Source organism: Cervus elaphus, chromosome 2 (genome assembly GCF_910594005.1).
Source record: "Cervus elaphus chromosome 2, mCerEla1.1, whole genome shotgun sequence".
NCBI classification, from domain to species: domain Eukaryota; kingdom Metazoa; phylum Chordata; class Mammalia; order Artiodactyla; family Cervidae; genus Cervus; species Cervus elaphus.
This window is the reverse complement of record NC_057816.1, coordinates 22,711,624-22,783,712: the sequence shown is the minus strand read 5'-3', so window position 1 is coordinate 22,783,712 and position 72,089 is coordinate 22,711,624. Positions and strand designations below refer to the sequence as shown.

At 37.6% G+C, this 72,089-nt stretch overlaps 2 protein-coding genes, 1 non-coding gene and 1 pseudogene across 3 annotated transcripts; all 4 read right to left on the bottom strand.

Annotated features, from left to right (window-relative positions):
- Positions 1 to 31,737: 31,737 nt before the first annotated feature.
- Positions 31,738 to 32,672, bottom strand: LOC122705006 (annotated as a pseudogene).
- A 5,813-nt stretch (positions 32,673 to 38,485) lies between these two features.
- Positions 38,486 to 39,430, bottom strand: LOC122705000 (olfactory receptor 8B3-like). The gene has a single exon (XM_043920174.1). It carries the CDS (start codon positions 39,416 to 39,418, stop codon positions 38,486 to 38,488), a length of 933 nt encoding a protein of 310 aa, XP_043776109.1. The 5' UTR covers positions 39,419 to 39,430.
- A 6,160-nt stretch (positions 39,431 to 45,590) lies between these two features.
- On the bottom strand, positions 45,591 to 46,523 carry LOC122704990 (olfactory receptor 8B3-like). The gene has a single exon (XM_043920164.1). The coding sequence runs from the start codon at positions 46,521 to 46,523 to the stop codon at positions 45,591 to 45,593; it is 933 nt and encodes a 310-aa protein (XP_043776099.1).
- A 20,889-nt stretch (positions 46,524 to 67,412) lies between these two features.
- LOC122677684 lies at positions 67,413 to 67,518 on the bottom strand. Its single transcript, XR_006335889.1, has one exon. It is a non-coding gene; the product is annotated as a U6 spliceosomal RNA (small nuclear RNA).
- Between the last annotated feature and the right edge of the window lie 4,571 nt (positions 67,519 to 72,089).

The window sequence follows — 72,089 nt, the reverse complement described above, 5'->3', positions numbered from 1 at the left end:
TACTGAACTGAAATTTATCCTGCAAATAAATATCTCATAATTTTCTTATCTTTAAATACATAGAGTGAAATTGAATATTTAGGAAGGAAAGAAAATTCAGTACAGTGGAATATTTGCCACAGCAGGGTAAGCATATACCTGAAGGTCATCTACCCATCTTTCTGTCCAGGAAAGACCTCCTGGAGTTCTGGATAACCTAATACCTGAAGGATAGACAGGCTGCATAAGACAAAGGACTCTTTCTTTGTACATGAAGGTGTTCCAGGCTAAGAGAAGAGCTTGTAGAAACATATCCAAAGGAACAAGGGTTTATTTAATTTGGGAAAGTTCAGTATAACTTTAGCAGAGTACTGGGAAGAAGCAGGGAGGAAGGAGTTGTAGTGACAGTAGATCAGACTGGAGAGGTGAACAGGGTTCAGACCAAAAGATCCCTTTTTGTTCTACTATGGAAATTTGGTTTTACCTTGAAAGAAATTCCAGTGAACAGAGTAAACCAAGGTAAATGTGATATTATTGGAAGCAAGGAAGGAGCATTTCAGTTGCAGTGTGGAGAATGGATTTTAAGGGGAAAGACCAGAAAGGGAGAAGCCAATTGGAAGGATGGTGTCTGGATAGAAATGAGAAATGTTTATGAGAAGAACAAGATTTATTAGCACTTGATAAGTTAGGTGTGGAGGACAAGTAAAGAGAGGGGGATCAAGGAAGATACCAATTTGGGATTTGAGCAATTAAGTAGATGGTGCCATTCACAAGGACAGAGACCAAAAGAAGAGAAGAGAGCTTGGTAGGCTTGGTGATGTTTCTGTGACTAAGTTGATTCTTACAAATTAAGTTCAGATGCCCATTGAGCATTCTAACAGAGATATGAGGCAGTTAAACAGGTTTGAAGTTCAAATGTGAGTTTAATCTGTGTTTTCTGTGTAGAAATTTTCCATAATCAGAACATTTTTATCTGCTATGAACTAGTCAGCTTACATTCAAAAGGTGTGAATATTCTTTCTGATTTTTAAGAGGAAGACACTGGTAGAGAAGATAGAGATATAGGAAGAAGAGAAAGGAGGAAGGAATACATTTCACAACTATGAGACCCCCTATTCTTTGCTACAAATATTAAGTTGCATCAATTTCTTCCCAATAATCCTATAAAGTAATAGGATGCCCGTATTTTGCAGTGTTCAGCTCAAACCTTCTACTTCAAAGTCTATTATACCTCTTTCTGTTAAACCTCACTTCTTCCTGTGTGAAAGAACTCTATACAGAAACAAAAATAATTTTGAAAGAAAGATGTATTGTATTATAATAATTAATACTGCTCCAGCTCAGAAAGACATTTTTCTACTCAAGAAATCTCCTTGTATCTGAAGCTGTAGATAGAGGATTAAGCATGGATACCACAATGGTATAGAATATGGTGGACACTTCCTTCTGGTTCATGGACAAAACAGAAGAAGAATGAAGATACGTGAATGCCCCTGATCCAAAGAAAACAGGAATATGTGAGCTACAAGTACTGAAGGCTTTGGACCTTCCTTCCGTGGAACTGATGCAGAGGATACTGGAAATGATAAAAGCATATGAGACAATGACAGTGAGACCAGGCACAGCAACACCAAAGCTGAAATGATGAGAACCACCAGTTCATTGATGTGAGTGCTGGTGCAGGAGAGCTCCAGGAGGGGGAGGATGTCACACATGCGGTGGTTGATGGTGTTGGCATCTCAGAAGGTCAACCTCAACATGCATCCTGTGTGGGTCCAGGCAGCAATAAAGGCCCCCAAGTATAAAATCACAGCCAGCAGAGATCAGACCTGAGTGGACATGGTGACCTTGTTCAGCAGGGACTTGCAGATGGCCACATAGAAATCCTAGACCATCACTGTCAGTACATAGCACTCTGGTTTGACAATGAAGCAGTAGAAAAACAGCTGAGTCATGCATTCTGCATAGGAGATGATGTTCCTCTTCAACACAAAGTTTACCAACAGTTTGGGGGTGATGACAGAAGAGTAACAGAGATCAATATAGGATAAATTAAAGAATTGATGCTTTTGAACTGTGGTGTTGGAGAAGACTCTTGAGAGTCCCTTGGACTACAAGGAGATCCAACCAGTCCATGCTAAAGGAGACCAGTCCTGGGTATTCATTGGAAGGACTGATGCTGAAGCTGAAACTCCAATACTTTGGCCACCTCATGCAAAGAGTCGACTCATTGGAAAAGACTCTGATGCTGGGAGGGATTGAGGGCGGGAGGAGAAGGGGACGGCAGAGGATGAGATGGCTGGATGGCATCACCGACTCGATGGACATGAGTTTGAGTAGGCTCCAGGAATTGGTGATGGACAGGGAGGCCTGGTGTGCTGCGATTCATGGGGTCGCAAAGAGTCGGACCCGACTGAGCGACTGAACTGAACTGAACTGAAAGAGGAAGAAGTACATAGGAGTGTGGAGGTGAGAAGTCAGTCTAATTAGAGTGACCAAGCCCAGGTTTCCTGCAATGGTGATGATGTAAATTCCCAAGAAGGGGAAGAACAGGGGCACCTGGATCTCCAGATGTTTAATTAAACCCACAAGGATAAACTCAGTGACTAATGAGCCATTTCCAATATCCATTCTCTTCCAGTGGGATCTGAAAGATAGGTGAATAGAGTCATATTTGAGACAGAACCCAGATTTTCCATGCAATCCCATGCCCATTCTGGAGCCAAGAAACCCAGAGACTGCTGAGGCTTAACTATTTTACAGAAATAAATAATAAATGGATCTGTCTCTGCTCATATGGAGAAAGATAAGTGCATGGGAGTCATCAGCATAGTAATACTGGGAGAATGTAAGAGTTCAAGAGAATGTAAGAAAAACAATCATTTCTTACCTTTTCTCCCCTCAATTTGTCACTAACAGTTTTTATTCCTTCACCTGCTAAAGTTTGTATTTGTTAATATTTACTCACCACACTTCATCTACCCTGTGATAGCTAACAATCCAGACTGGACACTATGTAGGGGCTGATCATAATCACTTGTCCACAGCAGAGTTGTGGAAACAGAGATTCAGAGAGAACCTTTGGCTTCTCAAGCATACACAACAAGGAAGTCATTAAGTCAGGCCTAGAACCTGGGTCTCCTGCATAAGAAATTCCCTAAAGGGCACAAAGCTTAGAAACACTGCAAACCCACTGATCTCAGCACTACCTTTAATTTCTAATTTCCTCCCCCACAGACCCGTTAGTCATCTCTATACAGGGCCAGAACCACGGAAAGCAGAAAAATCTATTACTTTCCAATGGCTATGGATTGTGAAAGAAGTTAAAACAAAAAGGATTCAGTGCTCACTATTCTTTGCCTACAGGCACCGGAACTGTCTTTGTGGTTTCCCCTCCACCATAGCTCTCCAAAGAGGAAGAGCTCTTCTGCTACAGGAGGCAGCAGAACTGAACTCACCCCATCTCCTCCATCCCTGTGGAGGGGCTCAGAGCATTTATAAATCTCAGCATTTCTTTTGCTCTGAGAGTCAGTCAGATGAAGATCATGATTTTTACTTAAGGTTTTGACCAGAGGTGATCATTAAACCACAAAAAGGAATCCAAACAGCATTCTTTGTTTTCAACATAATAATACATATTTTATTCCGAGTTGCAAGGTCTCAGGGATTTGATAAAGAGATTTTCTTAGGAGCCTCTGCATAGTGCAAATCCTTGAGGAAATACAGATTTATGAAACTGTTTACACAGCATGAAGATAATTCAACCCTGGTGTCTTTGGAAGCTCAATATTTTACTCAAAATTTCACATTAGGGATTGTACATTCTCCCAGGTAAAAATATTTTCTCCTCCCTTATCTTTCTTCTAATGTTTCTTTGACTTTTAGGTACAATTGCTAACACATAGCTAATGATATTTTAAAACCTATAAAAATATGACATGCACAATGCACATCTTCCCACACATACATGTTTTTAGCATTATAGCATAAATGACCATATAATGCATATTTTATATTTTTAAAGCATATCATTTCCTTTTCCTTGGCACTCTCCTTCCTATATGATCTCCTGTCCATCAATCACCCTCAATTATCCATGTTTATTTATAACCAAGAACACCTTTCTATATCTTCCTACTCACTGATATAAAAAATAATTACAACTATAAAGACTTTACAAATGATTACAAACTTCATATTTTTTTTTAAACTTCATATTTTTGACCCTTTGCTTTTTTCATCTAACAGAACTTTACAAAAATGTCTCCAAAAGTTTATGTTGTGAACATATTGTAATACATCAAACCACTCCCCATTGATAGACATCTATAATTTCTATCCAACAGCAATGCTAAAATATTCAACATTGTACATACACTTGATATTCCAGTACTTTTATTTTAAGAGGATAAATTCCAGAATGTCTCCCATGGGATCCCTTCTCAAGTTCAATTCATCAGCTAGAGTGGCTCACAGAACACAGGAAAAGTTTACTTATAGTTACCAGCTTATTATAAAATTATCTGATATCGGATACAGATGAGCATCTGGATAGAAGAGATGAATAGGGCAAGGTCTGCAGAAAGAGTGTGGAGCTTCCATGCCCTTCTCAGGTACACAGCTCTCCCAGCATCTCCACACTTTCACCAACCCAGAAGCTCTTGGAATCCCATCATTCTGAGGTTTTACGGTGGCTTCATTGCACAGGCATGATTGATTAAATCACTGGCCATTAGTGATTGAACCCAATCTTCAGCCCCTCTCCTCTTCATGGAATTCCAGAAGTTCTAAGAAGAGAGTGGAAGCTCCAACTGCCTAGTAATAAGGTTGGTTCTTCTGGCAACCAATCAGCATCCTTAGATGCGGTCCCAAAGTCACCTCATTAACATTACAAAGTACACCTTTATCTTTGTCATCCCTTGAATTCCAAAGTCTTTAGGAGCTCTGTGCCACAAATGGGGTGGAAGATTGAATGTATTCAATACATTTTATATTATAAATCTGATAATAATAGATACTAGTCTAATGTTTGTCACCATCATTAAACTATACATTTTTCTGATCTATTATTAGCCCCCTGGTTTGCTTAAGGTATCTCTTCCCAAACAAAAGTTTTTAAATATCATGCAAAATAAAATATGACTACTTTTATATCCATAATGCATGCATAATTATACTATATATCCCAACTCTGATACAACCACCTAAATTTGAGAAAATGTTATTTCTTACTTTCATTACTACAACGTAAGTCCTCCTGACTAAATCCTTTACTCATCCATTGCCTCATACAGTCTATTCCCAACACAGCAACCAAGACCATCTTTTTAAAGCATGTCACTGTGTTAAATTCCTGTATTCCATTTCACTCAAAGTCCCAAGCTTTACAATGGCCTACAGGGACCAACACACTACATCTCTGTCCTTACCATCATCTCTTTCCCTCACTCCTGTCAATACATAACACCGCTATGTTTTTCTCAAGCATGCCAAAAGTATCACCTTAGATCCAGCAACCCTATTCCTAGGCATATATCCAGTCAAAACTGCAAGTCAAAGAGATACATGTACTCCTATATTCATAGCAGCAATATTCACAATAGCCATGATATGGAAACAATCTAAATGTTTACTGACAGATGATTGGATAAAGACGTGGTGCGTATATAAACAGAATTCTGTGCTGTGTGCTTAGTTGCTCAGTTGTGTCCAACTCTTTGCAGCCCCTTGGACTGCAGCCCACCAGGCTCCTCTATCCATCGGGATTCTCCAGACAAGAATACTGGAGTGGACTGCCATGCCCTCCTCCAGGGGATCTCCCCAATCCAGAAATCTAAATCAGGTCTCCTACATTGCAGCTGAATACTTTACTGTCTGAGCAACCAGGGAAGCCCATGAATTATTGGAGTGGGTAACCGATCCCTTTTCTAGGGGATCTTGCTGGCCCAGAAATCAAACCAGGGTCTTCTGCATTGCTGGTGGATTCTTTACCAGTTGAGCTACCAGGGAAGTCCACAATAGAATACTACTCAGCCACAAAAAAGAATGAAATAATGCCATTTCCAGCAACAAGGATGGAATTCAGTGATCATACTAAGTGAAGTCAGACAGAGTGATATGATACCACATGGTATCACTTATATTAGAATCTAAAATACAATACAAATGAACTTATCCACATAACAGAAACAGACATAAAGAACAGGCTTGTGTTTGGAAAGGGGGAGGACTGGTAGGGTAGGAGTGGGAATTGGAGTTAGCAGGTGCAAAGGTTTATATATAAATGGATAAACAGTAAAGTCCTACTATATGACATAGGTGACTATATTCACTATCCTGTGATAAACTATAATGGAAAATAATATTTTTAAAAATGTGTGTGTGTATATAACTGAATCACTTTCCTGTACAGTAGAAATTAACACAGCACTGTAAATCAACTATGTATGTGTATGTGATAGTGGCTCAGTCATGTCCAACTCTTTGCAACCCCATGTACTATAGCCCTCCAGGCTCCTCTCTCCATGGAATTCTCCAGGCAAGAATACTGAAAAGAGCTGCCATTCCCATCTCCAGGGGATCCACCTGACCAGGGATTGAACTCCGGTCTCCCACATTGCAGGCAGATTCTTTACTGTCCAAGCCACCAGCGAAGCCTATACCTCAATAAAAAATAAATTATTCCATTTGAAGAGTTTGTTAAGAGCTGCTAGTCAAATAACATATTTCTATTTTAAATGAAACAAAATCTATGGTAATAAATGTGGTTGGATTTATAGATGAACACAACATATCTGCTGCATGATTCACCTCTAAAGGAAACTGGCACTCTGATATTTCTTATGTGAAACTCTACTGCATAAGGAAGGGAAATATAGAAGACAAGTATGGTTGATTTTCATTCCCTGTTTAATTTCCCCTTCATTTTGATTATGTCAAATGTAACCTTGTATATCTCAGGAAGTTAATCTTTTAAAGAGAGATTGTATTATGACTACAGATCTGTCCTTAAAGATGTCAATCAAGATATTACCAATAGTTCTAAATCAAAATGAGTGATGGAAAATAGGTGAAATTAAGTAATGTTTTAGAAATAGAAGTTATGATTATTGATTAAAAGCAGCCATAAGTGTGCTTAATGGTGCTTAAATAAAACCCTAACTTTGAAAGTCATGTTTTTTTCTTTGCATTGCATAGATTTTAAGGATTTTACCAATGCTTACATGTTTGAATAAAATAACATATACTGATCCTAAGAGGAGAATTCCTGATTTAATTCTGATGAAACTCAGTACTTACTTAAAACTCCCAAAGAATTCTAATCTGCCAAGAAAGACAACCCAACAGGAATCAATCACTAAGCCACTGTATTAAACTTCCAGTAAGCATATATCACACTTGGCAGCAACATACTTGTAGCTCAGCCACTAATTATTCAAATATTATTCAAATAATACTAGTTGAGCAGACATGATATACTAGAAACTAAGGATATACCAGTTAACAAAGTAATGGTATACCCCTAAAGATCTTACGTTTTGGTAAGGAATGAAGGTACATGCTGGGCAGAGAAGCCCCAAACAATCTTCAGTTGGGAACTGGTGCTCTTCACTCAAATATCCATTTATTTGAGTTCATTTCACTTAAATATATAACTGACTAATACACTCAGATTGTGATACAGTAGTATGCATTTAGACACCAATTCTATGTTTGAAATGTAAACTTGTCAATGAGATAGATAGATTGATAGCCTGTATTTAGTAGTTAATTAATCAGTTCAGCTACCAAATGGTTGGCAACAGTCCACAGGAGTCAGGACTATATCCAGTGGCCCCATAAGAATAAAAGTAGACATCCCTTTAGGGAAACTAAGGTGACAAGACTTGTATTTGCTGAGACTTGAACATAGTAGTGGTTTTGCTGCCTGTCCAGACAATAGAGGACCAGCTTGGTGGAAACCTCAGCATGTTCCATCCACCATGCCCACCACCTCAGCATGTTCCATCCCACCTATTTACTGGTGGGAATTTGTAAAGCCTTACTTCATTCAATTTTCCTCTCCACTGCCTTGAAGAGAGGAGATGGCATTGAACCATATGTGTGTATGTTTTTTTGTGCATACATTTGGTAAAAACCCATCCACTTGTTTTGAAGAAAAAATATCTGCTTCTAGTGGTATTATATTCAGATGGACAAACACCTGTAAAAAGATAATTACAGTACAACGTGATACATGCTACAGTAGAAGAAAATACCAATGGGATGTAAAACAGTCTCATAAAATCAGATTCTGCTTTCTTCGGGACCAGTAAGTAATAGAATAGGAAAAAGAAGGAGATAATGAGTCCAAGCAGAGTAAGAAGTAGAGATGAAAGGTTATAGTTGTACCAACAGCAAAATAAGTGTTCTCAGGTGTGATGGATGACATTTCACTCTGCACTGTACGCAGATACTTTTCTGGCACATGCTGAAGCTCTATAATGAGCTCCAATTCCAAAGGAAGATTGCATTAAACAGGAAATATCATGTCACTGTTGCTAATTTCCATAAATTAGCTTTCCATAGAAAATAATGAGGGGTTTAGAATGGGAGGGAAAATCAAAAGCTCTCCACCCCATTTTAACTTATACGAAGAGTACATCATATGAAATGTTGGGCTGGATGAAGCACAAGCTGGAATCAAGATTGCCAGGAGAAATATCAATAACTTCAGATAAGCAGATGACACCAACTCATGGCAGAAAGTGACGAGGGACTAAAGAGCCTTTAGATGAAAGTGAAAGAAGGAAGAGAGTGAAAAAGCTTGCTTAAAAATCAACATTCAAAAAAGGAAGATCATGGAACCTAGCCCCATCATTTCATGGCAAATAGATGGGGAAACAATGGAAACAGTGATAGACTTTATTTTCTTGGGCTCCAAAATGACTGCAGATGGTGACTGAAATGAAAAGATGCTTTGATGATTAAAAGATGATTTAATGATGAAAATAAGAGATGCTTGCTCCTTGGAAGAAAACCTGTGACAAACTTAGATAGCATATTAAAAAGCAGAGACATTACTTTGCCAACAAAGGTCTGTCTAGTCAAAGCTACGGTTTTTCTACTAGTCTTGTATGGATATCAGAGTTGGACTATAAAGAAAGCTGAGTGCCAAAAAATTAATGTTTTTGAACTGTGGTGTTGGAGAAGACTCTTGAGAGTCCCCTGGACTGCAAGGAGATCCAACCAGTCAATCCTAAAGGAAATCAATCCTGAATATTCATTGGAAGGACTGATGTTGAAGCTGAAGAGTCAATACTTTGGCCACCTAATGCAAAGAATTGACTCATTAGAGAAGACCCTGATGCTGGGAAAGATTGAAGGCAGGAGAAGGGGATGACAGGATGAGATGTTTGGATGGTATCACTGACTCAATGGATAAGAGTTTGAGCAAGCTTCAGGAGATGGTGAAGGACAGAGAGGCTGGTATGCTGCAGTCCATGGAGTCACAAAGAGTCCTCTAATTAAAAATAATAGAAAATTATATAATATGGAAAGAGAAGTAAACCCTCTTTACTCTGAACTTAAGCACAATGATATATAACATACTTAAAGTCCAGGCAATAGGATTGTGCACTAACTTTTCTCTCTCCACAGACAGGTGGAAATTCTTAATTGTATTGGGAAAAAGGAGACTCTCTTCCCTGGACTGGTCTGGGTAACTTTATATGTGTTCACCTTCCTCTTCTGGTTTTTTCTATGTGGCACATTCTGTACGAAGATTGTTTCACATACTTGGGCCTTTCTTCTCAGTCTTTATCTGTGGATTAAGTTAATGTCCAAGAGAGCCCTAATCAATGTTTTGTAACCTTAATTTATCATAAAATTTAACATAAATGCATAAATAAAGGGATATAAAGTATATAATTCACATATCTTAATACAATGAACAGTATGTAGCCAACATGCAGATCTATAAAAAGACTACTGCCAGTCGCCCAGAGACGCCTGCGGGTTCTGTTCTTCCATTCTCCATCTGGTCTCTACTGCAATCTTTTTCTGGCTTTGTTTATACCTTCCTCATCTACATAGGGCCTCACTGTCATCTGCATCAAAGCCTACAGAAAGGCAAAGAAAATCCAGAAAGGGCACACCTTGACCCTAGAATGGTGCTGACTACTTAGAGAGCACAGACAAGTGCCATATCTCACTGCGAGAGAGACAGAGAAATGTATATTCTGGGAGAAGAGGTGAACAGCTATCAGTTTTGGCCACACTGGGCTAATTATATCAGTGCCTAATGAATCTCACTGGTTTGAAGGTTAAATAAAATGTTGAAAGTAAGAATTTAGTGCTGAGCTGAACCTGGGGAAACACTTATATCAATATTGAATACTATAGGCTACCTTTATGTGTTTCCATTTATTGCAAAGGCCTGTATCAAATGAAGAGATGCTCACACATTCTAAATTGTGCAATAAAGATGTTAAATATGAAATATAAAAAAGAGTTTCTGGATATTTTTCTTATTTGAGTATGTTGCCCTAATTTGTGCTCAGAGGCATTTTTATTCAATAAACTTGCTGTTCGTGTTTGCTGATTTTTTTAAGTATAGTAAATATTGTACAATAATTTTAAAACAACCATGAGAGGTTTAGAATCAAAACACCCAAGACCTGGTTACAGCTGTACCACTTATTAACTGTGATTTGGAACAAGCCATGAACATCTCTGAGAATTAGTTTCATAATCTAGGAGATGGACGTTTTCCAGTCCTATGGCCACTGCTGACTTTTTCAAATTTGCTAACAGACTGAGTGCAGCACTTTCACAGCATCATATTTTAGGACTCAATATAGCTCAATTGGAATTTCATCATCTCCACTAGCTTTGTTTGCAGTGATGCTTCCTAAGGCCCACTTGACTTTTCATTCCTGTATGTCTGGTTCTAAGTAAGTGATCATACCACTATGGTTATCTGAGTCATGAAGAACTTTTGTACAGTTCTTCTGTGTATTCTTGCCACCTCTACTTAATATCTTTTGCTTCTGTTAGGTCCATAAGATTTCTGTCCTTTATTGTGCCCATCTTTCCATGACATATTCACTTGGCATCTCTAATTTTCTTAAAGAGATCTCCAGTCTTTCTCATCCTATTGTTTTCCTCTAGTTCTTTGCATTGATCACTGAGGAAGCCTTTCATATCTCTCCTTGCTATTCTTTGGAACTCTGCATTCAATGGGTGTTTCTTTCCTTTTCTCCTTTGCCTTTTGCTTCTTTTATTTTCTCAGCTGTTTGTAAGGCCTCCTCAGACAACCATTTTGCCTTTTTTCATTTCTTTTTCTTGGAGATGGTCTTGATCACTGCCTCCTGTACAATGTCATGAGCCTCCATCCATAGTTCTTCAGGCACTCTATCAGATCTAATCCCTTGAATCTATACTTCCACAGTATAATCATAAGGGATTTGACTTAGGTCATACCTGGATGGTCTAGGGGTTTTCCCTCCTTTCTTCAAGTTTGAATTTGGCAATAAGCAGTTCATGATCTGAGCCGCAGTCAGTTCCCGGTCTTGTTTTTGCTGAGTGTGTAGTTTCTCCATGTTTGGCAGCACAGGACATAATCATTCTGCTTTTGGTATTGACCATCTGGTGATGTCCATGTGTAGAGTCTTCTCTTGTGTTGTTGGAAGAGGGTGTTTGCTATGACCAGTGCATTCTCTTGGCAAAACTCTGTTAGCCTTTGCCCTGCTTCATTATGTACTCTAAGGCCAAATTTGCCTGTTACTCCGGGTATTTCTTGACTTCCTACTTTTGCATCCCAGTCCTCTATAGGAAAATGACATCATTTTGGGGTGTTACTTCTAGAAGTAATGTAGGTCTTCACTGAACCGTTCCTTCAGCTTGTTCAGCATTAATGATTGGGGCATAAACTTGGATTACTGTGATATTGAATGATTTGCCTTGAAAATGAAGAAAAATCATTCTGTCATTTTTGAGATTACATCCAAACACTGCATTTTGGACTCTTTTGTTGACTATGAGGGCTACTTCATTTTTTCTAAGGGATTCTTGCCCACAGTAGTAGATACAATGATCATCTGAGTTAAATTCACCCATTCCAGTCCATTTTAGTTCACTGATTCCTAAAATGTCAATATTCACTCTTGCCATCTCTTGTTTGATCACTTTCAATTTACCTTGATTCACAGACCTAACATTCCAGGTTCCTATCCAATATTGTTCTTTACAGCATTCGACTTTACTTCAATCACCAGTCACATCCAAAACTGGGTGTTATTTTTGCTTTGGCTCCATCTCTTCATTCTTTCTGGAGTTATTTCTCTACTGTTCTCCAGTACCATATTGGGCACCTACCAACCTGAGAAGATCATCTTTCAGTGTTCTATCCTTTTGACTTTTCATACTGCTCATGGGGTTCTCAAGTCAAGAATACTGAATCCCAAAGAAAGGCAATGCCAAAGAATGTTCAAACTACCACACAACTGCACACATCTCACATGCCAGCAAAGTAATGCTCAAAATTCTCCAAGCCAAGCTTCAACGGTACATGAGCCACGAAATTCCAGATGTCCAAGCTGGGTTTAGAAAAGGCAGAGGAACCAGATGTCAACTTGCCAACATAGATTGGATCATCAAAACAGCAAGAGAGTTCCAGAAAAACATCCACTTCTGCTTTATTGACTATGCCAAAGCCTTTGACTGTGTGGATCACAACAAACTGTGGAATATTCTTCAAGAGATGGGAATACCAGACCACCTTACCTGCCTCCTGAGAAATCTGTATGCAAGTCAAGAAGCAACAGAACTGTATGTGGCACAACAGACTGGTTCCAAATCAGGAAAGGAGTATGTCAAGGGTGTATATTGTCAATTTGCTTTTTTAACTAGCAAACAGAGTACATCATGAAAAATGGCGGGCTGGGTGAAGCAAAAACTGGAATCAAGATTCCAAAGAGAAATATCAATAACCTCAGATATGCAGATGACACCATCCTTATGGCAGAAAGTGAAGAGGATCTAAACAGCCTCTTGATGAAAGTGAAAGAGGAGAGTGAAATGACTGGCTTAAAACTCAACACTCAGAAAATTAAGATCCTTGCATCCAGTCCCATGACTTCATGCCAAATAGATGGGGAAACAATGGAAACAGTGACAGACTTTAAGTTTTGGGGCTCCAAAATCTGCTGTTTGTGACTGCAGCCATGAAATTAGAAGATGCTTGCTCCTTGGAAGAAAAGCTATGACAGCAAAGAAAACCTAGACAGCATACTAAAAAGCAGAGACATTACTTTACCTACAAAGGTCCGTCTAGTCAAAGCTATGATTTTTCTGATAGTCATGTTTGGATGTGAGAGTTGGACTATAAAGAAAGCTGAGCAGTGAAGAATTGATGCTTTTGTACTGTGATGTTGGAGAAGATTCTTGAGAGTCTTTTGGACTGCAAGGAGATCCAACCAGTCCATCCTAAAGAAAATTGGTCCTGAATATTCATTGGAAGGACTGATGCTGAAGCTGAAACTCCAAGACTGTGGCCACCTGATGCGAAGAATTGACTCATTGGAAATAACCCTGATGCTAGGAAAGATTGAAGACTGAGGAGAAGAGTACAAGAGAGGATGAGATGGTTGGATAGCACCACCAACTCCAAGAACGTGAGTTTGAGTAAGCTTTGGGAATTTGTGATGGACAGAAAAGCTTGGCATGCTGCAGTCTATGTGATCACAAAGTTTCAGACACAACTGAGCAACTGAACTGAACTGAGAAGATGGAAGCCAAGTTCCCCTTTGCTATTTACCTCAAAGTTCTCCCAGGAGTTGCACATATACTGACAGAGGTAATAGTAAAGAGAAAACTACAACACTAGTTCTAAGAGCAATGGTAACACCCTATTCATTCTCTTTATTATTATTAGAAGTGGATTAATTCAGCTTGATGTCAGAGACTTTAAATATCCAAGGTGACTCCATCTTCCTACCACTCACTGAGGGACCTGGAAATTCCACCCTCAGAATGTAAAACTTCCCCACCCAGAGAGGAATTCTAAGATACAAAGGTATATATTTTGTACAGCAAAGCCTTGCCTATAAACCACCTACTTCATCTGATGTTAAAATGAATATACAATTAAATGTCATAAAGATGGAGAAAACACCAAGTGTGCCAGACTAAGGGAAAAATGGCATGTCTGTCTTCAACATGGGCATTTGCTGGCATAATCACTTTTTGGGAATAATTGTAACCATGTAAGATCTATTTTTGGATCTACCCACAAGTAGGATGTAAGTCTGCTGTTTAGTCACTACGCTGTGAACAACACTTTTGGGGCCGCATTGACTGTAGTCACCGGCTTCCTCTGTCTATGGGATTTCCAAAGCAAGAATACTGGGGCACTTTGCCAAAGTCTACAATATTGCAAATGAAAATTTAAATGTATACCTGTCTCTTACATTTCTTCATTTGTGTGTGCTAGACTCTTCACAGTTACAAAATGTGTGTGGTGTTTTATTCTGTTTTTCTCTTACATAAACAATGCATAGTTGAAGCAATAATTATTATTTTTTCCTGAAATCAGCAAGCATTTCTAGTTCAACCCTTGTTCTTAGGAGGTTAAACCAGGTACCACATACCTGGAAGTGCTTGCAAAGATGGCAAGTGCGTTGCATGCCCTCCAGTAGGTTTTAGGCAATGATTTCACAAAACACAAGATTTGAAGGCAATCTGTGTATGTCTGTCTCTGTGTGTGCTTGTTTGTAAGGAGGTTGTGTAAAAGAGTGGAGGATGCAATGAATACAATTAGTAAATATTCTTTCTGCTTTCTATAATTGCCTAGAGAGTCTATGCTTTCACACTGAATTGGGTGGAAAAAAGAAGTGTTAGTGACTCAGTCATTCCGACTCTATGACCTGATGGATAAGCCTGCCAGGCTTATCTATCCATGGAATTCTCCAGACAAGATTATTGGAATGGGTTGCATTTCCTTCTCCAAGGAATCTTCCCAATCCAAGGATCAAACTCATTATAATCTGAGCCACCAGAGAAGCTCTCCTATTACACAGACACAGGAGAAACTCGGCTTGCCTGTTTAACTCTCAGCTGTACAATTTCAATAGAATTATATTTTCTCTCATAATTTCTTTAGTGCATAACACAAAAAAGCAAACACTATAAAGGACAGCTCTGTGTTATACATGTAAACACTCTACCTTGATTCCCCCCTTTTTTTAGTGAGGTCCAAATAGACCCTTGGTGGCTCAGATGGTAAAGAATCTGCCTGCAATGCAGGAGATGTAGGTTCAATCCTTGGATCGGGAAGATCTCTGGAGGAGGGCATGGTAACCCACTCCAGTATTCTTGCCTGGAGAATCCCATGGACAGCAAAGAGTAGGACATGACTAAGTGACTAACACAAAGAAACACACAGTGCTTGAGTTGATAATTAAAGTGAGAACTAGGTTATTTCTTCTAAAACTTTGCTAAACACAATGTCTACAATGGTATGCCAATTTTAAAATTACTTTTTCCTTAAATAATCTGAAAGAATGAAATCTAATTTTAAAGAAAGCTTATTGTTTCTAAAAATGAAATGTTTGGTTTTTATTTTGAGGCTTCTCAAATGAAAGATTTTTGACCAATTTTTAACACAATTTTGTCACCTCAAATAGTGATAAAATATATAATGGAATAGATGGGCCTCTGCAATGCCTACAAATGTTCTCAAACTGTGTAATTATTATTTGCTTGTTTTGATATACTTTAGAGGCAGAAACACACTAAGATTAGTGGACTTAAAATCAGAAAGCTAGATTTGGTCTAGACTTTTTCATTAAAAAAATATGTAACTGCAAATAAGGCAATAACTACATTAAACTTTATTCTCCCAAACAAGCAATAAATATATATTCACAATCCATTATGTACAGGACTGGGTGTGCAAAAGTAAGAAAACCCTTAGCCAAATGAAGCATAATATGAAGTGTTTACAGATGCAAAATGGGATATACTAAACAGTCACTATAGAACCTTCCATCTCAGGCATTAAAGGAGAAATAAATATTCTTTCTCAGTGAAGGCTAGAGAGACAAGAAAATCAAACATTGTCTGATTCATGTTTCCCATGGCAACAGGCAGATAAGACATCTTTAATGATATTGTGTCAGTCTAATGTTCCCTGATTTCATCATCCATAGAACAGTCTTCTATTTCCAGAGAGAAAAACATTCAAAATAATAATGAAAAAAACCCAGAGATAGTACTTTTCTTCTTACTAGTATTAGTAAGTGGGAAAAGAGGAAAGGAAATTGTGCAAACAGTGAGGAAAGAGAGAAGACCTACTCTATAAAAACTGACAATAAATTAAGAGAAGATTCAAATTTTCTTCAACATGGTGAGAAAGAAAAAAAAGAACATTGTCAATAAAATTATTCTAAACACAGAAAATTCCTGCCCTGTGTAGTTCTGAGACTCAAGTGAAGCTTGTGGGAAAATCTCTTCAGGGGATTGGTCAGAGAATATTCAGAGTCATTCAGGGGTTCAAAGAGTATATCAATCAGGAAGTCTCCTCTAAGTAGGTGGAACTCTGTCTTCTACCTTTGTAGCTTTTACTCTCTAACAGGGGAAAGTAAAGCTCCCACAAGCTTCACTTGAGTCTCAGAACTTCACTATGGGAAAGAATGAACATATTTAGGTCCCTGGATTTTCGTCTCCAAACAAGGATTATATGTTGTAAATTGAATTCAGAAACTTACCCTCCTTAGTTCAGAAAACCTCAGGGCTGGTTCTCTTATCAGTGGTCTCTACCCAGTTGATACTGGAAATGCATTTTCAGATTCTTGAGGCTTAATTCCTTTGATTCTAAGGGAGACAACCTAACTTAAATCAGCATATTCCTTGGAAATTTTTCTTAACTAATATAATATCTGATAATTATTTTCAGTGCCTTCGAGCAGCAGAGAAAACTAAGCCTTTTTATTATTACACTTGCTACCTGATTAGACACAGAAGATTTAATGTGCATGTAATGATGTGATGCATTTGGTTAAAAATAGGCTAGAAGCTTGTTCAATCTTTTCCCCAGGGTATAGATTATATGTATAAATGGGAATAAGGCAATTATATATCTTGGATCATGACCTGTCTTTTGTTTCTTGGGGGATCACTGTTTTACTCCTTTTCATTTTAGGTATTATACATCCCTCAGTATAAATCTGAAGTAAATTCTCATCTCCTCATTACTTTCACCTCAAAGGAAAAAATACTTAATTATTTCATTCCCTTTTTATTCCCAGTTCCCCAATGTACATATTCTCTGTAAGGCTCCTATTTCCGGGTTACCTTATTTCTTTATTGAAATTTTTCAAGTGTTGCAGTAACTCATTTCAATTCTTCTTTCTCTAGAATATCTGTGAAATAATTTGCAATGTTGTATACTCCTTCTATGGGGCTTCCCCAGTAGCTCAGTGGTAAAGAATCTGCCTGCCAATGCAAGAGACACAGGTTTGATCCCTGGGTCAGGAAGATCTCCTGGAGAAGGAAATGGCAACCTCTTCCAGTAGTCTTACCTGGAAATCCCATGGACAGAGGAGCCTGGTGGTTTATAGTCCATGGTGTTACAAAGAGTTGGACATGATTTAGCAACTCAACAATATATTCCTTCTATAGTTTATACTTTTAAAAAAATTTACTTGAAATTTCTACCTGATTCTCCCGCTGGGGCATATTCTGTAACATTTCAGTAAATGAGATTATCAATTTCTTCTCATCACAGAAAAGAATAGGAGCTATGGAGTTAGAAAGAGTGTTGTTAATCTTGAATTCCTACTTACAAACTATAATTCTTTGGGCAGGTGACTTCTCTTTCTGCTCCATCCTGTAAAATAGGGGTGGTAGAGACAGCTTCCGTTTCATTGGACCACTGTGCTGATTTAATGGAAAAAGCCTAAGTGAGCTGGTTAAGAAAGTACCTGGAATATGGTAAATAGTCAATAAATGTCAGCTGTCATTATCCATGCATATAAATTCCACTAGGTCTTCCACCATAACACTCAACAGAACTTTTTGCCACTTGAATACCTGTGTTCCTCTAGAAACTGTAAATTATATAAAGAAAAACATTTCTTTTATTTTGTTTACTATATGGTTCCCAAATCTAAGACAATGCAGAGTACATAGAAGAAACTCAATAAATATTTCTGAAAATCATGTTATTTTTCTCTAAGATCCATCAGAAAATATTCAACATTTCTCTTACACCAAATCACAGCATCTTACAACCTCAACGGCCTCCACCCACGTCCTTTAGCCACCACACAACTTCTGGCTTTTGATGTTTAAACTGAACTACTGTAAGACTGAACTTCAATGGCTTCTAATGATTATTTTAGCATTTTCCAACATACTCACTCTTATTTAGCCATAAACATTGTCATGAAGCTCACTCTTATTTAGCTATATACACCGAAATCAGAAATCATTACTCTCTCTCTAGTTCAGGTACATTCAATGATTCTCCATTACCCACTTGAAAATTCAAGCAGTGTAATAAGAATATACTTCTCAAAATTATGATTAAATATTGGTTAAAACTAAATAAGAAATTGAATCAGAGTTATCTTTGATGAGAAGCCATGAAAAGACCAATTTGATTTATGAAGTCTTTTACACAAATTAACTATTGTACAAAATTTAACCTTCTCAAAACCGTAAAAAAGAAAAGTAAAGAATGTTTACTTTTCTGAGACAATGCAGTTGCTTTGGGAAATTTGATCTATTTTAGAAATATATATGTGTGTTTGTATGTGAAAAATAAACATTTATCAGTTCAGTTCAGTCGCTCAGTCCTGTCCGACTCTTTGCGACCCCATGAACCTCTCAGCGTGCCAGGCCTCCCTGTCCATCACCAACTCCCGGAGTCCAGTCAAACCCATGTCCATTGAGTCAGTGATGCCATCCAACCATCTCATCCTCTGTAGTGCCCTTCTCCTCCTGCTCTCAATCTTTCCCAGTATCAGGGTCTATTTGAATGAGTCAGCTCTTTGCATCAGGTGGCCAAAGTATTGGAGTTTCAGCTTCAACATCAGTCCTTCCAATGAACACCCAGGACTGGTCTCCTTTAGGATGGACTCTTTGGATCTCTTTGCAGTCCAAGGGACTCTCAAGAGTCTTATCCAACACCACCGTTCATTTCCTTTTTTTTTTTTTTTTCATTTATTTTTATTAGCTGGAGGCTACACCACAGTTCAAAAGCATCAATTCTTTGGCGCTCAGCTTTCTTTATAGCCCAACTCTCACATCCATACATGACCACTGGAAAAACCATAGCCTTGACATAAGTCTATATTTATACACACATTGCTTACATTTAGTGGAAGGAAGGGAAAGATTATCATTTAACAATATAAGAGGTCTCTCTTATTAGTAGGAAAGCATCAAACTCTCAAAAAAGTAATTCCCCACACACAAAAGAGCCACTTGTGCTACCAAAATTAAGTGATTTTTTTTTTCATAACAACTCCAAAGAGAGAAATGGAAAAGACCAGTAGGAACTGAAATTCCAATGAATAAAAATTAAGAGTATGGCATCTAAAATTTTGGAGTTTTTTGAAATTTTTTCATAGCTCCCTTCTTGTTTAGAATCTTTCTAATATATTGTATAATATTTAAATCAACTAGTCAACTAAATTAGGTAAGAGAAGGTATGATACATGACATAGCATTTTGAAAAAGAGTCCAATGTAAAGAAAAAAGAACTAATTATGTGAACACAGGTTAGAAATACCCCCAAGAAACTTTACAAATGCTTATGATATTAATATTAAATAAGAGAGACTAGACTCTCTTCAGGGAGATCCTTGTACCAGTCCTGGCTCTCCATCTCAAAGAAAGTCTGATTATACACAATAACGATTCCAGTGGAAGTTATGATGTATTAAGAGCTGACTAAGCAGACTGTGCTTCTGAGACACTAAGTAAAGATAATGAAGCAGAAAGAAGACCTGTCAATCCATGTGATCAGTGGTCAGTTTTCATGTCTTCTTCAGAACCAAGTGTCCATAGTTGAGTGCCCTTTCATTTCCTCAAAAAATTCCATAGCCAGAAATTTCTGAACAAATAAAAGAATGAAAAATGCATGCAGAAATGTGTCATAACAAATCCCACAGTGTAACAGTACATGCGTTATTTGAAAAGACGTGTGGTAATCTGGGGTTCACTCTATTTAGGGTGTAAACTATCCTATCAATGAACCACTTACAGGAAAGATATCTTGCCTCTGAGATTCATTAGATCATAAATTCTCCAAACAGTCTACACATAATAGATGACAGATGAGGAAAAAGAACATTGGGTCTAAAGACCTTCTTTTCCTAAAAGGGAAAAGAAAACTTTCTTACAAATATCATCTGTCCTAAAAGTAACAATATTCTTCTGAATCAAAACTACCAGAGAGTGAAAAATCAAACTCTGATAACTCTCCCTGTGAATTCAGAAAGAATGTTATTTGTCTCTGAGTAGGTCCTTGTCAGAGAACGTGGATTTTATCATTTGGAAATGTTTTGGAAATATTTTAAAATGTTTTCAAGATAATCTAAGTAGCCAGCTCCCATTGGTGGGAAATTTCGACTTGGATAAGACTTGAATTCATTTTAAAAATTGCTTTAGCAAATTTCCCAAGTGAGGCCTCTTAAGAAAAATTTTAAAAATCAGATTAAGATCCTTGAAATATATGGCTAACGTTTTTAATTGCAGAAATATTTATAATATTATGGGAGAACAAATTGGCAATTATTTTGCAAGCTACTTTCACATCTTATCTTACTCTAGGAAGACTTTGAGTTCTTCAGAGGAATGTTAATAGGTCCTCTGGAAAGCAGTTCTTTCTCTAATTTAAACTTTTTATTTTCTATTGGAGTATAGCTCATTCATAATATTGTGATAGTTTCAGTTGACAGTGAAAAGACTTAACCATATACATTCATTTTTCCCTTCTCCCCCAAACTCCTCTCCCATCCAAGCTGTCATATAACATTAAGTAGAGTTCCCTGTGGTATACCAGAGGTTATGCATTTTAAAATATAGCAGTGTGTACATATCCATTCCAAACTCCCTATCTCTTCCTCCCTTCCTTTCCCCCAACAACCATTAGTTCATTCTCTAACTCAATGAGTCTCTTTCTGTTCTGTAAGTTCATTTGCATTATTTCTTGTTAAATCCTGAATATAAGGGATTTCATATGATATTTCCCCTTCTCTGTCTGACATACTTTGCTCAGTATGACAACCTCTAGGTCCATCCATGTTGCTGCAAATGGCATTATTTCATTCTTTTTTAATGGCTGAGTAATATTCCAATGTGCATTTGCACCACGACTTCTTTATCCATTCCTGTACTAATGGATATTCAGATTGCTTGCATGTTTTGGCTGTTGTACATAGCGATGCAATGAACTTTGGGGTGCATGTTTATCTGTTCAGATCATGTTTTTCTCTAATATATGCCCAAGGGTGGGATTGCAGGGTCATATGGTAGATCTATTTTGTTTTCTAAGGAACTGCCACACTGTTCTTCATAATGGCTATACAAATTTACATTCCCACCAGCAGTGTAAAAAGGTTCCCTTCTCTCCACACTTTCTTCAGCATTTATTCTTTATGGATTTTTTTGATGATAGCCATTCTGGCAAGTGTGAGGTAATACTCAACTTAAAGTTAGTAGAAGTAAAGAAATCCTAAAGATAAGAACAGAAATAAATGCAGTAGACAAAGAAAACAGTTGCAAAGATCAATGAAATGAAAATATGGTTTCTTGAAAAGATAAACAAAATTGATAAACCTTTAGAAAAACTTATCAAGTAAAAAGGGAGAGGACTCAAATCAATAAAATTAAAAATGAAAGATAAAAAGTTACAAATGACTTCACAAAAATACAAAGAATCATAAGAGACTATTATGAGCAACTATATGCCAATAAAATGGACAACCTGGAAAAATGGACAAATCTTATAAAGGCACAGTCTCCCAAGACTGAGCCAGGAAGAAATAGAAAATATGAACAGACCAATCACAAACAGTGAAATTGAAACTGTGATTAAAAAACTCCCAAGAAACTAAAGCCCAGGACCTGATAGTTTCACAGGCAAATTCTACCAAACATTTAGAGAAGAATTAATACATATGTTCCTGAAACTGTTCCAAAACATTGCAGAGGAAGGAAAATTTTCAAACTCATTCTATGAGGCCACCATTACCTGAAACCAAAGCCAGACAAAGATACCACAAAAAAAGAAAATTATAGGCCAATAGCATTGAAGAAAATAGATGCACAATGCCTCAACAAAATCTTAGCAATTTGAATCCAACAATATTCTGAAAAGATCACACACCATGATCAACTGGAATTCATCCCAGGTATGCAAAGATTTTTCAGATTCTTCAAATCAATCGATGTGATATACCACACTGACAAATTGAAGAATAAAAACAATATGATCATCTCAATAGATGTGCAATAAACTTTTGACAAAATTCAGCACCAATTTATGATTAAAAAAAAAAAAACTCTCCAGAAATTGAGCATAGTGGGTACATGTGCATGTGTGCTAAGTCATGTCCGACTCTTTCTGACACTATGAACTGTAGCCCACCAGGCTCCTTGGCCCATGGGATTCTCCAGGCAAGAATACTGGAGTGGGTTGCCATTTCCTTCTCCAGGGGATCTTCCCGACCCAGTGGTCGAACTTGGGTCTCCTGCATTGCAGGCAGATTCTTTATCACTGTGCCACCAGGGAAGCCCATAGTAATTAGGGACTAACAGAGACCCTTAGGCTTCTGAAAGTCTGTTTACCTGGTTTTGAACCATGGACCTTCAGCATGTGAGGCGAAAGTGATAATCACTATACTACAGAAACAAAGACTAAAGGGTGCATATCTCAGTATAATAAAGGCCATGAACAACGACCCATTCCAGTATCCTTGCCTGGAAACTTCCATAGGCAGGAGTCCGGTGGGCTACAGTCCATGGGGTCCCAAAGAGTAGGACACAACTGAGTGATTCTGCAGAGTCGTTCAAGCATTTTAAGGTATCCATTTCCCCATATTTTCTCAAAAGGTAAGTAATCCAAAAATCTATTCAAGAAAAGTCACAACTTGAGTTAGTCACCAAATATTTCTTTCAAATTATCATTTCTTAACAGCAATTTAAGGATTTTATACCTTAAAATCCATGAGGAAGAGCCAGCAAAAGCAGAAGTGATTTAGTTTTGCCCAGGTCACACACTGTTGGAGGTTGGTGAGTTTAATTTTTTTTTTTTTATTAGTTGGAGGCTAATTACTTCACAACATTTCAGTGGGTTTTGTCATACATTGATATGATTCAGCCATGGATTTACATGTATTCCCAATCCCGATCCCCCCTCCCACCTCCCTCTCCACCCGATTCCTCTGGGTCTTCCCAGTGCACCAGGCCCGAGCACTTGTCTCATGCATCCCACCTGGGCTGGTGATCTGTTTCACTATAGATAATATACATGCTGTTCTCTCGAAACATCCCACCCTCATCTTCTCCCACAGAGTCCAAAAGTCTGTTCTGTACATCTGTGTCTCTTTTTCTGTTTTGCATATAGGGTTATCGTTACCATCTTTCTAAATTCCATATATATGTGTTAGTATGCTGTAATGTTCTTTATCTTTCTGGCTTACTTCACTCTGTATAAGGGGCTCCAGTTTCATCCATCTCATTAGAACTGATTCAAATGAATTCTTTTTAATGGCTGAGTAATATTCCATGGTGTATATGTACCACAGCTTCCTTATCAATTTGTCTGCTGATGGGCATCTAGGTTGCTTCCATGTCCTGGCTATTATAAACAGTGCTGCGATGAACATTGGGGTGCATGTGTCTCTTTCAGATCTGGTTTCCTCAGTGTGTATGCCCAGAAGTGGGATTGCTGGGTCATATGGCAGTTCTATTTCCAGTTTTTTAAGAAATCTCCACACTGTTCTCCATAGCGGCTGTACTAGTTTGCATTCCCACCAACAGTGTAAGAGGGTTCCCTTTTCTCCACACCCTCTCCAGCATTTATTGCTTGTAGACTTTTGGATAGCAGCCATCCTGACTGGCGTGTAATGGTACCTCATTGTGGTTTTGATTTGCATTTCTCTGATAATGAGTGATGTTGAGCATCTTTTCATGTGTTTGTTAGCCATCTGTATGTCTTCTTTGGAGAAATGTCTGTTTAGTCCTTTGGCCCATTTTTTGATTGGGTCATTTATTTTTCTGGAATTGAGCTGCAGGAGTTGCTTGTATATTTTTGAGATTAATCCTTTGTCTGTTCCTTCGTTTGCTATTATTTTCTCCCAATCTGAAGGCTGTCTTTTCACCTTGCTGATAGTTTCCTTTGTAGTGCAAAAGCTTTTAAGTTTCATTAGATCCCATTTGTTTATTTTTGCTTTTATTTCCAATATTCTGGGAGGTGGGTCATAGAGGATCTTGCTGTGATTTATGTCGGAGAGTGTTTTGCCTATGTTCTCCTCTAGGAGTTTTATAGTTTCTGGTCTTACATTTAGATCTTTAATCCATTTTGAGTTTATTTTTGTGTATGGTGTTAGAAAGTGTTCTAGTTTCATTCTTTTACAAGTGGTTGACCAGTTTTCCCAGCACCACTTGTTAAAGAGGTTGTCTTTTTTCCATTGTATATTCTTGCCTCTTTTGTCGAAGATAAGGTGTCCATAGGCTCGTGGATTTATCTCTGGGCTTTCTATTCTGTTCCATTGATCTATATTTCTGCCTTTGTGCCAGTACCATACTGTCTTGATGACTGTGGCTTTGTAGTAGAGTCTGAAGTCAGGCAGGTTGATTCCTCCAGTTCCATTCTTCTTTCTCAAGATTGCTTTGACTATTCGAGGTTTTTTGTATTTCCATACAAATTGTGAAATTATTTGTTCTAGTTCTGTGAAAAATACCGTTGGTAGCTTGATAGGGATTGCATTGAATCTATAGATTGCTTTAGGTAGTACAGCCTTTTTGACAATATTGATTCTTCCAATCCATGAACGGTATGTTTTTCCTTCTGTTTGTGCCCTCTTTGTTTTCTTTCATCAGTGTTTTATAGTTTTCTATGTATAGGTCTTTTGTTTCTTTAGGTAGATATACTCCTAAGTATTTTATTCTTTTTGTTGCAATGGTGAATGGTATTGTTTCCTTAATTTCTCTTTCTGTTTTCTCATTGTTTGTGTATAGGAATGCAAGGGATTTCTGTGTGTTAATTTTATATCCTGCAACTTTACTATATTCGTTGATTAGCTCTAGTAATTTTCTGGTAGAGTCTTTAGGGTTTTCTATGTAGAGGATCATGTCATCTGCAAACAGCGAGAGTTTCACTTCTTCTTTTCCTATCTGGATTCCTTTTACTTCTTTTTCTGCTCTGATTGCTGTGGCCAAAACTTCCAAAACTAGAGTCTAACCTCTACTCTAGATTTTTAATCTTTGTTTTTCAGTATATGATATAAATTGTGGACATTTAAGAATCCAATATTCAGTTCCCATTTTTATTCAGGAGTGTGTTGATTACTCTCTCCCAGTCTTGACTCTCCGTTTTCTACCTCAGAACACCTCTATTTCCTCCTTTCCCCTTCTCTTCCCAATCCAATTCTGTGAATCTTTGTGGGTGTCTGGGCTATAGAGAACACTCTGGGAACAGACAACTGCATAGATCTGTCTCTCTCCTCTTGAGTCCCCCTTTTTCTCCTCCTGCTCATCTCTATCTCCCTCCTCCCTCTCCTCTTCTTCATGTAACTCTGTGAACCTCTCTGGGTGTCCCTCACGGTGGAGAATCTTTTCACCATTAACCTAGAAGTTTTATTATCAGTGCTGTATAGTTGGAGAAGTCTTGAGACTACTGGAAGAATAAAACTGAAATCCAGAGGCAGGAGACTTAAGCCCAAAACCTGAGAACACCAGAAAACTCCTGACTACATGGAACATTAAGTAATAAGAGGCCTTCCAAAAGCCTCCATGTCACTACACTGAAGCCAACCACCAACCAAGAGCCAATAAGTTTTAGAGCAAGACATACCACGCAAATTCTCCAGCAACACAGGAACATAGCCCTGAGCGTCAACATACAGGCTGCCCAAGGTCACACCTAACACATAGACCCATCTCAAAACTCATTACTGGGCACTCCATTGCACTCCAGAGAGAAGAAATCTAGTTCCACGCACCAGAACACCGACGCAAGCTTCCTTAACCAGGAAACCTTGACAAGCCAATCGTCCAACCCCACCCACTGGGTAAAACCTCCACAATAAAAAGGAACCACAGACCTCCAGAATACAGAAAGCCCACTCCAGACACAGCAATCTAAACCAGATGAAAAGGCAGAGAAATACCCAACAAGTAAAGGAACATGAAAAATGCCCACAAAGTCAAACAAAAGAGGAGGAGATAGGGAATCTACCTGAAAAAGAATTTAGAATAATGATAATAAAAATGATCCAAAATCTTGAAAACAAAATGGAGTTACAGATAAATAGCCTGGAAACAAAGATTGAGAAGATGCAAGAAATGTTTAATAAAGACCTAGAAGAAATAAAAAAGAGTCAATTAAAAATGAATAATGCAATAAATGAGATCAAAAACACTCTGGAGGGAACCAAGAGTAGAATAACAGAGACAGAAGATAGGATAAGTGAGGTAGAAGATAAAATGGTGGAAATAAATGAAACAGAGAGGAAAAAAGAAAAAAGGATCAAAAGAAATGAGGACAACCTCAGGGACCTCTGGGACAATGTGAAATGCCCCAACATTCGAATCATAGGAGTCCCAGAAGAAGAAGACAAAAAGAAAGGCCATGAGAAAATACTCCAGGAGATAATAGCTGAAAACTTCCCTAAAATGGGGAAGGAAATAGCCACCCAAGTCCAAGAAACCCAGAGAGTCCCAAACAGGATAAACCCAAGGTGAAACACCCCAAGACACACATTAATCAAATTAACAAAGATCAAACACAAAGAAGAAATATTAAAGGCAGCAAGGGAGAAACAACAAATAACACACAAAGGGATTCCCATAAGGATAACAGCTGATCTATCAATAGAAACCCTCCAGGCCAGAAGGGAATGGCAGGACATAATTAAAGTAATGAAAGAGAATAACCTACAACCTAGATTACTGAACCCAGCAAGGATCTCATTCAGATATGAAGGAGAATTCAAAAGCTTTACAGACAAGCAAAAGCTGAGAGAATTCAGCACCACCAAACCAGCTCTTCAACAAATGCTAAAGGATCTTCTCTAGATAGGAAATGCAGAAAGGTTGTATAAACGTGAACCCAAAACAACAAAGTAAATGGCAATGGGACCACACCTATCGACAGCCTGATTTTAAATAAAAACATTTAACTCAAAGTTGTGATGTATTAAGACTGACTAACCTGACTGTGTTCCTGAAACTCTGAATACTGGATGGGTTGTCATTCCCTTCTCTGGGTGATCATGCTGACCCCAGGTCTCACACTGCAGGCAGATTCTTAGCATCTGAGCCAGTTGGGAAGATCCTAAGTAAACATAAAGAATCACAAAGAGGACCTGATAATCCATGATTCATATGATCAGTGCTGTTTTCACGTTCTCTTCAGAGCCAAGTGGCCATGTTTGAGTGCCTTTTCATTTCCTCAAACAGTTTCATAGCTGAAAACTTTTGAAAAGATCAAAAGAAGAGAAATAGGGCTCAAAAATTCATTCTAGCAAATTCCACAATGTAATGCAATCTGCATTATTTGAAGGAAAGTGCAATAATCTGGAGTTTATCCTATTTGGGGTGTCAACAATCCTATCAACAGCCCACTAATAAGAACATTTTGTTGCCTCTAAGATTTGTTAGATCATAAACTCCCTAAAAAGTCTACAACATAATAAATAATACATGAGAAAAATAACACTGGCTCTAAAGACTTTTTCCTAAAGGGGAATGCCTTCCTACAGATTTCATCTGTCCTAAAGTAAAAATGTTCTTTCGAATCAAAACTACTACAGTGTGAAAATTAATCTCTTGATAACTCTGTCTGGGAATTAAGGAAGAAAGTTATATGGTCCAAATAGGTCCTTGTCAGAGAATGGGAACTTTATCATTTGGAAATATTTTGAAAGGTTTTCATGATAATCTAGGTAAACAGCTGCCTTTGGTGGAAATTTTTGACTTGGGTAAGATTTGAATTAGAAGAAAAAATTGCTTTAGGGAACTTCCTACATAAGGGCTCTAAAGAAACTTTTTAAAAATCAGATTGAGATCCTTGAAATATATGTCTGATATATTTTAACTGCAGAAAACTTTATAAATTATAATACTATAGGATAACATATTGGTAATTATTTTCCACTCTATTTTCACTACATTTTATCTCATTAGAAGAAAGCTTTGAGTCCTTTAGAGGAATATTAATAGGTAAAGGAAGAAGTTTTTCCAGAAATGAGTTCAGGAGAAAAAAGTGTAAATAAAGCCTCTTCCTTTTACCTCTCTACCCTCTCTCTTACTGTCAGGATGGTCATAAGTTGTAGCTTGAAAACATTATGACACCATATCTACCTTTGTTTTTAACCAATGGAAATAAAACAATTTTAAATAAATATATTTTAAAACAGTGATGTAAGCAGTGTAGAGAAATGAAGTGAAAGAAAATGAACAGTTAGAGCATAGATATGAATTCACTGTGTTTACATACATACGAGAGTCCAAAAATAAGCCATTCCATTTATGTTCACTTGATATTCAACAGGATGCCATGATTATGTGATTGAGAGAGTAGTCTTTTCAACAGAAGTTACTAGAATAACTAAGTCCATTTTGAAAGAATGGATTTGGAGCATTCCACAAAATAAGAAAGTTAACTCAAAATAAACCTTATATCTAAATAAGAAAGGTAATATTATTAAACTCCTAGAAGAAATCATCAGAGTAAATCTTTGACTTTGGGATGGACAATGGTTCTTTGATATAACTAATAAAGGACAAATGAAAAAAAGAAAAAGAAGTGAATGCTGAGCATCATGAAATTAAAACTTGAAGTTTCAAAGATATCATCAAGAGAATGAACAGAGTACTAAGAGAATGGAAGAAATACTTGTAAATGATATAACTGATAAGTACCTAGTGTCCAGAATACATTCAAATCCAAACACATGCAATTTTTTTTTTCCATTTTTAAACATGTTTCTTCTGGGTTTTGAAATATAATCTGCTTCCCTGATGGCTCAGATGGTGAAGAATCTGCCTGCTATGCAGGAGACCTGAGTTCAGTCCCTGGGATGGAAAGATCCCTTGGAGGAAGGAAATGGCTACTTACTTCAGTATTCTTGTCTGGAGAATTCCATGGAGCTTTTGGGTACAGTCGATGAGGTCGCAAAGAGTAGGACACTACTGGAGAGCCTAATATTTTCACTTTTTTCATATGATATTGTCTAAGTTTAAAGTGTACAGTATAATTATTTGATTTATATGCATAAATAAGAACATCCATCATATGATATGGATACCAAAAAAAAAAAAAAAAGGGAAAAAATATCCTTTTTTCTCTGTGATGAGAACATTCATCATATGATATGGATACCAAAAAAAAAAAATGGGAAAAAATATCCTTTTTTCTCTGTGATGAGAACTCTAAGGATTTCCTCTCTTAACAACTTTCATATAAAACATACAACAGTGTTATTTATATTTATCATATTGTACATTACATAGAGTACTTTTGTGTCTTAAACTGGACATTTGTCCTGTCTTCATCCACTTCCCCTTCCCTCCAGATCCCCGCCTTTGGTAACCATAAATGTGATTTATTTTTCTATACATCTGCTTGCTTGTTTGTTTGCTTTTAAAGTATACTTTTCCAACAACATTAAATTAGTTTCTAATGGGTAATAAGATGATTTGCTATTTCTATACTCTTTGAAATTAACACCAATATGTCTTGCTACCAACTTTCAGCCTACAAAGATGCTACATTATAATCAACTACATTCCCCACGCTGTTCATGCCTATTATTTGTTTATTTTGTAACTGGAAGATTATGCCTCTTAAACTCTCTCACCAATTTCTATCCCGTCCCCTCTTCCTTCCCTCTGGCAACAATCTGTTTATTCTCTGTATCTGTAACACTTTCTGTTTGCCTATGGTTAATCTTTTCTGTTTTGTAGATTCCAAATATAAGTGAAGTCATACAGTATTTGTCATTCCCTATCTGACTTATTTCACTTTTCACTTTGCATTCTATGAGTTCATTTATGTTTTCTCAAATAGCAAGATTTCATTCTTTTTCATGTATAAGAAATGTTCCGTTGTATAAATATACACCACATCTCCTTTATCCATTCACCTATTATATCATCAGGTCTTTAGGCGTACATAACTTGGCCATTATAAATAATGCTGCAGTGAACTTCAGGGCATGTATATATTTTTGAATTTGTGATTTTGTTTCCTTTAGGTAAGTACTCAGGAGTGGAGTGGCTGGATTGTGTAGTAGTTCTATTTTTAATTTTTGAGGAAACTTCATACTGTTTTCCATTGTGTTTACATGCTGCCAATGGTACATGAGAGTTCCCTTTTCTCCACCTCTTCACCAACAATTGTTGCTTGTTGTCTTTTTGTTTGCCTTTCTGACAGTATTGCGGTATCTCCTTGGATTTGATTTGCATTTTCCTGAAGATTAGTGAAGCTGAGCATTGTTTCATGGGTCTGGTAGTCATCCATATGTCTTTGAAAAAGTACACCTCTGCCTATTTTTCAATCGGGTTCTTTGTTTTCTAGATGCTGAGTAATACAGATTATTTGTATATTTTGGATATTAGCCTGTTATCAGACATATTATTTGCCAGTATCTTCTCCCATTCAGTAGACTGATTTTTCATCTTGCTGAGTTTCTTATGCTACACAACGTCTTTTCAGTTTGATGCAGTCCCTTTGGCTTAATTTTGCTTTTATTTCTTAGGTTGAGGAGGCATGTCCAAAAAACTTTTCTGATACTGCTATAAACTTTTCTGATACCCACCCTGAGAAAAAGCCATATACCACCCAAAGACGAAGTCAACTTTCAAATTACAGCATTTTCTCCTTCCCATGTTTACTGAAACAAAAACAATGACATAAAGTAGAAGCAAAGTACTTCTCTGAACTTAGCTCTCTCATCCAGGTAATATATTTTAACAATCTGTTACATGGAGGACTGGATGTGCAAACTAAGAAGACTGTTTTCCATAAGCATACTGTGTAATGTTCAGAGAAGTAAAGATGTTTATACTTAACAGTCATTATGGAACCTTCCATCTCAGGCATTTAAGGAGACACATTCTTGCTCAAGGAAGACTGAAAAGATGGGAAGAGAAAATAATGTCTGCTTCATACTTCCAATGGCAAGAGGCTGATAAGACATCCCCAATGATGCTATTTTACCCTAAAGTCCCCTGATTTAATCAACTATAGAGTACTTATCTATTTCCAGAGGGGAAACATGTTCAAACTGAGAAAAAAAAATAAGAGGTAATAAATTTTTCTAAATAATATTAGTAAATGGGAGTTGGTGACAAAGTCTGCAACTTGTTAGGTAAGAGAGAAGTCTGGCTTTACACAGAGTGAAAATAAATTGAGAGATGACTCAGATTTCCTTCTACCTGGTTAAAAAGAAACAAAAAAATTGTCAACCAAATTATTATGATTAAACACAGAACCTTTCTCCCCTGTGACCAACTGCACAGAGAAATACTCTAGTCTATTCAAAATTTGTTTCTACTCAGAGTTTTTCTCAGAGCAGCTTTCACATCTTTATATTTCAAGCTATAGATTAAGGGGTTCATCATGGCAACTACACTGGTGTAAAAGAGAGAAGAGGCTTTTTGCTTATCCAGAGATCCAGCAGAAGATGGTCTGAGATACATAAATGCACATGATCTAAAGGACAGAGAAACAGCAATGATGAAGGAACAGCAGGTACTGAAGGATTTTGACCTGCCCTCCGTGGAGCTGATGTGGAGGATGCTGAAGACAATGAGACCATAAGAGACAAAGATGGGGAGACTGGGCACAGTGATGTTGATGCCCGCCACAGTGAAAAGTACCAGCTCATTGACATAGGTACTTGTGAAGGAGAGCCAAAGCAGAGGGTGAATGTCACAGAAATAATGGTTTATGGTGTTTGCATCACAGAAGGTCAGTCTCAGCAGGCATCCAGTGTGAGCCATGGCACCAGAAAATGCCACCAAGTAGGAAGCAAGCATAAGGCTGGAACACACTTTAGGGGACATGGCAGCATTATACAAGAGTGGCTTACAGATGGCCACATAGCAGTCATAGGCCATTGATGTCAGCACACAGCATTCAGAAACAACAAAAAAAAAACAGAAGTAAAAACACAGCTGACCATGCACCTCATGTGAGAAATAATATTCTTCTTCAATGTGAAGTAAATCAGCATTTTGGGTATAAACACAGAATAACAGAGGTGAATGAAGGACAAGTTAAAGAAGAAAAAGTACATAGGGGTATACAAATGTGAATTCAGTGCAACTAGGATTATCAATCCCAAATTTCCCAGCACAGTGACCATATGCATTCCTAGAAACAGAAGGAACAGAGGAAGCTGGAGATCAGGTCAGTCTGCTAATCCCAACAGAATGAATTTGGTCACAAAACAGACACTTCCAGTAGCCATTCTTCTCAAAGGGAATCTGTGGATACAGGAGGAAAGTGTTCCATTAGAGAACAACTCAGCTCTTCTAACAAAAGATCTCATCCTACAAAAGAATATTTTTGTTGTTGAGTTGCTAAATCATGTCCAACTTTTTTGTGACTCCATGGACTGTAGCCCGCAAGGCTTCCCTGTCCATGGGATCTCCCAGGCAAGAATACTAGAGTGGGTTGCCATTTCCTTTTCCAGGGGATTTTCCCAACCCAGGGATTGAACCTGTGTCTCCTGCATTAACAGACGGATTGTTAGCACTGAGCCACCAGGAAAGAGTACACACACCGTGGATGTCTGACACTATCCCAACCTAGTCCCATACAATCTGCCTTTACCTTTATCACAATATGGAGTGATGTGGAGTTGCCCTTAATTAGCTAAATATAGCAAAGGATATCACAGACAGCCTACAGAGGGAAGACCAGTGATACCATACACAACCATACCTGCTGGAAAAACCAAGGTAGAGGAGGGGTGGACTAGTACACTATCATTCTACTCTCATCTCAACATTTCCTCATTCACTTGAGCTCTTCCCTCACCAGTAGAATTGCAAGCAGTGACCCTAGCAACCTGGCACTGGCTATAAATACACATTAGACTTCATGTGGTCAGAACCAAGAATTCTGTTTCTAACCCAAGAAGATTGTCTATGAGAATTAAGTAACTTCCCTTGTCACAAAGTAAAAGCCATAAAGGTAAAAGAATGAGAGCTTTATCCTCTTACAGGAAACTTCCTGACATGTTTTGAGCTCATGTCTTGGAACATTCTCTGATCCCTTTCCAACAGATTCTCTGGGTTCACTTGAGTCTCAGAACCACACAAAATGAGAAAGACTAGGCATATATTAGGCTCCCCAACTTTTGTCTCAAAACAAGGAATAAATATTGTAAATTGAATTAGGTATGTAAGTTGAACTCAGAAACACCCTTCTTAGTTCAGAAAACCACAGAGCTGGCTCCCTTATCGTTGATTGTCACTCTGTTGGTATTGAAAACATAACTTCAGGTGCTTGAGGCTTGATTTCTTTGATTCTAAGAGGAGACAGCCTAGACATATACCTAGGAAATGTCTATGATCTAGTGTGATTTCTGATTATATTAAGTCCTTTCAAGCAGTAGAAAAACTAAAGCCTTTAATTACACACTTGCTAGTAATTAGACACAGATTTAATGTGAGTATAATGATGTAATGCTCTTGGTTAAAAACTGGGTAGAAGCTAAGTCTCTTCCCTGGAGTGTAGAATATATATATATATGGAATAAAGAAGTTATAGATCCCAGTGCGCCCAGTGTGTGATCTGTCTTTAGTTCTCATGGACCTACTTTTTACTCATTTTTGCTTTACTCTGGGAACTGTGCATCCCTCAGGTAGATCCAAAGTGAATTCCCATCTCTTCATTATCTTCACCTCTGAAGGGAAAGCTAGGATACTGCTTCAGTCCCTCTCTATGCCCATTTCGTAAGTGGACATATCTCCATAAGATTCCTAATCCAGGTCTCTTTATTTCTTTATCTGAAATTTTTAAAATGCTGCAATGTTCAAGTTTTGCAATAATATCCTCCATATTATACACATAAGCATCCTAACTTCATTCCCCTCTTTTAGTGAGGTCCAAACAGCCACGCAGAGCTTCAGTTGCTAACAAGAAGTGATAATTAAGTTGATTCCTTAAACCATTGCCAAATGTAAAGTTTAAAAGTATTATTTAAACTTCTATATTATTTTATACACAATATTCTGATAGAATGAAATCTAATTTGACAAAAGTTTATTTTTTTAAAAAAATGAAATGAATTGTATTTTGAGGCTCCTCAAATGGAAATCTTGTGACCAACTTTAAAATATTTTTGGCACATCAATTAATGCTAAAATACAAAACAGAGTGACTGCACCTCTGTATGCCTACAAGGGCTCCCAAATAGTGTAATTATTATTTAATTCTTTAGATACACTTCTTTTTTTTTTTTTTTTTACTTTTAATTGAAGGATAATTGCTTTACAATATAGTGTTGGTTTCTGCCATACATCAACATGAATCTGCCATAGGTATACATATGTCCCCTCCCTCTCCAATCTCCCTCCCACCTCCCACCCCATCCCACTCCTCTAGGTTGTCACAGAGCCCTGGTTTGAGTTCCCTCCTTCATACAGCAAATTCCCACCTGGCTATCTGTTTTTACACGTAGTAGTGTCTATGTTTCCATGCTACCTTCTACGACCGTCCCACCCTTTTCTTCCCCCTCGCTGTGTCCATAGCTTCTCTTCTTAAAGACTCCCCTATGGAGAAGGAAATGGCAACCCACTCCAGTATTCTTGCCTGGAAAAGTCCATGGACAGAGGAGTCTGGCGGGCTGAAGTCCATGGGATTACATGACTGAGCATGTGTGCACAAGGGTGGAGGGAAATGGGTTGGTAGCAATAAAGTGGTAGAACTAAAATAAATAAATAAATAAATAAAGACTCCCCTAAATGTTTGTCACACATAAAGGAATCTAAAAATCCCCCAGGCTACACATTGAGAGCTGTTGTTTTGGTCTTCTCCTTCTTCAGGGCAGCTGGTTCCTGAAGTTGTCACAGCATTAGATCTGGTGGAAGTTAGGTGCACAAGGCATGATGAGAAACTCCCCAACCAATCTCACTCTGTGGTCCTAGAAGCAATAAGGTGGGAGTTTCACTTATTCAGGTGGTAAATCCTTAAGTGTTCTTCAAGTTGCCAATCATGAATTCTGCTTGGTAAAAATTATCTGAAGAGCTTTGCAGAATGAAAAGAAACTGATGCTATATTGCCTTGAACACTACTGTAACAAGAAAAAAGGTTGAATTACTTTTGATTGAAGACACAGTTGGAATAAGTATCCTTAGAGCCATGGTTTTTCATTTCAACCTACAGGCTTTGCATTACTTTTCAAGTCTAGGCAACAGCCAACAGCTAGTTAACCACTTGTTTTGATATGCGTATTTGTGTAGATACACTTCTTTTTCAATAAGGAAGACAACTTTATAAAAAAGGGGTAAGATGTAAATGAAAAAAAAATTGCCAACTAGGTCAACTATTTATAAATTTAGGCCTTTGTATGTGAAAATAATATATGCTGATATTGAGATCAAGGGATGTGGTATGAGTAACACTGAAAATGATAAATCAAGGATATAGCAAGGAGTTAAAAACTGTTAATATTGTTTAAACTGTTAAAAGCTGTTCAGTCAATGCTGAACATCTAAAAATACAACAAAAGCAAGCATATCAGTGTTGCTAAATTCACAATATCTAACTCTTCAGAGGAGGTGAGAAAACAAGAAAAATTTTAAAATATTATTAAAGCTATCTTTAAAAATTGCCACAAGTAAGGCAAGCATTTCAATAACCATTTCCCCCTATTTTCTCAAAAGAAAAATAATCCAACATTCTATTCCAGAAAAGACACTGTCACAACATTTGATTCATCCACCAAATATTTCTTTCAACTTATCATAGTTCTCATAGTTCTAACTGCATACTGATTTACGATTTCATGCCTTAAAATCCATAAGAAAGTACCATATGGAAACCAACAGAAGCAGGAGTGATTTAGTTGTGCCCAGGTTACACCAAATGGATGCAGGTTCGTGGGTTTAACTTTTTTCTTTAAATATCAAGCATTTTAAGCTTTTATCCTATCCAGACAAATCCCATGATCTCTATAATATTTCTATGCCTGTCTAGAAACAGGAGACTCATAGAGGTTTCTGTTTTCTATCATATTTTTCTAGATTCCATCTTTCTAATTTGAGCTTTAATTACTACTCACCATTTTATCTTATGAAAAAGTATCCTATTTCTTTCTGGTTTTCCACAATTATGGCCACAGCTTGTTCACCTTTATTCCTGCAAATGCTAATGCTTTATGGTCACTGTGCATTATAAGTTTAGAAAAACTTTATGGACTGGATATATTTACTTCACCAGATGGAACAGAATAAACATCCAGGTTAAAATGCATGTCCTAAGCCTCACGACAACTCTCCACAAGGTCTTCTTATTTATTGGCAATGTGTCTGTTGAGGTCCAGCCTCATGAGAGGTTTCTAGGCTCCTTTCTCTCCCATGCCCTGTTCTCTGAATTACAAACACTTAAAGCATTCCAAAAACTAATTTTTTAAAATTTTGTGAATGAAGAAACATTCTTAATTACCAATCTTCTCCCCAGTATACTAGCCCAAAGGCAATATCTTTCCCATAAACAACTATAACAAAACTCCTGATGAACTCTTTTCCTCAAATATTTAAATAAAATAACAAAAAAGCAATATACACTCTGAGAAAAATTCACGTAACACCCTGAAACAAAGCATACTCAGATTAAAAACTAGAATAGTTTTTCTCATGCCAAGTTTACATAAACAAAATTAAAGAGATACAATAGAAGCCAAGTATATTGAGACAAGTAATCTTGAAATCATAAACCTAAACTTATTCTAGACTATTTCATTAAAAATGCATATGACTGCAAATAAATCATTAACCACTCTATGTAATGACCATATAATGAATACATTTTGACAATCCATTACATGAGATAACAAAATCCTTTGTCAAAGGAGGCATGCACAGTGCTTACAGATACAAAGTGGGTTATACTTAACAGTCACTATGAAGTCTTCCACTTTAGAAATTAAAAGTGATATAATCTTGCTCAAGGAATTCTGGAAAGATGGAAAGAGGAAACATTCTCAGATTTGTATTTCTAATGGCAACTGGCAGATAAGACATCCCCAGTGACATTACATCACCCTCAGTGTCAGTCACTCAGTCATGTCTGACTCTTTGCAACCCCATGAACTACAGCACACCAGGCCTCCCTGTGCATCGCGAACTCCTGGAGTTTACTCAAACTCACGTCCACTGAGTCGGTGATGCCATCCAACCATCTCATCCTCTGTTGTCCCCTTCTCCTCCCGCCTTCAATCTTTTCCAGCATCAGGGTCTTTTCAAATGAGTCGGTTCTTCCCATCAGGTGGCCAAAGTATTGGTGTTTCAGCTTCAGCATCGGTCCTTCCAATGAGTATTCAGGACTTGTTTTGTTTAGGATGGACTGGTTGGATCTCCTTACTGTTCAAGGAACTCTCAAGAGTCTTCTCCAACACCACAGTTCAAGAGCATCAATTATGTCACCCTAATGTTCCCTAATTTGATGATTTGTTGACCAGTCTTCTATTTTCACAGGGAAAGGTAAGTTCAGACTAATGCAGAAAATATATTATAATAAATAATATGATAAATAAAATGATTATAATGAATGATAAATAAGATAGTAAATGTTCTTCTTAATAGTATTAATAAATGGGAACATGTGAGGAAAGGAAATTATGCAAATGGTAAACAAGGAGAGAAGTGTACTCTGTGATAAGTAAATTGAAATGTCAAAAATTTCTTTCATATGATACAAAACAAGATAATAAGACTGTTAATAAGATCATTAAAATTAAAAAGACAATATCTCTGCTGCTGCTGCTGCTAAGTCACTTCAGTCATGTCCGACTCTATGCGACCCCATCCCTGGGATTCTCCAGGCAAGAACACTGGACTGGGTTGCCATTTCCTTCTCCAATGCATAAAAGTGAAAAGTGAAAGTGAAGTCGCTCAGTCCTGTCTGACCCTTCGCAACCCCATGGACTGCAGCCTACCAGGCTCCTCCGTCCATGGGATTTTCCAGGCAAGAGTACTGGAGTGGGGTGCCATTGCCTTCTCCGTACAATATCTCTATCCTGTGATTATCTGCACAAAGAGGTGTTGTTTCTAATCAAAACTGTATTCCACGTACAGTTTTTCTCAGAGCAGTTTTTACATCTTTGTTTCTCAAACTGTATATTAAGGGGTTCATCATAGCAACCACATTGGTATAGAAGAGAGAAGAGACTTTTTGCTCATCCAGAGACCCAGCAGACGATGGTTTAAGATACATAAATGCACATGATCCAAAGAAGAGAGAAACAGCAATGATGTGGGAACTGCAGGTGCTGATGGCTTTGGACCTGCCCTCTGTGGAGCTGATGTGGAAGATGCTGGAGAAAATGAGACCATAAGAGATAAAGATGGTGAGACTGGGCACAGTGATGTTGATGCCCACCACAGTGAAAACCACCAACTCATTGACATAGGTACTTGTACAGGAGAGCTGAAGCAGTGGGTGAATATCACAGAAATAATGGTTGATGGTGTTTGCATCACAGAAGGTCAGTCTCAGCATGCATCCAGTGTGAGCCATGGCACCAGAAAAGGCCATCGAGTAGGAAGCAAGCATAAGGCTGGAACACACTTTAGGGGACATGGCAGCATTATACAAAAGTGGGTTGCAGATGGCCACATAGCTGTCATAGGCCATTGATGTCAGCACATAGATTTCAGAAATGACAAAAAAACAGAAAAAGTACAGCTGAGTCATGCACCCCATGTAAGAAATAATATTCTTCTTTGATATGAAGTTAATCAGCATTTTGGGTGTAAACACAGAAGAATAACAGAGATCTATGAAGGACAAGTTAAAGAGGAAAAAGTACATGGGGGTGTGTAGATGTGAATTTAGCCAAATTAAGATTATCAAGCCCAGGTTCCCCATCACAGTGACTGTGTACATTCCTAGGAACAGGAAGAACAAGGGGAGCTGGAGATCTGGTTGGTCTGTTAATCCCGTCAAAATGAACTGAGTCACGAAAGACCCATTTCCAGGAGCCATTCTTCTCTAAAGGACTCTGTGGATACAGAAGAAAGGGTTCCATTAGAGAACAACTCACCTCATCCAGTGTCCCATTCTACAAAACAGTATACACACTGCGAATGCCTGACACTATCCTGACCTGATCCCATACAGTCTGCCTTTTCCATTATCAGGATACAGAGTGAAGTGGACTCACCTAATTAGAGTTTCTATAAGCCAAATATAGCAACAGACATCACAATCTTACTAGAGAGAGAAGGCAAAAGCTACCATATGCAAATATACCCTCTGGAAAAACCCAGGGAAAAGAAGGATGGACAAGGATGCAACTCTTCTACTCTCTTCTCAACATCCCCGCATTCCTGTGAACTCTTCCCTCACCAGTACAACTGGAGGCAGTGACCCTAGCAACCTGGCGCTGGCTTCTCATGCAGATTAGACCTAATGTGGCAGGAACCAGGAGCACTGTTTCTAAATCAAGATGAGGGGACCAGAGTCTATGAAAATTAAGTTATTAACTTTGTCACAGAGTAAAAATCATAAAGGAAGAAGAGTGAGAGATCTACCTATTTAGAGGAAACTTCCTGACTGATATGTCCTTTGAGCCCCTCTAATATTCTCTGATTCCTCTCCAACAGATGCTTCTAGAAGTTTTACTTGAGTCTCAGCTACACAAGATAAGAAATAATGGACATATAATAAGTCCCTGGGCTCTGAACACCAAACAAGGAATAAGTATTATAAATTAAATTCAGAAACTCACCCAACTTTGATCTTAAAGCTGCAGGACTGTCTTCCTTACCCTATATCTTTACCCTGTTGGTTCTGGAAATGTTATTTCACATTCTCCAGGCTTGATCCCTTTGATTTCAGGGGAGAGGATCTAGACATTGATCCCTTTGATTTCAGGGGAGAGGATCTAGACATTAATTCACCTATGCCCTAGAAATATTTCTGAGCCTCTATAATTTCTTATATTTTCAGTGTTTTCAAGCAACAGAAGAAAAATAATCCTTTTATTATTATACTTTCTACTTGATTAGACACAGAAGATTTAATGTGAGTGCAATGATGTAATGTACTTGGTGAAAAACAGGTTAGAAGCTTGCTTGGTCTCCTCCCCAGGGTGTAGATTATATGTACAATATGGAATAAGGAAATTATGGATCCTGGTTCATGATCTGTCTTTAGTTCCTTAGGGGCTCACTATTACTCCTTTTTGCTTTACTCTGGGGACTGTATATCCCTCAGGTAGATCCAACGTGAATGCCCATCTCCTCATTATCTACACCTCTGAGGGTAAAGCTACTACATTGTCTCATTCCCTCTTTATTCACATTTACTAAATGGACATATTTCCACAAAAGACCTACTTCCAGGTTTCTTTCTTTATTTATCTGAACACATCAAATGTTGCAGCAACTAATTTCAGTTGTTCTCTTTCTGAGATGTCTCTGAAATAATTTGCAATATAGGGTATCCCTTCTATAGTTTATACTCTTAACATATTCCTGAAATTTCTACCAGACTCTCCTGCTGCCTAATTTTCTGGAACATTTCAGTAACTGAAGTTATCAATTCTCCTCATCATAGAAAAGAGTATGGATTATGGAGTTAGAGAGAGTGCTGTGAATCCTACCTTCCTTCTTCCACTTTTACACACTATAACACTTGGGATAAGTTATTGAATCTCTTGGTTCTCCTATGCAAAATAAGGAATGTAAAAATAGCATCTCTTTCATTGAGCTGTTGTGTTAATCAAATGAAAAAAAAAAAAAAAAACTAAGTAAAATGGTTAGGCCAGTATAGGTATATGAGTGTCGATAAATGTCAGCTGTTTTTAATCATGTTCTCAAATTTCATTAAATTCTCTTTCATAATACTCATCAGACTTTTCCCCTTTAATTCATGCTTTTCTATAAACTGTATTCTATAAGGACAAACATCTATTCTCTCTTGTTAACAATTTGGATCCTGAAACTAAGAACAATGCCGGAACACTGCTGAGTATACAGAAAGAATTCAATGAATACTTCTGAAACTCATCTTCTTTTTATCTAAGAGCTTTCAGAATACATTCAAAACTTCTCTTATGCTAAACCACAACATCTACAACCACAATGACCTGTACCCACCTGCCCCCAGTCACCACACAACTTCTGGCTTTATGATTAAACTGAACTAGTGTAATGCTGAACTATAGTGGCTCCTAACTATTATTTTCACATTTTCCCACATATTCACTCTTATTTGGTCATGAATAATGCTACTAGAATAAAGTCTGAAAACACAGTTCAGTCCCTCCCTAGTTCAAAAACTTTCAGTGGTTCTCCATTACCCACTTGAAAATTGAAGCTATGTAGTAAAAACATAATTCTCAAACCTATGATTAAGGCTTGGTTAAAATTCAAGAAGAAATTGAGAAAGATGAGAAGCCATGAATGTACCATTCTGATTGATCGAAGTATCTTGCACACTTTAAATATGATACAAAACTTTAACCTTCTCAAAAACATAAAAAAGAAAGTAGGAGAATGTTTACTTAACAAAGACTATCCAATTGTCTTGGGAGATTCAACCCACTTTAGAAACATATATGTTTTTGTGTGAAAAATAAACCTACATCAGTCTATCTTTAAACATACTACTTACATTGAGTAGGAGAGAGAAGAATATCATTCTATGTTAATAGTGTTCTCTCCCTTATTGATAGAAAAGCATCAAATGCTCAAAAATATGTCTTCAAAATGCTTCAAAAAAAGAGGGTATCCACAAACAAAATAATGATCTGTGCGGCTACCACAATTATAGAATTTGTTTGTTTGTTTTTAGTGGGGCAACCCTTAAAAGGGAGATGGAAGAAACCACTAGGCACTAAATTTCTGATGAACGAAAATTAAAATCATGCCATGTGAAATTTTAAATGTAGGGGTTTTTTGAAACATCTTCTTAGCTCTCTATGTCTTGTTTAGAATCTTCCCAATATATTGTATAATATTTGAAATCACTAGTCTAGCTAAATTAGGAAAGAAGCTATATATTCATGATGCAACATTTTGGAAAAGAATCCAATTTCACACCAATTTAGAAAAAGTTCTGTCCTGGTTGATGGGCACAGGAGAAACCCAGGGCTTACAAGTTTGACTCTAAGATTGAACACCTCCAGCAGAACCACAACTTCCCTCAAAACCCGTCAGTGCCAGTCACATAACTCAAGAAAGGAAGAACTACAAAGAGATCAAACCAGTCAGTCCTAAAGGAACTCAGTCCTGAATATTCACTGGGGGGACTGATGTTGAAGCTGAAGCTCTAATACTTTGGCCACCTGATGCAAAGAATGGAGTCATCAGAAAGGACGCTAATGCTGGGAAAGACTGAAGGCAGGAGCAGAAGGGGACGACAGAGGATGTGATGGCTGGATGGCATCACCGAATCGATGCACATGAGTTTGAACATGCTCCAGGAGTTAGCAATGGACAGGGAAGCCTGGAGTGCTGCAGCCCATGGGGTCACAAAGAGTCAGACACAACTGAGCAACTGAACTGAACATTTAAAATACTCTGGCTTGATTCCCCCTCCATTTAAAAGAAGTCCAAACACAGAGATGCACAGTTCCATTGCTAACTAAAACATGAATAATTTGTTGAACAATCAACAAAGTTCCCTCCTTTACAACATTACTACAGGTAATTATTACAAATTGTATTTTAAGTTATTTATATTTTTTCAAATTAACCAAAGATATAAATTACTCATTTTAAGGAGTAATTCTTTTATGTAAGTGAACAGATTTCATTCTAATTTTGAGGCTCATGAAAGGGAAGATTAGTGACCAGGTTTAACTCACTCCTAGGGTTACTCAAATTGTTATAAAATACATAATAAAGTACCTGCATCTGTATTCTATAGGTTTCCAAATGACCCAGTTAATTTTACTTGTTTAGATGCATTTGTTTCCATTCAAAAAAAAAGTTTATAGAGGGAAACGTGAGTTTAAACAAACAAACAAAAAAAAAAAACCTCTAAGAAAGATCAACAATATTATGTAAATATAACTTGTTAAGGAAAAATCAATCATGTTCATATTGCAATCAAGAGATGCAATATGAGTGATCATCTAAAAATATCAGCCAAGGATTAAGCTATGCTGAACATCTCAAACACAAACAAGTCAAAAATCAGCTTTGCCAAATTTCAAAATACACAAATACTGAAGTGTTAACTAATGAATATTACTCAAAATATCTTAGAAAATGATCACAGTGTCACTGATACAGCATATTGAAGATTTTTAAAGTAGTACATTTTTGCTTTCAAAAAATAATCCAACATTCATGTCATAACTTGCTTTATTCTCCAAATATTTCTTTCACATTGTCATTATTCTCCCAGCTGCAATTTGATGTTTCTGTACCTAAAACTCCATATGAATGTAGCACACAGAAGCCAACAAAACAGGAAAAAATCTACTTGTTCAAAGGTCATCTAGTCCCATTGTTTTAACATTTTAAATCATAAATAACTTAAGTTTTTATCTTATATAAAGACATTCTGTGATCTCAACAGTATCTAGGGTCTTGCACAAGGGGTGAGTCCATGGGTAAAGGTTTTCATTATCCAACACTTTTCTGTGTAAATTACTTGTTCCTTTCTTTATGCAATTAATCCTTGCAATTTACCTCCCGTAACTGGTGCCTTCTCTCTATCCACTTCCCCAAATGAGACCATAGCTCTTCCACTTTCATTCTCCAAAATACTAATAATGTGTGCTCATTATGCAAATAGTTTAAAAGAATCAAAGATTTAAGACTAGCAAAATATATTTACAGTACTTTGCAAACAGGGAACAGTTTCAGAATAAAAATGAAAGTGAAAGTCACTCAGTCATGTCCAATTCTTTGCAATTCCATGCACTTTACAGTACAGTGCATGGAATTTTATACTGTACAGTGCATGGAATTCTTCAGGCCAGAACAGTGGAGTGGGTTCCCTTCTCCAGGGAATCTTCCCAACCCAGGGATCAAACCCAGGTCTCTCGCATTGCAGGTGGATTCTTTACCAGCTGAGCCACAAGGGAAGCCCGGGTACCTAAATCTCACAACCAAGTCCCACACTGGGACATCTTATTTATTGGCCGTATGCTTCCTTGAGTCATGACATAATTACATGTTTCTGAGCATCCTTACTGCACGTGCCCTGCTCTCTGAAGTACAAACACTTGCAAGCGTTCCACATTCAGGTTTTTAATTTTGCAGAAATAGTAATTTCCCTTTTTGAGCAAATAATTTCTATAATATATGAGCTCATAAGGCTTTCTCTTTCTGACAACAACAGCAAAAGACAATCAAACTGTTTTGCTAAAAAGAAAAGAAAGGAATACCCAGCTTGAGAGAAATTCATATGTCACTCTGAGACAGAGGAGAGTCAACTTTAAATCAGGAATGTTTTCTCATATTTCATGCTCACGGAAATAGAATAATGTAATCAAGAATGATGGAGTTTACTGAAGAATAATACACTTGAAGTCAAAATGATAAGAATTTAGTCTACAATTTTTCTTTCTAAAGCTGTGTGACTTTAAGTAAATCATTACCCACTCTTGGCTTCACTTTCCCACCCATGCAAAACATGTATTTTCATCAAAATTGGCTATGTGTCAGTATTACTTACAAAGGTGAAAATAAAAGTCTTTGCCAAAAGAAGCTTAACACTAAAGGTTTACATATGGGAAAGAGATTATCCTTGATACTCTTAGAACCATCAATCTCTGGTATTTCAAGAAGGTATATTATTGCCAAGTGGAATATGGAAAGATAAGAGTAGAAATAGGGTATCTTATTTATCCTTCTTATTGCAAGTTGATAGATTAAAAATAACCCTAGTGATATGTCTTCAGTCTAGTGTTATGTAAGTCATTATTTGAAGGCCATTCATCTTTCCCCAGTGGAAAAAAGTTTCCAAATGATGATGAAAAAAGATAATATATTCACTATTTAATGTTTATGCAAGAAAAAGAGATGATATGTATTTTGAAAATAGTAAGAAAAATATATAAAAATGGAAATAAATTATTTAAATAGGACTTAAATTTCTTTAAGATACAATATTTTAAAAAGATAATAAAAATATGGTAAGAAGGTTGCCATTAAAATTAAAAACTCAAGTTACTTGTGCACAGAGACAGTTCTAATTAAAACTGTCTCTTACTCAGAGTTTTTCTCAGAGCAAGTTTAACATCTTTGTTCCTCAAGCTGTAGATTAATGGGTTCATCATAGGAATCATATTGGTGTAAAAGACAGAAGAGATTTTCCCCTCATCCATAGACACAGCAGAAGGTGGTTTGAGATACATAAATGCCCCTGATCCAAAGAAGAGAGAAACAGCAATGATGTGTGAACTGCAGGTGCTGAAGGCTTTGGACCTGCCCTCTGTGGAGCTGATGTGGAGGATGTTGGTGAGGATGAGACCATAAGAGACAAAGATGGTGAGACTGGGCACAGTGATATTGATGCCCACTACAATGAACACTTCCAGCTCACTGACATAGGTACTTGTGCAGGAGAGCTCGAGCAGAGGGAGGATATCACAGAAATAATGGTTGATGGTGTTTGCATCACAGAAGGTCAGTCTCAGCATGCATCCAGTGTGAGCCATGGCACCAGAAAATGCCATCAAGTATGAACCAAACATAAGGCTGGAAGACACTTTAGGGGACATGGCAATGTTATACAAAAGTGGGTTGCAGATGGCCACATAGCGGTCATAGGCCATTGATGTCAGCACGTAGCATTCAGAAATGCTAAAAAAACAGAAGAAGTAGAGCTGGGTCATGCACCCCATGTAAGAGATAATATTCTTCTTTGATATGAAGTTAATCAACATTTTGGGTGTAAATACAGAAGAATAACAGAGGTCTATGAAAGACAAGTTAAACAGGAAAAAGTACATGGGGGTGTGTAGGTGTGAATTCAGTGCAATTAAGATTATCAATCCCAAATTTCCCAGCACAGTGACCATGTAGATTCCTAGGAACAGGAAAAACAGAGGGAGTTGGAGATCTGGCTGGTTGGTTAATCCCAACAGAATGAATTCGGTCACAAAAGAGCCATTTCCAGGAGCCATTCTTCTCTAAGGTGATCTGTGAGCACAGAAGAAAAAGGTTATATAGAGAACAATGACTCAATTTTCACACAATATCTCCTCTCACAAGTGTGGTGTTTGGGCTGGGAATCTGAGAGTAACCCAGGCTGTACCCACTGAATTGTCTTACCTACTCTCTCATGGAACTTTGTCACCATTATCCTGAAACTGAGTGACAGGGAATTTCACTTTTCCGAGTCTTTATAAACTAAGTAGGAAAGAGTATCAAAACTTAGCCTACAGAAGGGAGGAGACAACTGCCTTGTGCAGACTTGACTGTTTGGGGAAAAAACAAAGAGTGGATAAAGGAGAGGTTTGGACCAGGATTGACTCATTCTTCCCACATCTCAACATTTCTCCTTTCACTTGGAATCTCCCCTCACCAGTAAGACTATAGGCAGAGACTCTAGCAATTAGGTGCTGGTTTCTAAAGCAGATAAGACCTGATGGGGTGAGAACAAAGAAAATTGCTTCTTAAGTAAAACTAAATGGCCAGAGTCAATGGGGGGTTAACTCTTCACCCCACATCACAGAGTAAAAGCTTTAACTGTAGATGAGTGAGACTTCCGTCCATGGAGAGGGAACTTACTGACTGATCTAATGCATCCTTTCAGGCCCCTAGTGTCTCTGAGCATTCACTGATCTATGCCCTGAATAGACATTTTTCTAAGTTTTACGTGAGTCTCACGGTGCTGAATTGGAAATAAATTGTGGTATCTTAGATCCTTGGACTTCCATTTCAAACAAGAAGGGCATGAATAAATGGAATTCAGCAACTCACCTTCCTTTCTCCAGAAAACCCCAGGGCTTTCTTATCATTGGTTTTACCCTCTGGTCTTAGTAGGGCAATTTCAGGTTCTGAAGGTTTGGTTCTGTTGATTCTAAGAGAATGCAGCCCACATGTATTTTCTGATTTGACTTCAAAATTTTTTAGAAATATAGATCATAATTTCTGTTAATGACTTTCAGTCCACTCAAGCAGCAGAAAAAAATAAACATTCTTCTTTATTATTATTTTTGCCACTTGGAAGTCACAGATTTAATGTGAGTGTAATGCTATAATGAACTCAGTTATAAATGTGGCTGAAGTTGTTCAGGTTCTTCCCCAGGGATACAGTCTCTGTATAATAGGGACCTGTAGGGATTGCATTCGCATCCTGTACCTTAATCTGTCCTTAGTCCCTTAGAGATTCCATAGTTTACTCAAGTTTTCCCTTCACTTAGGGATTGTCCATTCCCCAAAGAAAAGCCAAATCTCCCATTTTCTGTTCATTTAGATTACAGAAATGAAGAGGAAGCCCGAGTCTCTTTTTTCCTACAAAAACAACTGATGCAAAAACAATTGATGTACCAAATATGAAAGATTTAGAAAATTGTCAAGAGAGTCTTTCACCCAGTTCATGCATGAAGCCAGACATATTGAAGCTGGGTGTAAGGGCAATGAGCAATTGCATTTCTGGACAATATGGTTCAGAAATGAGTCCTAGCCAATCAGTACTGGCACTGTGCATGCTCACTCAGTCTGTCCAACTCTTTGTGACCCCATGGACTGTAGCCCTCCAGGCCCCTCTGTCCATGGGGATTCTCCAGGCAAGAATACTGGAGTGGGTTGCCATGCCCTCCTCCAGGGGATTTTCCCAACCCAGGGATCGAACCCATGTGTCCCTCATTGCAGATGTATTCTTTATCATCTGAGAAACCAGGGAAGCCCAAGAATACTGGAGTGGGTAGCTTATCCCTTCTCCAGGGGATCTTCCTGACCCAGGAAAGGAATCAGGTTCCCCTGGATTGCATTTGGATTCTTTACCAGCTGGGCTACCAGGGAATCCCAATAAACTGGCCTATCAATGACACTTATAGGAAAAATGTTTCCTCTGAGATTTTCTAATCCATCAACTCTCTACACAGTCTAGAAAATAATTCTTATTAAAGGAGTAAAGGAACACTGGGTCTTCAGGTGAAAGCTTTCTTATAATTTAAACGGTTCTGAAATAACAATTTTCTTCTATATCAGAACTTGAACAGTGCAAAAAACAGGTTTGTGAGTATCCTCACCATTTTTGGTTTCTACACCAGGGTAGAGTTTATAGTGAGACTGTATCTCAGCCTGTTCTATCGACCTCAGTGTGGCCTTTTTCTCACCTTACAAGGTGAAGAAAGTGCTCAGCAAGTTTTCAAATCTTTTTCAGATACGATCGTTTCATATATAGCTGTAGAATCACTGCATTCATGGAGGGAGGTGAGCTCAGGATCTTCCTATGTCACCATCTTGAACCATGTTCCCTAAAACTGGTCTTCTCTGATAGCTCAGTTGGTAAAGAATCTGCCTGCAATGCAGGAGACCCCAGTTCAATTCCTGGGTCAGCAAGATCTGCTGGAGAAGTGATAAGCTACTAACGCCAGTACCCTTTGGCTTCCCTTGTGGCTCAGCTGGTAAATACCCACCTGCAATGCAGGAGACCTGTGTTCGGTCCCTGGGTTGGGAAGATCCCCTGGTGAAGGGAAAGGCTACCCACTCCAGCATTCTGGCCTGGAGAATTCCATGGGCTGTATAGTCCCTGGGGTTGCAAAGAGTCGGACATGACTGATCAACTTTCACTTTCACTAAATGTATACAGTCAATTTTTTCTCAATAAAACTACAAAAGTATGAAAAAGTTACCAAATAAGATATTTTATTTTTAAATGACAGAAAATGTATGGCCATTGGACTTCCCTGTTGGTCCAGTAGTAAAGAATCCACCTGCCAATGCAGTAGACATGGGTACAATTCCTGATACAGGAAGATTTCACATGTCCTGGTACAACTAAGTCCATTCACCACAACTACTGAGCCCTCGAGCCAGAACAACTGAAGCCCATGCCCTAGAGTCCAAGTGCGGCAACTACTGAGCTCTCAAGCCACAGCTTGAGAGCAACCCTCACTCGCCACAACTAGAGACAGCCCAGATACATGTTTGGAACAACTTAAGTATGGGACTCTATCTCTTCAATTGTAAATTTAATGAAATCTAAACAGAGATCAAGTCCTCTTAATATTAAAAATTTGGTGCTACATTGATCTGGGCTGTTCTGAGAACACTTTGAAGGCTTAGCACAATAAAAGGTTAAAATGTCTTAATTTTTATATTGGTTGCATGATGAAGTGATAATATTTTGGGTCTATTGAGATACAGGAAACATTATTGTAATTAATGTCACATCTTTCTCTTTTATCTTTTTAATTTGGCTAACAGAAAATTTGAAATCACATATAAAAAGACTTGAAGTATATTTAAATTGGATATTGTTATAATCATACTTTTTTTTTTATTTCCATCCCATTTACGTCACTACAGAGAATTGAATAGAGGTTTTTGTGCTATACAAGCAGTTCGCATTACTTATCTATATTATACATAGTAGTGTTTATATGTCGGTCCCAATATCCTAATCCATCCCACCTCCTCTTCTTTTTTTTGTTGTTGTTCAGTTTCCCAGTCTTGTCTGACACTTTGCGACCCCATGGACTATAGCACGCCAGGCTTCCCTAACCTTCACTATCTCCCAGAGTTTGCTCAAACTCATGTCCATTGAGTTGACGATGCCATCCAACCAGCTCATCCTCTATCGCCCCCTTGTCCCCCTGCCCTCAGTCTTTCCCAGCATCAGGGTCTTTTCTAATGAGCTCATTCTTTGCATCAAGTGGCCAAAGTTTTGGAGTTTCAGCTTCAGCATCAGTCTTTCCAATGAGTAGTCAGGGTTAATTTCCTTTAGGATTGAGTGGTTTCATCTCCTTTCTGTCCAAGGGATTCTCTGTGACCCCATGAGCTATAGCCCACCAGGTTCTTATGTCCATAGGGATTCTCCAGGCAAGAATACTGGAGTGGGTAGCCATTCCCTCTCCAGGGGATCTTCCCGACTCAGGGATCGAACCCAGGTCTTCCATGTTACAGGATGATTTCTTACCTGTCTGAGCCACCTGGGAAGCCTCTTCCCTTCTTAGTACCCATAAGTTTGTTCTCCACATCTGTGACTCTCTTTCTGCTTTACCATTTTAACTAATGATCATTAATCTCTACCATTTTTCAGGATGTAATTTAGGAACTTTCTGGTCTGTGATTCAGAGGACCATTTTTGTTAAAACTAGAAAACCAGAGTTTTCAGCTCTGTTTAGTACATAAATACAGTCACATTCCATGGTTTACCTGATGGACTCTCAGTTGCGATAATTTCAACAGTTTCCCTTGTTACTCATCAGCTACATTCATGTACATTAAAAAAGCAAAAACAACTAAGAATAGCTATGCTGTGCAAGTAAAATACCCTAACTTGATTTCCCTCTTTTGAAAGAAGTACAAATAGATAGACACAGTACTTATTTCTAACTAAAATGTGTTCAAATTGCCCAACTCTCTGCTAAGTTATCTCGTTAGAAATGTCACCACTCTTTATTATAACAATTACTATTTAAATAATTTTATTAATTTTTTCCAATTAGTCAAAGACAAATTACTTTCAAGGAAACTTTCTGTTTTCTGTAAATAAAGCACATTTCATTTGCATTTTGATGTTCATGAAAGATTAGTAACTGGGTGTGGCCACCTCAAATTATGATAGAACATATAACCTAGTGGACACACCTCTGTGATGTCCACAGATTTCCAAATACCACTTGGATATTATTTATACCTGCTTATATATACTTTTCTTTCAGCAAAGAAAACAAGTTTTTCAAAATGAAGAGTAAGTAAAAGAAAGGGGAAAAAGCAGAAAGCTTCAGCCGAGATCAAATATTTCACATTATTAGAACTTGTGAAGTTAATATAAATTGTGCTAATATTGGGATCAGGGGAAGGGAATGAGTGGTCTTTTTAAACTAAGAAAGGATTTAACAATCACAACATCCAAAAAACTAACAAACAAACCAGTTATGCTGAATTTTAAAAAAGTTGAACAGTGAGTGGAGACTAAGAATGTGGCAAATGGTGAATATCATCAAAGGCATCCTAGAAAATATTTAAATTCTCACTTGATACATTCAGTTGAGGATTTTTAGAGTTGCCTTTTTTAACCTTTTTTCCCCCAAAATGATAATAATTCAGGATTCCTTCCAGAAGTCATAGTCACACTTGGTTCATTCATCCAATATTTTTTTTTTAATTTCTTTAATTTCTCATTGCTATACCAACTGGGGTTCAAGGTTTTCATACCTAAATATCCAAATGGGAATAGCATATGGAAGCCAACAAGAAGGTGCTATTTAGTCATTTCCAAGTCCTCCAGTCCTGTGGGTTTAGTTTATTTTTTCTTTTAATTCAAGTAAATTATGCTTTTATCATCCAAATAAATTATGTGACCTCCGCAATATATCTAGGGCCTTCCAGAATGGAGAAAGCAATAGGTAAGAGCTTCCATTATCTGCCATTCTTTGTTCTAAATTCCTTTTTCTTAAACTGAGTTCCAGTTATCCCTAGCTATTTTATCTCCTGGGGCTTCCCAGGTGGCTCAGTGGTAAAGAATCTGCCTGTCAGTGCGGGAGACAAAGGTTCAATCCCCAGGTTGGGAAGATCCCCTGGAGAAGGGAGTGGCTACCCACTCCAGTATTCTTGCCTGGAAAATCCCATGGACAGAGGTGCCTGGCAGGCTAGAGTCCATCGGTTCACAGAGTTGGATGTAACTTAAGCTATTGAACAATTTTATCTCCTGAAGAGCTGTCCTCTCTCAACCTGCTTCCCAAAACATGGCTATAACTTTTCCACCTTCATTTCCAAACACCAACAATTTATGGACATTGTGCATTATAATTTTATCAAGGCCTTACGGACACCAGAATGTATTTACAATACTTAGTGGGATATAAATTCAGATTGAAATCGTATCACGACCACTCCCAAAGGGGACCTCTTATTTACTGCCCATGTGTCTGTCTCGGTCCTGACATATTGCATGATTTAGGCTCCTTTTTCTAGCATTCTTTTTCTCACATACTGTTCCTGAATTACAGATAGTTGCAAACCTTCTAAATTCAATTCTTTAAATTTTTTTTTCAGGAAAACTAACTTCCTTGTTTGAACCAATCTGCTCCCCAATATATTAACCCAAAAGTTTTCCTAGGTCCCAACAAAAGGAACAATCAAGCTATTTTTCTACAAAATAACTTTAAAAAGTGATAGCCACATTGAGAGAAATTCATTTATCATCTTGGGACAAGGCAGAGTCACTTTTGAAATTAGCAGTGTTTCCTCATATTCTACTATTACTGAAATAAAAGTAATATAAGAAAGTAACAGCAAAATAGATTACAAAGAAGCAAACTTGAAATCAGGTTTTTTTTGTAAAGTTAGGTGACTGAAGTAAATCTAACCACTCTAAACTTAACTTTTCCATGCATACAATAAATATAGTTTGATGAACTGTTATGCCTATGCTTGACTGTACAAAGGTTAAAAAAAAAAAAAACTCTTTGCCAAAAGAAGCTTGAAGCATAACATTTATATATGTAAAATGGATTATCCTTGATAGTCACCACAGAACCTTTAAACTCTGGCGTTCTTGAAAAGAGCATGAAAAGAGTAGAAATATTTAATTCATGCTTTTAATAGCAAGTGGTAGATAAAAACACCCTCGATGATACAAAGTCACTCTGTTGTTATAGAATGCCATTATTTGTAAACCATGCATAATGTTCCAAAGGAAAAAAAAAGAGTTCCGAAGTGACAATAAAAAGACGGAGATAATGTTATGATTTAATTAATGCTATTACTAAACAGGAACAAAAAGGGCAGAGAAGATATTTTGGTAATTGTGAGAAAAAAAGACCTACTCCAAAAAGACTAGAAATTACTTATTAAAAAAGACTCAAATTTCCTTTATCAAGTTAAGGAAAAAACAGGATTAAAAGGCTGCCATAAATAATATATAATTGCAGCACAGAATCTCCTCGTCATATAACCAACTGCACAGACAGATACTTTTGATCAAAACTCTCTCGTACTCAGGGTTTTTTCCAGAGCAAGTATAATGTCTTTGTTCCTCAAGCTATAAATTAAGCACTACAGCAAGGAAATGGTATTGATATAAAAGATAGAAGAAATTTTTCCCTCACCCTTCGGCCCAGCAGATGGTTTGAGATTCACAAATGCACCTGATCCAAAGAACAGGGAAACAGCAATTATGTGGGAACTGCAGGTGCTGAGGGCTTTGGATCTTCCTTCCATGGGCTTGATGTGGAGGATGCTGGAGAAGATGAGACCATAAGAGACAAAGATGATATTGATGCCCACCACAATGGAAAGTACCAGCTCATTGACAGGAGTACTTATGCAAAAGAGCTGGAGAAGAGGGAGCATGTCACAGAAAAAAAGGCTAATGATATTTGCATCACAGAAAGTCAGTGTCAACATAGAGTGTGAGCCATGGCACCAGAAAATGCCATCAAGTAGGAACCAAGGAAAAGGCTGGAACACACTTTAGGGGACATGATAACATTCTACAAAATAACATGATAACATTTTTCATAACCCACAAAAGTGGGTTACAGATGGCCACATAGTGGTCATAGGCCATTGATGTCAGTACATAGATTTCAGAAATAGCAAAAAAACACAAGTAAAGTTGTGTCATGCGCCCCATGTAAGAAATAATGTTATTCTTTGACATGAAGGCAACCAGCATTTTTGGTGTAAACACAGAAGAATAACAGAGATCTATGAAGGACAAGTTAAAGAGGAAAAAGCACATGGGGGTGTGTAGATGTGAATTCATCCCAATTAAAGTTATCATGCCCAAGTTTCCCAACACAGTGACTGTTACATGTTAATAGGAACAGGAAGAACAAGAGGAGTTGGAGATCTGGTTGGTCTGTTAATCCCAATAGAAGGAAATCGGTCCCAAATGAACCATTTCCAGAAGCCATTCTTCTCTAAGAGAATCTGTGGACAGAGGAGAAAGAATTACGCAGAGAAAAATTCAACTTTCCCACAACATTTGTTCTCAAAAGAATGTTGCATGCACTGGCAAGATCTGAGATCTGACCAATGTGGACCATGGTCTATTTTATCATTATCATGAAACTGAGTGACATGGGCATTCCCTTGTTAGTCTTTATGAGCTATATGAGCAAAAAGTATCAAAACTTAGCCTGCAGCATGAAGCACTTTGCTTTCCTATGCAAACGACTGCTGTAAAAACCACAGGATTGTGGAGAAGTTTGGACCAGGACATAGTCACCCTTCTCTCTTTCATCAATTCTTCTTTCACATGACCCCTCTCTTCACCAGTAAAACTGGAGGCAGCAACCCCACCAACTTGGTACTGACCTCCAACACAGATTAGACTTGGTGGAGGGGCAATCAAGAAGATTTTCTAAACCAAAACTAAGGGACCAGAATCTAGGAGGGATTAACTTACTGTTCCATGTCACAAAGTAGAAACCATAAATACAGAAGAGTGAGATGTCCATGATGGAACTGATTGAGATAATGCATTCTCTGAGCGAAATAATGTCTTTAAACTTTCCCAGCACCCGTCTTTTAATGTCTTCTTCTGTCAGTTTCACTGAATCACAGGACTACAAAAATGAAAAAGAAAGTCATCTGCCTTAGCTCCCTGAACACTCATCACAAAAGGAGGGTATTAATATAAGTGAAATTCAGAAACTCACCTTCCTTAGGCCATCAAACCATGAAACTTCCTTATCTGAGTTCTTACCCCCATGTCCTGGAAGAGCAACTTCAGGCTCTGAGACTTTCTTTCCTTTGCTTCTAAGAGGATGTAGCCTACACTTAATTTCTGATATGTACCATAAATCTTTCAGAACTACAGCTCATAATTTTTGAGCAAAATTGAGTTTTTATTATTGTCATCTTTGCCACTTGGTAAGCCACAGAACTCGATGAACATGGGCTTGAGTAAACTCCAGGAGTTGGTGATGGACAGGGAGGCCTGGCGTGTTGTGATTCATGGGGTCACAAAGAGCCAGACACGACTGAGCGACTGAACTGAACTGAACTGAACTGAACTGAAGCCACAGAAGACTTAATGTGAGTGTAATGATGTCATACACCCAATTATCCCAGGGCAGAAGCTTGATCAGACACTTCCTCAGGACAACATTCTAGGTGTAATAGGGACCTGAAGGGATTTTATTTGCAAAAATGACCATTATGTGTTTTTCGTCACTTAGGGATTCAAATGTTTACTCAAGTTTTCCCTTCACTGACTTCCCTGGCAGTCCAGTCGTTAAGACTCTGAGCTTCCAATGCAGGGGGCCGAGTTCGATCCCTGGTCGGGGAACTAAGATCCCACATGCCACATGGTGCAGACAAAATATATTTTGAGTTTCCCTGGTGGCTCAGCTGGTAAAGAATTTGTCTGCAGTGTGGGAGACCTGGGTTCAATCCCTGGGTTGGGAAGATCACCTGGAGAAAGGAATGGATACCCATTCCAGTATTCTGCCCTGGAGAATTCCATGGACTGTATAGTCCATGGGGTTGAAAAGAGTCAGACACAACTGAGTGAGTTTCACTTTCATAGAGATTATACATCCACCAAGGAAAAGCTGAAAATAAATTCCTATTACCTATTCAGCAAGATGACAGAAAAGGAAGCCATAGAACCATCTAACCGCCCCCCCACACCACCCCACCCCATGAACACACTGATTCAGAAACATTTCAGGTACAGATTTCCTTTGTAAGACATCCAGAGAGTCATTAAAAAGGTCCAGCTCCTAGTAATATGTGAAACCAGTTATACAGAAACTGTTAGAGAAATTCAGAAAATCCTCTTTTCAAAGTACTTATTCTTCCAAAGAACCTTCAGTTTGGGACCAGCTCCCCAGTTCTAGCTTCTCCCTGGGGAAGGAAAGGTATGCACTATGTGTCCAATGCCCCAAGTCCAGAAGACAGGCTTCATTCAAGACTGTGTCAGAAAGCATAGGGGACACAGGATACAGAATTCTGTGGCTATCCTGGGTGAGAGAGAACCACCCAGGGCTGGAAGTCACTATAGCTCCCCCTCACCAGATCAGCATAGAACAAAATATTGAAAACCCCTCTCTTATAGCTTTTCCCTGGAGAGGAAAGAAGTGCACCATGCATCTCAGGACACAGCATATCTGGGGGCTGCATGTAGACTTGGCTTCCGTCTTGCTTGTTTTAGAGCACTGAGGGAACCACGCATACTTGGAATACCTGGAAGCCCACTAAGAACAAAGAGAGAAGACTGAACTGACACAGAGGTTGAGCGGTCCACACTGGCCAGGCTTATTAGTGTTTTCTCCAGCACAAGGTCAACCCATGAAAATCAGGACAGGTGGGTGTTCCATGTAACATGCAGACACCAAAGCAGAGAGTCAATGAAGATGAAAACTAGTTGAAATATTTTCCAAAAGAGATTAAGATAAAGCACTCCAAACTGACTTTAATAGAATGGATATGTAAATTACCTGACATAGAATTCAAAAATGTATCACGCTTACTGTAATCAGAGAATAATACATAAACAAAGTGAGAATTTCACAAAGATACAGAAAACTTAAAAATACTAAGCAGAAATCATGGAGCTAAAGAACAGAATAGAGAGAACAGTCACTCAGTTCTGTCCAACTCTTTGTGACCCCATTGACTATAGTCTGCCAGGCTCCTCTGTCCATGGAATTCTCCAGGCAAGAATAATGGAACGGGTTTCTCCTTCTCCAGGGTATCTTAACAACCTAGGGATTGAACCCACACCTCTTTCACTGCAGGAGGATTCTTTACTGTCTGAGCCATGAGGGAAGCCTAAAGAATACATGCACATTTATTTACACACACACATCGTCTGAGCCACCAAGGAAGCCTAAAGAATACATACACATTTATTTACACACACACATCGTCTGAGCCACCAAGGAAGCCTAACGAATACATACACATTTATTTATATACACACACATATTTAGTAGGGCTACCCTAGTGGCTCAGTGGCAAGGATCCAACTACAAAGGAAATGTGGGTTCAATCCCAGGGTCAGGAAGATACGCTGGAGCAGAAACTGGCAACCCACTCCAGCATTCTTTCCTGGGAAATCCCATGGACAGAGGAGTCTGCTGGGCTACAGTCCATGGGGTCACAGAAGAGTCAGACACATCTTAGCAAATAAACAACATTTATAGGGAAAAACAGTATCATTTTTACCTATATAGCAGGGTCCCCTTAGTAGTAAAAGAAAGTACCAGACTCTCTGAAATTTGTCAAACTGCACAGAATAAGAAGTGCTCACAATTCAAAACCCAGAACAATGACCTGTGCTACCACAATTATGGGATATTTTTTGCAAGGCAACTCTAAAGGGAGAAATATTGAAAAGGTTAAAAGACATTGTATGAAATAAATAAAAAATATAATAAAATAAATCTGGGGCTTCCCTGATGGCTTAGATGTTAAAGTATCTGCCTATAATGCAGGAAACCCAGGTTCGAGCCCTGGGTTGAGAGGATCCCCTGGAGAAAGGAATATCAACCCACTCCAGTATTCTCACCTGGAGAATTCCATGGGAATTCAGGACAGAGTAGCCTGGTGGTTCCAGCCCACAGGATGGCAAAGAGTCAGACATGATTGAGAACTAACACACACACACACACACACACACAGTAAAATCTACAGATTGGGGTACTTATAAAAAACCCAAGTGTATTTCTCAAAGTTCTGGATCCAAGGAAGTCCATGATCAAGGGGTTGGAAGATTCAGAGTCTGGTGAGGTCCCTCTGCCTGGTTCACGGCCTGCCATTTCTTGCTATATCCTCTCAGGACCAAAGAGAAAGGAGACCTCTCTGCTGTCTCTTTTATAAAAGCACTGATCCCATCCATGAGAGCTCTATCCTTATAATGTGATCAACTACCACAGTTCTCACCTCCTAAGGCCACCACGTTGAGGATTAGGTTTCAACATATGAATTTCAGGAGGACACAAACATTCAGTCTATAGTAATCTTCACTCAAAGATTACACATTTTGACATTTTAATTTTAGGTTTCACTTTGAATTTTTTCCTTCATTCTTTGTATCTACAACCTAAGATCTATGTTTAGGATCATTACAGTATATCACATCAGATTTTGAAAATGCTATCCTCACACAGTTAGGTAGAATTGGGAAAATCATGATGTAGCATTTTGGAAAAGAATCCAAATAAATAGAAAATTATTAATTATGTGAATTGCTATTAGATATCCTGCTAGGAAACTCCAGAAATGTTTAGTCCATGGCTGATTCATGTCAATGTATGGCAAAAACCACTACAATATTGTAAAGTAATTAGCCTCCAAGTAATAAAAATAAATGAAAAAAAGAGAGAGAGAGAGACAGAGACACCAGGCTCTCTTCACAAGAATCATTTTAACAACCAAAACTCCCCATTTCAAAGCAAGTAGCCATGATTGAGGGATATTCTTTTAGTCAAATCTTGTCATATTTTGAATTTTTAAACAAACAAAAAGAATAGAAATCCTGGCTGCAAAGGCAATGGATAATTGCATTTCTGGACAACAGAACTTAGAAATGTGTCCTAGCAAATCCCACAATGTTACCGTACATGTATTATTAGAAGAGAAGTGCAATTATCTGGGGTTTACCCTACTATGCGTATCAACAGTCCTATCAGTGACTTATAGGAAAAAGGTTTTCTCTTAGATTTACTAGTTCATATAGATAAATTGTCTACATAGTCTAAAACATAACTCTTGGCAAAGGAAAGAGAGAACCCTGGGTTTTAGGGGACAGGTTTCTTAAAATTTCAAGTATCCTAAAATAAGCTTTCCTTCTGTATCAGAACTACAACCTTGTGTGAAAAAAAATAATGTGCTAATTGTCCCTGTGTATTAAGGAATAGAGTTATGAGGTATGAAACAGTTCCTATCAGTGAAGAGAATTAGTCTCAGTTGGAAATTGTTTCAGCAATAATCTAAGTAAACAGCTCCCTCTGATGGGGACTTCTGTCTTAAATAATATTGGAACTAACTTAAAAGAAAAAAAATTGCTTTAAGAAATATACCAAGAGTATAGAAGAGATTTTCCTAGAAACACACAACCTACCAAAAATGAATCAAATAAAGATCTGTGGCAAACAAAAGAGTAAAATTGGACCATTATCTTACACCAAACACAAAAATTAATTCAAAATAGATTAAAGAATTAAGTGAAAGACATGAAACCATAAAATTTCTAGAAGAAAACACAGGCGGTAACCTCCAATCCTAGAAATGTTTTTTAATTAATTTATCAATTTTTAATGAAAGCATAGTTGATTTACATTGTTATATTAATCTCACATTAGTTATATTAACAGCATAGTTATTCATTCATTTAAATTGTTATATTTCATTTATAAGTGAAAAATGTAGAATTTATCTTTCTCTATATGACTTATTTCACTAAGCATAATAACTTCCCAAGTCCACCAGTCTTGCAAATAGCAATCTTTTTTTTGACTGATTAGTACCTACTGCATATATATTCCAAATCTACTTCATACCCATTCATTTACTAATGAACACAGGTTGCTTCCACATCTTGGCAGTTATAAATAATGCTGCTATGAACAATGGGGTTGGAATTAGTGTTTTCATTTTCTTCAGATATATACCCAGAGTAGGAATTGCTGGATCATACAGCGATTCTATTTTTACTCTTCTGAGGAACCTCCATAATGTTTCACATAATGACTGTATCAGTTTACATTCCAACCAGACTCCATGTGGATCTCTCTTTACAGCCTTGGGTGTGAACAGCTGTTCTGCTTGTCCCCAGGCTGATTTCAGCAAGAGCTGCTCTATATGTGGTTGTAGTCTGATATCTTCTTCAGGGAAGGTGAACCCACTGTCTTCCTACTCTGCTATCTTGATCTCCCTTTTTATATTTGTAGTTTTGATTGTTATAGGCAACCTCTGTGCTGAGGGTCAGGCTTAAGCAAAACAAGTTCTTCTCTGGTCTTTCTGAGCCTGCACTTCTCACTGTACATGCATGAAGACTTTCTAATTTTTTGTGTGTATGCTTCTTAAAAGTCCCAGTCTTTAATGTCTGGCTCCCAAAAGACCAAAAAAAAAAAGAAGATGGGAGGGATACAAGGTACTGGTCTTTAAATTTCCTGGAACTCACTTCAGCTGGGCTGGGGAGGCGGGGAGGGAGGGGCAAAGTCATGGTGGGGAGATGCACCAATTATGGCTGCTCTTCTCTCTGCACCTCTGATTCAGAAGCAACAATCAATAATCAGAGAACAGACACTGGATATTTGTAGGAAAATGTCCTATTTACCACCTGGCTCCCATAAGAATTCTTACAAAGTTCAACTGGAACTTATGCAGGTGGGTTAGCCGTAGAGTTGTGTGGGGGCATGGGTAGTTGCACTGCAGTGAAATGACTGAAATCAACCATAATTAACTGTTCAAGTTTCCTGGAAGTTGTGAGGCTTCAATAGACTACACAACTCCAAAATAGTTATATAAGAGATTCTGGCAGTGCAATTGTTTTTAAATGGGGAAATATTTGCAGTGCTTCCTGTTTGCCCTCTTCCCAGGATCCTCCTCCTTCCCCTTTTACATAGCAATCCATTTCCTTTCACAGCTACCCTCCAGCTCATCAACCCAGTTACACATGTTTAAACCTGGCATACCCTCTCATATTTTCTTACTTGTTCTATATACTCAAATACATTGAGAGGGGCTATGTCCTTTATTTAAAAGAAATATCATTTGAAAGAGTATCTGACCTCTTGTTTTTGAAGAGCATTTCTGATCATTTAAAACAACTTCATCAAAACATCTTCAGTGTTCTATACTGTAAACATAATTTATCCAACCATCTCACATAGACAGATTTTTATATACTTCTAGTTTTTATCATCAAAAGCAATGACAAAATAAACACCAGTATACATACATCATTTTATGCCAGTTCTTTTACTTCAATAACATCCCAGAAGGTTGTCTTTCTGTGTGTTATATAAACCAAATATTTTTCTTAAGTGAGTCAGTCAGTCAGTTCAGTCACTAAGCCTTGGACTCTTTGGAAACCCATGGATGGCAGCACACCAGGCTTCCCTGTCCATCACCAGATCCCAGAGTTTGCTCAAACTCATGTCCACAGAGTCAATGATGCCATCCAACCATCCCATCCTCTGTGTCCCCTTCTCCTCCTGCCTTCAATCTTTCCCAGCATCATGGTCTTTTCAAATGTGTCAGTCCTTCACATCAGGTGGCCAAAGTATTGGAGTTTCACCTTCAGTACCGGGCACTTCCAATGGATATTCAGGACTGATTTCCTTTAGGATTGACTGGTTGGATCTCCTTGTCATCCAAGGGACTCTGAAGAGTCTTCAACACCACAGTTCAAAAGCATCAGTTCTTCAGCACTCAGCTTTCTTTATGGTCCAACTCTCACATCCATACATGACTACTGGAAAAATCACAGCTTTGACTAGACGGACATTTGTCGGCAATGTCTCTGCATTTTAATATGCTATCTAGGTTGGTCATAGTTTTTCTTCCAAGGGGCAAGCATCTTTTAATTTCATGGCTGCAGTCACCATCTGCAGTGGTTTTGGAGCCCAAAAAAATAAAGTCTGTATGGAGAATGTGAGGGTGGGATATTTCAAAAGAACAGCATGTATACTATCTATGGTGAAACAGATCACCAGCCCAGGTGGGATGCATGAGACAAATTCTCGGGCCTGGTGCACTGGGAAGACCCAGAGGAATCGGGTGGAGAGGGAGGTGGGAGGGGGGATCGGGATGGGGAATACGTGTAAATCTATGGCTGATTCATATCAATGTATGACAAAAAAATAAATAAATAAAAATTAAAAAAATAAAGTCTGTCACTGTTTCCAGTGTCTCCCCAATATTTGCCATGAACTGATGGGACTGGATGTCATGATCTTAGCTTTCTGAATGTTGAGGTGTTTTTTTGTTTGTTTGTTTTTAATTTATTTCCAATTGAAGGATAATTGCTTTACAGAATTTTTTTTTTTTTGCTTTACAGAATTTTGTTGTTTTCTGTCAAACCTCAACATGAATCAGCCACAGATACACATATATCCCCTCCCTTCTGAAACTCCCTCCCATCTCCTTCCCCATCCCACCCCCCTAGGTTGATTCAGAGTCCCTGTTTGAGTTTCCTGAGCCAAATTACCATTGGCTATCTATTTTACGTATGGTAATGTAAGTTTCCATGTTACTCTTTCCATACATCTCACCCTCTCCTACCCTCTCCTCATGTCCATAAGTCTGTTCTCTATGTCTGTTTTTCCATTGCTGCCCTGTAAATAAATTCTTCAGTACCATTTTTATAGATTATATATATATATGTTAGAATACAATATTTATCTTTCTCTTTCTGACTTACTTACCTATTACTTGTATAATAGGCTCTAGGTTCATCCACCTCATTAGAACTGGCTCAAATGTGTTCCTTTTTATGGCTGAGTAATATTTCATTGTGTATATGTACCACAACTTCTTTATCCATTCATCTATCGATGGCCATCTATATTGCTTCCACGTTCTAGCTACTGTAAATAGTGCTATAATGAACAATGGGATACATGTGTCTTTTTCAGTTTTGGTTTCTTCAGGGTATTTGCCTAGGAGCTGGGTAATATCGTGGTTTTATTCCTAGTTTTTAAAAGAATCTCCATACTATCTTCCATAGTGGCTGTATCAATTTACATTCCCACCAAAAGTTCTCCACATTCTCTCCAGTATTTATTGCTTGTAGACTTTTTAATGATGGCCATTCTGACTAGTGTCAGGTGATATCTCACTATAGTTTTGATTTGCATTTCTCTAATAATGAGAGATGTCGAGAATCTTTTCATGTGTTTGTTAGCCATCTGCATGTCTTCTTTGGAGAAATGTCTGTTTAGGTCTTTCCCCTATTTTTTGATTGGGTTGTTTGTTTTTCTGGTATTGAGTTGTATGAGCTGCTTGTATATTTTGGAAGTTAATATTTTGTCAGTTGTTTCATTTGCTATTATTTTCTCCCATTCTGAGGGCTGTCTTTTCACCTTGTGTATAGTTATGTCATCTTTGATTTCTTTCATCAGTGCCTTATAATTTTCTGTGTACAGTTCTTTTGTCTTCTTAGGTAAGTTTCTTCCTGGATATTTTATTCTTTTTGTTGCAATGGTGAATGGGATTGATTTCTTAATTTCTCTGATTTTTCATTGTTAGTATATAGAAATGCAGGTGATTTCTGTGTGTTGATTTTATACCCTGCAAGTTTGTTAAATTCACTGATTAGCTCTAGTAATTTTCTGATACTATCTTTAGGGTTTTCTATGTACAGTATCATGTCATCTGCAAACACTGAGAGCTTTATGCCTTCTTTTTCAATCTGGATTCCTTTTATTTCTTTTTCTTCTCTGATTGCTGTAGCTATGACTTCCAGAAATGTGTTGAATAATAGTGGTGAAAGTGGACACCCTTGTCTTGCTCCTTATCTTAGGGAGAATGCTTTCAGTTTTTAACCATTGAGAATAATGTTTGCTGTAGGCTTATCATATATGGTCTTTACTATGTTGAGGTAGGTTCCTTCTATGGCCATTTTTGAAGTTTTAATCATAAATGTGTGCTGAATATTGTCAAAGGCTTTTTCTGCCTCTATTGAGATTATCATATGGTTTTTATCTTTCAGTTTGTTAATATGGTGTATCACATTGACTGATTTGTGTATATTGAAGAATGCTTGCGTTTCGGGAAAAAAAGCAAACTTGATCATGGCGTATGAGCATTGTGATGTGCTGCTGAATTCTGTTTGCTAAAATTTTGTTGAAGATTTTTGCATCAGTGTTAAAAAGTGATATTGGCTGGTAGTTTTCTTTTTTTGTGGTGTCTTTTTCTGGTTTTGGTATCAGGATGATGGTGGACTTGTAGAATGAGTTTGGAAGTGCTCCTTTTTCTGCAATTTTTTGAAAGAGTTTTAGAAGGATAGGCATTAGATCTTCTCTAAATGTTTGATAGAATTCTCCTATGAAGCCTTCTGGTCCTAGGCTTTTGTTTTTTGGAACATTTTGATCACAGCTTCAATTTCAGTGCTTGGAATTGGCTTGCTCATAATTTCTATTTCTTCCTGATTCAGTCTTGAAAGAGTGAACTTTTCTAAGAATCTGTCCATTTCTTCCAGGCTATACATTTTATTGCCATATAGTTTTCCATAGTAGTCTCTTATAGTTCTTTGTATTTCTGCATTGTCTCTTGTAACCTCTCCTTTTTCATTTTTAATTTTGTTGATTTGATTCTTCTTTTTTTCTTGATGAGTCTGGCTAAATGTTTGTTAATTTTGTTTATTTTCTCAAAGAACCAGCTTTTAGTTCTATTAATCTTTACTATTGTTTCTTTCATTTATTTTTCAATTATTTCTGCTCTGATAATTATGATTACTTTCCATCTACTAATTTTGGGGGTTCTTCTTTTTCCAGTTGTTTTAGGTGTAAAGTTAGGTAGTCTACTTGTTTTTCTGGCTTTTTGAGGTATGATTGCATTGCTATAAACTTCATACTTAGATCTGCTTTTGCTGCATCCCATAGGTTTTGAGTTATCATATTTCATCGTCATTTGTTTCTAGAAACTTTTTGAATTCCCTTTTGATTTCTTCAGTAACTTGTTGGCTATTTAGAAATGTATTCTTTAATCTCCATGTGTGTGGGTTTTTTCATTTTTTTTCTTGTAATCAATATATAGTCTCATAGCTTTGTGGCCGGAGAAGATGGTTGATACAATTTCAATTTTCTTAAATTTACTGAGGTTTGATTTGTGACCCATAATGTGGTCTATCCTGGAGAATGTTTAATGTGCACTTGAGAAGAAGGCGTATTCTTCTGCATTTGGATGTATGTCCTGAAGATATCAATGAAATCCATCTCATCTAATGTATCATTTAAGATTTGTGTTTCCTTAGTAATGTTCTGTTTTGATGATCTGTCCATTGATGTGAGTGGGGTGTTAAAATCTCCTACTATCATTGTGTTACTGCCAATTACTCCTTTTATGTCTGTTAGTGTTTGTTTTATGTATTGAGGTGCTTCTATATTGGTTGTATACATATTTACAATTGTTATGTCTTCCTCTTGGATTGAGCCCCTGATCATTATGAAGAGTCCTTCCTTATCTCTTGTAATATTCTTTATTTTAAGGTCTATTTTGTCTGACATGAGTATTGCTACTCCAACTTTCTTTTGCTTCAAATTTTCATGGAATAAATTTTTCTGTCCTCTCACTTTTAGTCTACATGTGTCTTTAAGTCTGAAGTGGGTTTCTTGTAGACAGCATATATATGGGTCTTATTTTTTTTATCCATTCAGCCAGTCTGTGTCTTTTGGTTGCAGCATTTAATCCACTTACATTTAAAGTAATTATTGATATGCATGTTCCTATTGCCATTTTCTTAATCTTCTGGCATTTATTTTGTAGATCCTTTTCTTCTCTTGTATTTCTTGACTATATAAGTTCATTTAGCATTTGTCGTGAAGCTGGTTTGATGGTACCGAATTCTCTTAACTTTTGCTTGTCTGAAAAGTTTTTTATTTCCCCATCAATTTTGAATGAGATCCTTTCCAGGTGCAGTAATCTTGGTTGTAGATTTTTCACTTTCAATACTTTAAATATGTTCTGCCATTCCCTTCTGGCCTGCAGAGTTTCTACTGAAAGATCAGCTGTTAAACCTATGGGGTTTACCCTGTATGTTAATTGTTTCTTTTCCCTTGCTGTTTTTTTAATATGTTTTCTTTCTGTTCAGTCTTTTTAGTTTGAATAGTATGTATCTTGTCATGTTTCTCCTTGGGTTTATCCTCTATGGGACCCTTTGTGCCACTTGGACTTTTTATTTCCTTTTCCATGTTGGGGAAATTTTCAACTATAGTCTCTTCAAAAATATTCTCATACCCTTTCTTTTTCTCTTCTTCTGGGGCCCCTATAATTCGAATGTTGGTGCATTTGATATTGTTGCAGAAATCTCTGAGACTATCCTCAGTTCTTTTCATTCTTTTTACTTTATTCTGCTCTTCAGAAATTATTTCCACCATTTTATCTTCCAGCTCACTGATTCATTCTTCTGCTTCAGATATTCTGCTATTGATTCCTTCTAGAGTATTTTTATTTTCAGTAATTGTGTTGTTTGTCTCTGTATATTTATTCTTTAATTCTTCTAGTCTTTGTTCATTGATTTTTTCATTTTCTCCATTCTGTTTTCAAGGTTTTAATCATCTTTACTATCATTATTCTGAACTATTTTTCAAGTAGTTTGCCAATTCCTCTTCGTTTATTTGAACTTCTGTGTTTCTAGTTTGCTCCTTCATTTGTGTTGTATTTCTCTGCATTTTCTTTATGTTTTTTTAACTTATTATGTTTGAGATCTCCTTTTCCCATGCTTCAAGGCTGAATTCTTTCTTTCTTTTGGTTTCTGTCCTCCTAAGGTTGGCCCAGTGGTTTGTGTAAGCTTTGTATAGGTTTCTGCTAAGTTTTTTTCCCCCCTCTGATGGGTAAGGCTGAGTGAGGTGGTAATCCTGGCTGATGATGATTGGGTTTGTATTATTGTTTTGTTTAGTGTTTAGATGAAGCATTCCACACAAGGCGCTACTGGTGGTTGGGTGATGCCGGGTCTTGTATTCAACTGGTTTCCTTTGTGTGAGTTCTCACTACTTGATACTCCCTAGAGTTATTTCTCTGGTAGTCTAGGGTCTTGGAGTCAGTGCTCCCACTCCAAAGGCTCAGGGCCTGCTATCTGGTCAGGAATGAAGATTCCACTAGTGGTTTGCTATGGCATCAAGTGAGATTAAAACAAACAACCAAAAATGAAAAACCAAAGGCAAACTCCAGACAAGTGGCAGTTATAAAATCAGGCAAATAATAATTTTTTTAAATATATGGAACATTTCACAACTTTGCATGCCATCCTAGCACAGTGGCCATGCTATCTTCTCTGTAAGGTTCCAATTACAGTATATGTGCTGCTGAAGTGAGCAATGAAGATTGAGTTTTAAGCAAGCTTTTAAATTCTCCTTTTTCAATTTCATCAACAGTTTCTTTAGTTCTCTTTTGCTTTCTGCCTTAAGGTTGGTGTCATCTGCATATCTGAGGTTATTGATATTTCTCCTGGCAATCTTGATTCCAGCTTGTGCTTCCTCCCACCCAGCATTTCGCATGATGTAGTCTAAATAGAAGTTAAATAGGCAGGGTGATAATATACAGCCTTAACGTACTCTTTTCCTGATTTGGAACCAGTCTATTGTTTCATGGCCAGTTCTAACTGTTGCTTCTTGACCTGCAGACAGATTTCTCAGGAGGCAGGTTACATGGTCTGGTATTCTCATCTCCTTAAGAATTTTCCACAGTTTGTTGTGATCCACAAACAAAGGACTTGGCATAGTCCATGAAGCAGAAGTACATGTTTTTCTGGAATTCTTGCTTTCTGATGATCCAACAGATGTTAGTAATTTGATCTCTGGTTCTTCTGCCTTTTCTAAATCCAGTTTAAACATCTGGAAGTTCACAGTTCACGTACAGTTGAAGCCTGGCTTGGAGAATTTTAAGCATTACTTTACTAGCGTGTGAGATGAGTTCAATTGCATGGTAGTTTGAACATTCTTTGGCACTGCCTTTCTTTGGGATTGGAACGAAACATTTTCCAGTCCTGTGGCCACTGCTGAGTCTTCAGAATTTGCTGGCATACTGAGTGCAGCACTTTCATAGCATCATTTTTTAGGATTTGAAACACCTCAACTGGAATTTCATCACCTCCACTAGCTTTGTTCATTGTGAAGCTTCCTAAAGTTCACTTGACTTTGCATTCCAGGATGTGTGGCTCTAGGTGAACGATCATGAAGATCTTTTTGTATAGTTCCTCTGTGTGTTCTTGCCACCTCTTCTTAATATCTTCTGCTTCTGTTAAGTCCATACTGTTTCTGTCCTCTATTGTGCCCATCCATGCATGAAATTTTCCCTTAGTATCTCGAATTTTCTTGAAGAGATCTCTGGTCTTTTCCATTCTATTATTTTCCTCTAATTCTTTGCACTGATCACTGAGGAAGACTTTCTTATCTCTCCTTGATATTCTTTGGAACTATGCATTCAGATGCTTATATCTTTCCTTTTCTCCTTTGCCTTTAGCTACTCTTCTTAGGGATTTTTTTTTTTTTTTTTAATCACTGCCTCTTGTTCAATGTCACGAACCTTTGTCCAAAGTTCTTCAGGCACTCTGTGTATCAGATCTAATCCCTTGAAATGATTTGTCACTTCCACTGTACAATCATAAGGGATTTGATTTAGGCCATACCTGAATGGCCAAGTGGTTTTCCATACTTTTTTCAATTTAAGTCTGAATTTGGCAATAAGGTGTCATGATCTGAGCCACAGTAGGCTCCCGGTCTTGTTTCTGCTGACTGTACAGAGCCTCTCCAGCTTTGGCTGCAAAGAATATAATCAATCTGATTTTGGTATTGACCATCTGGTGATGTCCATGTGTAGAGTCTTCTCTGTTGTTGGAAGAGGGTGTTTGCTATGACCAGTGCATTCTTTTGGCAAATCTCTGTTAGCGTTGGCCCTGCTTCATTCTGTACTCCAAGGCCAAATTTGCCTGTTACTCCAGGAGTTTCTTGACTTCCTACTTTTGCATTCCAGTCCCCATTATAATGAAAAGGACATCTTTTGGGGGTGTTAGTTCTAGAAGGTCTTGTAGGTCTTCATAGAACCATTCAACTTCAGCTTCTCCAGCATTACTGGTTGGAGCATGACTTGGAATACTGTGATATTGAGTGGTTTGCCTTGGAAATGAACAGAGATCATTCCGTCGTTTTTGAGATTGTACGAAGTACTGCATTTTGGACTCTTTTTGTAACTATGAGGGCTATTCCATTTCTTGTAGGGGATTCTTGCCCACAGTAGTAGATATAATGGTCATCCGAGTTAAATTCATCCATTCCAGTCCATTTTACTTCACTGATTCCTAAAATGTCTATGTTTACTCTTGCCATCTCCTGTTTGACCACTGCCAATTTATCTTGATTCATGGACCTAACATCCAGGTTTCTATGCAATATTGTTCTTTACAGCATCGAACTTTACTTCCATCACCAGTCACATCCACAACTGGGCATTGTTTTGACTTTGGCTCCATCTCTTCATTCTTTCTGGAGTTATTTCCCCACTGATCTCCAGTAGCACATTTGGCACCTATTGACCTGGGGTGTTCATCTTCAAGTGTCCTATCTTTTTGCCTTTTCATATGGTTCATGGGTTTCTCAAGGAAAGAATACTGAAGTGGTTTGCCTTTCCCTTCTGCCATGGACCACATTTTGTCAGAATTCTCCACAATTTTCTCAAAGGCTATAACAATTTCCATTCTCACAGGGAATAAATGAAACTTGCCATTCTTCCCCAAACATTTCTAAATTACATTCCTCTATTATTCAACTTGAGAATCTTTTCCTTAACTTCTAAATTGTTTGAATTTGCTTTTCTGTGACTTACACCTATGTCCTCCCACCATTTTCCATGAGGTCAATTCTCATTTGTTACCCAGTGACAGAATACAATGGATAGTAATCCTATACTTGTTACTTACAGTTAAATTCAATTTTTTCCTAATCTACTATTGTCCACTGATTTACTTAGGGTGTATTTTTACCAAAAAAAAAAAAAAATTTAAATTTAACTCAGTAAAACATGACTACATTTATGTTTATTTTATATATATACATAAAATTAGGCTTAGACAGTAAAGAATCTGCTGCAAAGTGGGAGACCCAGATTCGATCCCTGGGTCAGGAAGACTCGCCTGGAGAAGGTAATGGCTACCCACTCCAGTATATTTGCCTGGAGAATTCCATGGACAGAGGAGCCTGGCGGGCTACAGTCCATGGAGTTGCAGAGTCAGACACGAATGAACGACTAACACAACATTTACACAACAACATCATCCTGTATATCACATCTATGACACCACCAACTTGATTTGAGAACCATAGTCTGTTACTATTACTAGTGCTACTACAAACCTCTCCTAAGTAGATCTCTCATTTATTCATTGCCTTCTACAGTTTATTACTCCCATTAGAATCATGCTTAAAAATCTTAAATCAATTTATTTTTAATTTTCTGGACTCCATTTCACTCAAAGAAAAAGTCCGATTTTCACAGTAACCCTTAAGATCCAAGGTGATCTTCCTCTTGTTACATCCCTATCCTCATCTCCTTTAACTCTCTCCTTTACTCCATCATTCAGTACAGTAGCCCTTATTATTTCTCAAACACATAAAAGCATCACCTTAGGGGTTTTGTATTGGCCATTAATCCCTCCAAAACTATTTTTGCAAATATCCACTTTAAACATCACTTTCTCAATGAAACAAGATTTATGTCCAATTTATCTTTGTATATTGATCTTTAACACATTTTGTTATCTAGGGATTGTGATATATTTGGATAAGTTTTCCTTCTTTCACAACACCTAAGCAGGGGTGGGGTTACAGTGAGGATCTCTTGAAATGCAAGGTTAATTTGACTGGCTTTAAAATATTCTGAAGTAAGTGAAAATATTCTAGTAGAATAATTCCTTTAACAGCCTTTAATAATTCCTTTTTAAATTAATGACAATTTTTTCTAACAACCTTTAACAATTCCTAATAATTAATTAGTTAATAATTCCTTTTTAAATTAATGTCATATTTTTATTTTGAAATTTGAGGAAAATGTATGGTCATTTTTGTTGTTCAGTCACTCAGTCATATCCAGCTCTTCGCAACCTCACGGACTGTAGCACATCAGACTTCCCTATCCTTCACTAGTTCCTGGAGCTTGCTCAAACTCATGTTCATTGAGTGGATGATACCATCCAACAGTCTCATCCCCTGTTGCCCCCTCTCCACCTGCCCTCAATCTTTCCCAGGATCAGGGTTTTCTCCAGTGAGTTGGCTCTTCACTTCAGGTGGCCAAAGTTTTGGAACTTCAGGTTCAGGATCAGTCCTTCCAAGGAATATTCAGGGTTGATTTCCTTTATGATTGACTGGTTTGATCTTGCTGTCCAAGGGATTCTGGTCATAAAACAGATAATCAAATGTCAGGAGCAATGCTGATTATATAAGGTGAATTTTAGAATTCATTTCTGTGTAAGATATTATTCTATTGTGTTGCATTATCAAAATCTGTCATTTATCAGTCTCTTACATCGTCATCTTAATGTCTCAAATACAGCATATTGCAACACATTACCAGGGACTCAGTGGGTTAAAAAAAAATGGTTGCTGTTGTTGGGTTTTTAATCGAGGCAAATTAATGTCTGAAGCAATAACTATACCTTCTTATTAGATTCAGCAAGTACTTCTCACTCAGTCTGGGAGCTGGAGCAGGAACCATCTACCTGAATGTGCTTGAAAATATTAAAAGTGGGCTCCACAGCATGCAATAATAGTGATGTCATCAAATACAAGACTTGAAGACACTGTGTGTGTGTGTGTATGTGTGTAATCCCTGTGAAGGAAAATAGAGGATGAAATTCAATATAGTGCAGTTTCAGGTAATAAACGGATAAAGAACTCAAA

Bases quoted from the DNA above. Each gene is read 5' to 3' on its own strand.
- LOC122704990 (XM_043920164.1), bottom strand. From the start codon at position 46,523: ATGGCTCCTGGAAATGGCTCTTTTGTGACCGAATTCATTCTGTTGGGA.
- LOC122705000 (XM_043920174.1), bottom strand. From the start codon at position 39,418: ATGGCTCCTGGAAATGGGTCTTTCGTGACTCAGTTCATTTTGACGGGA.